Source organism: Lactuca sativa, chromosome 1, assembly GCF_002870075.4.
Source record: "Lactuca sativa cultivar Salinas chromosome 1, Lsat_Salinas_v11, whole genome shotgun sequence".
NCBI classification, from domain to species: Eukaryota; Viridiplantae; Streptophyta; class Magnoliopsida; order Asterales; family Asteraceae; genus Lactuca; species Lactuca sativa.
Genome location: NC_056623.2, coordinates 52458715 through 52530803, shown reverse-complemented (window position 1 = coordinate 52530803; position 72089 = coordinate 52458715). Strand labels below are relative to the sequence as shown.

The 72089-nt window shown below is 34.9% G+C and overlaps 4 protein-coding genes across 4 annotated transcripts in view; 2 read left to right on the top strand and 2 right to left on the bottom strand.

Annotated features, from left to right (window-relative positions):
• The window catches only part of LOC111917418 (probable LRR receptor-like serine/threonine-protein kinase At3g47570), an 8910-nt gene extending 4650 nt beyond the window's left edge, over positions 1-4260 (top strand). Inside the window, exon 3 of the mRNA XM_023913105.3 lies at positions 3968-4260. The gene's annotated coding sequence lies outside the window, so the exon portion shown is untranslated. The remainder of the gene's footprint in view (positions 1-3967) is intronic.
• A 9554-nt stretch (positions 4261-13814) lies between these two features.
• On the bottom strand, positions 13815-16507 carry LOC111917425 (B3 domain-containing protein REM17). The gene is made up of 8 exons (XM_023913110.3): positions 16314-16507; positions 15870-16170; positions 15574-15701; positions 15094-15328; positions 14827-14948; positions 14520-14754; positions 14265-14404; positions 13815-14183 (listed from the first exon to the last, which is right to left on the bottom strand). The coding sequence occupies exons 1-8, from the start codon at positions 16371-16373 to the stop codon at positions 13932-13934; spliced, it is 1473 nt and encodes a 490-aa protein (XP_023768878.1). The 5' UTR covers positions 16374-16507; the 3' UTR covers positions 13815-13931.
• A 37776-nt stretch (positions 16508-54283) lies between these two features.
• On the top strand, positions 54284-56265 carry LOC111917426 (eukaryotic initiation factor 4A-15). Its single transcript, XM_052770367.1, has 5 exons — positions 54284-54461; positions 55261-55330; positions 55428-55534; positions 55632-55725; positions 55925-56265. The coding sequence occupies exons 2-5, from the start codon at positions 55263-55265 to the stop codon at positions 55953-55955; spliced, it is 300 nt and encodes a 99-aa protein (XP_052626327.1). The 5' UTR covers positions 54284-54461; positions 55261-55262; the 3' UTR covers positions 55956-56265.
• A 651-nt stretch (positions 56266-56916) lies between these two features.
• On the bottom strand, positions 56917-60060 carry LOC111917419 (B3 domain-containing protein REM10). The gene is made up of 8 exons (XM_052765664.1): positions 59998-60060; positions 59075-59198; positions 58773-58900; positions 58392-58613; positions 57731-57965; positions 57438-57574; positions 57076-57297; positions 56917-56931 (listed from the first exon to the last, which is right to left on the bottom strand). Exons 1-8 carry the CDS (start codon positions 60058-60060, stop codon positions 56917-56919), a joined length of 1146 nt encoding a protein of 381 aa, XP_052621624.1.
• Positions 60061-72089: the final 12029 nt, after the last annotated feature.

Below are 72089 nucleotides of genomic sequence, written 5' to 3'. Positions count from 1 at the left end.
CATATCCAAGCTTGCACTCCAACTTCTAGCCTTCACGAGAATCTCCTCTTCTTCTTTACTAACACACAAAGGCACTTTTAGCTCCAAAAACACTCAAACAAGCTTAGAACGAAGGTTGGCTCTCTTTTAGGGTTTCACTCTCTCAAATGGTGGCTGAGGATAAGGCCATAGACTCCTTTATATAGGTCTCAAGTCTAAATTAGGGTTTTGAGTCTGGACGTTTCACTCTCTCAAATGGTGGCTGAGGATAAGGCCATAGCCTCCTTTATATAGGGCTCAAGTCTAAATTAGGATTTTGAGTCTGGACCCGCTACGCCCAGCGTACCGGGTGGAGTCCGCGTCCAAAACACGCCCTTGAGTACGCGCAACGTACTCTTTAGTATGCCCAACGTACTCAATTACATTGGTTCACTTATAAGGGCTAAACAAGACAACTTAGAATGAAGGAAGGGTTAAACATATATACCTGAATCTCGGGATGTTACAGTTATTATCTTATCTTGTCAATACTATACTAAATGGTGTTTTTTAAAATTTAACTAACTATTCACCCATGCCAATCAATTTTCACTGATTAATGTAGTTTTATAGGTCTAGTTAGTACAGCCAGCAGCCAAACAAACTCAACAAATGGATGATGGACTTGAGTTAGAAACCAATATAATCATCTTAACTTGCTTAGAACACAAAACCGTATTTGAGAGATGAAAATCGAATTCAACTCCTAAACAAAATGTGAAACATGGATTTGTACACAAAGGGAGGAAGAAAGTATACCTTGAACCACTTAATTACTTCACCACTAGCTCTAATTGAACCAAGAAACTTGAAATCGAAGGGGGTGTTTGGGATTACTTTTTAAGCTCAAAAGTTCTTTTTGTATAAGTTCTTTTGAAGAAGCAAAAGCCAAAAGTTGTTTGTAAAAAGTGTTTCGGTAGTATTTTTTGACTTGTGAGTGTGATTTAGCTTTAAAAGTTCAAAAGTTACAAAAAGTCACACTTTCATAACTTTTGAAAACCCAATATTTTCTTCTTTACAAAAAATTATTTTGAAAAGAACTTTTCCATCTTCCAAACATCTTTTTAACTTTTTAGAAAAGTAAAAAGGCAAAAGTCATTTAAAAAGTATTCTCAAACACCCTCGAAATCCTAAGGTTTTCTTATGATGAAATTGCCATTTTCACAGCTAGGGGTGTTCGTTTGGATGGATCGGTTTAATCCGATCCGATCAAGTGAATCCAAATTAATTTCGGTTTTCAAAACGTAGATCCAAATAGTCCAAACTAAAATCAAATCCGATCCGATCCAAGCAAATTATAATTCGGTTGGATCGGTTTTTTACAATTCGGTTTTCAAAAATCAACACATTTCAACAAATATATAACTTTAGTATTAACTTGCTCTATAATATAAACTAAAATAATATTATTTAATTAGTTGTGAATTAAAACTTATAAATAACTATCAAGAAAAATATATTATAGTGTACTACTTTATAGACAATTTTTTTTATAAGAAGTGCATATTAAAGTATTATAATAGATGAAAATTTTAACATACTAAAAGAATAATTTAGTAAATTTATAAATTATTAAAGATATATATTAGAAAGAACAAAATAATAAATTGGAATTCGGTTTTTTGGACTATTCGGTTTTTATTTTATAAACCAAAATCAATCCGTAATCCAAAATAATAATTCGGTTTTGCTAAAAACCAATCCAAAAATCCGAATATCCGAACCAAATAGTCTGATCCAAATTATCCAATTGGACAATTTGGTTTTATCCAAATAGTGAACAACCCTATTCACAGCCCTATCTCCTTCCAAACTAGAACTTTTTTTTTTCTTTTTGGTATTGTGCTATTAAAGTAGGACTAAATTAACCAAAGTAACATAATTATTAATAGAGTTTATTATTATTATTATTATTATTATTATTATTATTATTTTGCAAATCTACCTTTATTGTTTTTTATAGTATGTGCAAATTCAATAATAAAAATGTCTACTGAATCATAAAAGTCTAAAAAAAAGAGCATGCTGTCACGGACCAAGTTTTTGGAAAATTCCACGATCGACTAAAGAACTCCGACATGATCAAGTATACTCGAGAAGTCTCCGGAGAGATCAAGAATGCTCTATGAGACCCTCTAAGATGCTAGAATATTATAGATGTCCGTAGAACAAAGGAGAACGGTCCGGAATAATCAAGAGGGCACTAGACGAAGCTAGAACGACCCGGAAGACTTTGGAACGATCTAGAACAAACTAGATCATACAAGAGCGATTTGGATAATGTCGGGACGACGTAGAGATTTCTAGAGCATCGTAGACAAGTATATCATATTCTAGAGTCTTGTAAAGGCCATATATATAATAAGAAGAGTCTAGATTAGTCAAGAATAATCGGGACCTAGAAACTTCCATTTGAGGAGGTGTAAGCTACTTATAAATAGGAAGGATGTCTCATTTGTAGGATTCATTGAGAAGTTGCCTTGTGAGTAGTCGATTCTATAATAGAAGCTTCCTTTCTTACATTGTAGCATTCCTTATCGCATCTCTTGCTATCCTAGTCGTTAGTACATCGTAAGGAAGTGTTCCAATCCTGACTTAGCCGAAGAAACACTAAGTGGCGCACGGTGATTGAGTCGTCCCGTGACACGTGGTATCAGACCCAGAGTTCGTACAAGCAAGAGATCGTAGCAATGGAAAGAGGAAGTGATGTAGCTAACATTCCCCCTGTTGTTGAGGAGAACGAAAGGAAGTTCAAGAAGAAGGACCAATCATTAGATACCTTGGTGAACTTAGAGAACAAGCTTACCAAGATTGAGATTAGCGTCGGTGAGATCCTTGAGTGGAAGGATACCGTCGATCAGTCTGTTAACGACATAGGGGACACAAGTGATGGAATGAAGGAATCTATCAGTGTCATGAAAGAAGAAGTCCTTGAATTGATCAACACATTGTGAAACGAATATTGCGAGAAGGTAGTTGCATTAGAATCTGAAGTAAACCTGTATAAAGCAGCGATAGTCAAAGGAGCCGTTGCGAAGACGACACCATACACTTAGGCGCCCAAACCATTGAAGTATGGAGGTAAATGTGACCCCAAAGAACTACGAATTCTTTTGGTCAATGGAATGTTACTTCAATGCTAGCCAAGTGACAGACGACAAGACGAAGGTTGATATGGCTATCCTTTATCTATGCGAAAGCGCAACTCTATGGTGGAGAAGGAAGCATGGAGACATTGAGAAATGATTATACACCATAGACACCTGGGAGGAGTTAAAGAGGCAATTTAAGAGATAATTTTTCCTACATAATGCTGAAGACATAACGATGAAGAAACTTTGTGGGCTAAAAAGCATAGTGGATCCATCCGAGAAGATAAACAGATTGTAATATTGTGTGTATATTGTATTATGCGAATACGATTACAATATATATATATATATATATATATATATATATATATATATATATATATATATATATATATATAGAGAGAGAGAGAGAGAGAGAGAGAGTTAGGTTCAAATGTTTTCAACAAGTATGGTGTGCATGGATGCACCAATCACAATTTAGCAAATTATTAATTAATTTATTTAATCCATGAGGGTAATTATGTAATATTTCATTTTAATTCCTTATTTATTCTGATTCTTATCCCTTTATATTAGGCAATTATTTATGATTGATTTAGTTATCTTTAATTTAATTTTCTCTATATAATCAATTCTAACGTCCGATCCACAAACATAGATCACAATTGTCGATTCCATAACCTGCTGATCAATTTGTGTTACACATTCGATGGATGTTCATACTGGAAATCGGAACCATGTATTGCTACATATTTACCAGCATCTGTCTACGATAATCCTGATATTGTATCAAACGTACCACACACCCTTTTACTGTTTTTACATATACATATGTATTAAATCTATTAATCTTCCAGGAAAACGAAGATCAAAATCCTGGGAAGGATTTGGGTAATGTCAATGATCCCAAGAATCCAGTGAATGAAGTTGTGAAGAAAATAAAAAGATGTAAAACATGCTTTGGAGTTGGTCATGATAGCAGGAATTGTCCTTTTGGATTGAAGAAATCATAGAACTACAAGAACTTCATCAAATTGGTCGTTTTTAGATATTATTTAGTTTGATTTCAATAAAATAAAAGTATGTTTTTGATGAATTATATGGTATTATCAAGTTTCAGTTCAATGTAATAAAGTTGTCGTTTGATGAATTCTATGTGTCTTTCTTTAATTATTATGGTTAAAACTAATAAGATGTTCGTGTTTTCTGCTATATTTATGTTTCATATGATCATACAGTTTATCATGCCAACAGAATACCAGAGCATAACATTACAGTTCTCATTCAAACATTATGTCAAAAAACAATGTTCATTATACTTCATTTTATTTGTTTGATGTTTCATAAAATCAACACACATAATTTTCAAAACTTTAAATTGTAAACATTTTTGTTAGTTATATATATATATATATATATATATATATATATATATATATATATATATATATATATATATATATATATATATTTATTATTCTTACAGAATGATTTTCAATGCGTGCATTGATTCGAGTTAACAAAAATTGATACGTTTTATAAGTCATATTTGCTAGAGTATTCTGATAGAATTATTTCATTCCGATAACATGCAGAGTTTTGGAATCCATATTTATATAACATTCTAATAGAATTATGTCGTCAATAAAATATTTTGCAACTTTTTTTAAAAAAAAAATACATAATAATATTGTTAAGAAGTTAATATAATGTACTGTTGGAATTTTTTATATTTGGAATGTGAATATAGTACCGTATGAATATTTTTTTCCTTTATCATGTTTTAAAAAAAATCAAATCGGAATCATTTATTTTTATCAATGATCCCTAATATCAAGGCTTTTAATTTGCATAGAATCTGTTTTCATCCCTATCTAGTTTGTATGACATTTTTAAATATTTTAATTTTTCAACTTACGAAGCATATACAAACACTCTCAGAATTTCTTAGCAATGGGCGATCAAGAACCAGATGTCAATAATCATATTTATGAGGAACATTATTTGCCTAGTGATGATGACAATGGAATTGAAGATTTCGATTTTTCTGATAATGATACACTATATAATGACGGATTTCAAACAGGAGAAAGCAGTAATCCTAATTTAGGTGAGTTTTTTAATATTTTGTTTAATTTTTCATTCTATTTCAGATTCTATATTGTAACAAACATGTTTAATGTTAAATGTTAATATTTTCATTGATGAACATACATAGGACACAAATAATGATTAAGCAGGACAACCACATGTTACTCATGATTATGTTTCTCCTGGTGGCACCTTATATTGGACTCCAATTGTTTTAGACGACATCAAACCAAAAGTTTCATCAAAATTTAATTCATATGGTGAAGCAAAAACAATGTATAGAAAATATGCATTCGAATCTGGTTTTGATGTCAGGCTTGGAAGAGTCCAAAAAACGAAAAATGGGATTATTACAAATAGACATCTTGTGTGCAATCGGGAAGGTAATATGAATACTAGTAAACTAGATACTCTAGATATTCAACATAAAAAGACTCAAAGAAGGAAAGATTTATTTAGGAGGAATTGTAAAGCGAAAGTTGTTTTAGAAATAATTCTCGGTACTCTTAGATATGCCGTGAGTGATTTTGTAGAGCGACATAATCATGAGTTGTTTAGCAAGGGCAATATGCACTTATCTCGTTCAAAAAGAAAACTTGATTATTCCCAAGAAATTTTCATTCATAATTTGTCAAAACAAAACATTGGTCCTGTAAAAGCACATAGACTGTATAGTGCTCTTCAGGTTGGTCCTTCGGTTCGAGGTGGATTGGTTACTGATTTCAAGAATGCTAGGAGGAATCTTAATTGTTACATAGGTGGGAGGGACGCGAAATTCCTTGTTGACAAGATGAATGACAGGAAGAAAAATGTCACATCATTTACTTTTGAGTATAAAGTGTTGAACAAGAGATTGGATTCTCTATTCTGGGCTGACGAAACAGCAACCCCATCATATCATGCACTGTTTGTTCTGTCATCTCAATCACAGAGTTTTGTAGGACAAGTCGTTTACTATTGGCATCATACACATCTAAAAGATAGTAGCTTAGATGTCCCGAATAACTTGTAATATTCACTTGCAAAATTGATCCAAAACCCATTCTCAAGATTGCTTGTTTCTATTCCAGCGACATTCCCATAACAGCTGTAGTGATGTTATCACATTTCATTCTGGTTGGAAGGTATCTTAAACCAGGTGGGTATTCCTTATTTGTTTTTCTAACATTATCTTCTTGTTCCTCTTTGACAGATTCAGCAATTCCCTTATTTTTTAAATGGTTTACAATTGGAACTCTATCAAATTGCCTCTTCGACCTTTCTCTCTTTCCAAAAGTAGTGCATTTAAAGATTTAGGACTTGTCTTTCGTTCAACTGATTTATCAAGTTTTTTCTTTGACCTTCTTTCTCCGTTCACATGTTCTTCTTCCTGAATTTGTTCTGATACAACATACAATAGATAGTATAATGTTTAGTATTAGATATTTGGTATTAATGTTTTATAATATAAGATATTCCTTATATTATAACAGATTGAAAATTTATTTCTATAACAAAACAATCATACATGCAAAATTCCGATTCAAACAGAATAAAAAATAAATATCACACAAATATATTATAATATAATGAATTCTAACAGAATATAAAAATACACTACAAAAACATCATAAATTTTAGTTTGAAACATAACCCACTCAATATTGAAATACTTATTTTCATACATATTACAGTATTCAACTAAATTATTCTATAAGAATCAAATACTTTTAATTTAGAATTATACCATAATCATATAATCGATATTCACACTCATATGCAACATTACATTCTTTTAGAATATTACACATGTAAGCTATTTCAATATATAAGATTTTGATTGTTTCAGTTTAATTCATTAATCATCTACAAACTTTGATTCAATTACAATTTAACATTTTTATGCTATGCTAATTAACTACTTACACGGATAAATTTTCATTACAGATTTAACTAATAAAACAAGTAGGCTAATTCTACTAGAATCGAATACATTTAATTTAGAATTCTATCAGATTCATACAATCGAATTTCACACTCATATATAATATTACATTCTATTAGAATATGAAACATGTAAACTTATTCCACATACAAGAACTATGATTTTTTCAGTTGAAGTCATTAATCATCTACAAACTGTGATTCCATTAGAATTAAAAATCTGTATAAAATGCTAATTAACTACTTAAATATAGAAATTTAGCTTACAATTTTAACTAGTAAAACAAGTAGACTTATTCTAGCAGAATATCAACCATGTTCAGGTTCATATACACAAAACATTCTATTAGAATATGAAACATGTAAACTTATTCCACATACAAGAACTATAATTTTTTGAGTTTAAATCATTAATCATCTACAAACTGTGATTCCCTTAGAATTTAAAATCTGTATAAACTGCTAATTAAGCCCCCAAATATAGAAATTTAGCTTACAATTTTAACTAGTAAAACAAGTAGACTTATTCTAGCAAAATATCAACCATGTTCAGGTTCATATACACAGAACATTCTATTAGAATATTAAACATGTAAACTTATTCCACATACAAGAACTATGATTTTTTGAGTTTAAGTCATTAATCGTCTACAAATTGTGATTCCATTAGAATTTAAAATCTGTATAAACTCCTAATTAACTACTTAAATATAGAAATTTAGTTTACAATTTTAACTAGTAAAACAAGTAGACTTATTCTAGCAGAATAACAAATACATCAAACATACACAGAACATTCTATTAGAATATGAAACATGTAAACTTATTCCACATACAAGAACTACGATTTTTTCAGTTTAAGTCATTAATCATATACAAAGTGTGATTTCATTAGAATTTAAAACCTATATAAAATGCTAACTAACTACTTAAATAAAGTAATTTAGTTCACAATTTTAACCAGTAAAACAAGTATACTTATTCTAGCAGAATAACAACCATGGTTAGGTTCATATAAACTAACATTCTGGCAGAATAACATACACAATAATTTCATTGTACCATAATATTCAAAATTCAACGCATACTTTACTTACAGTAATGATTCTTAAGAAAATACCAAAAAATGACACATTTTTCTTCTAGACCACAAATCATACATGCATAAATGATTTCAAATACACTTCCTAAACTCTACTACATTTTTCGAACCAAATAAACATTAAATACCACAAAAAATTGTTACCTTCAGGTTCAGCAACGAAATCATCATTGTCATCTTCAAGATTCAACGTCGTTTATACTGTGTTCTTGAACTTTGACTTGAATGAACTGGATCGTGTACTCCTCATTGTTGCAGAATACCGTTAATATAAGCCCCCAAATGTCGATTTCGTCTTCTAGGGTTAAATGTCGATATTTATAAGAAAAACCTTCAAAGGATTTTCCGATTTTGAAGACTGATTACAATAAATCGGAATGTTTTTCAACCTCCTAAGGATCTGGGTTCTTGATTTTGTGAGTATGCGAGATATTTGGGATTATCGGTTGATCACTTCCATAGTTATCCACCGTTTCCTAATTAAATGACGGGGCAAAATACCATTCTACCCTTAATTGATCGGTCAATTGATTAAAGCCCATTTATTTGATTTTTTTCTATTTAATTTAAAAAGAAAATCACTTTCTTAAATTACCACAAATGATTGGCCTACAATCATTTACATAGGCACACAATACTTAACAAAAACAAAATAACCTAACCCTATATATATATATATATATATATATATATATATATATATATATATATAGAGAGAGAGAGAGAGAGTAGATATTTACACTTTTTACCCTTCTACTACTTAGCTATATTACAAACTGTCCAATATTCCCTTGCAAGCTAAGGCTGGGTAACGACCTGCAGCTTGGACCGTAAATCAGCAAATCATTGAGAAGATAAAGGCTTTGTAAAAATGTCTGCAATCTGATCATGAGTGGAAATAAATTGAATAGAGAGTTTCCCTCCAGCAACTTTTTCTCTGACAAAGTAGAAATCAACCTCAACATGTTTTGTACGGGCATGAAAGGCAAGATTAGCTGATAAGTATGTGGCACCCAAGTTGCCACACCATAAAATCGGGACTGATGCCATTGGAACCTTTAGCTCTCTAAGAAGAGCTTCAAGCCACATGATTTCAGCAACAGTGTCAGCTAGAGCTTTGTAATCGGATTCCGTTGATGACCGAGAGACAGTTCGTTGTTTTCAAGCTGACCACGAGATAAGATTCTTTCTAAGATAAATGGCATATCCCTGGTGGATCGACGGTCATCGAGATTACCAGCCCTGTCTGCATCCGAGAAAGCACGCAAAGATGAGGCGTAGGCGTCAGTATAGGCATGAATAATAGACCTCGAGTCTTGTTTGATGAGAAGCCCATAATCAGATGTCCCATGAAGATATCGTAGAATTCTTTTCACAGCGGACCATTGATTTTCAGTCGGTGAATGCATGAACTGGCAAACTTTATTTACAGCATAGGTAATGTCTGGACGTGATAAGGTGACATATTGAAGGACACCAACAACTTGGCGATATTGAACCGGATTGTCAAACAAGGGACTGTCTCCAGGATATAAATTTGCAGTTGTAGTAATCGGAGATGGTACTGGTTTTGCATGTGAGAGATTTGCTCGTTGAAGTAGATCCAGGATATATATTTTTTTGAGATAAAATCACGTCCGAGTTCTTGTGAACTACCTCAATGCCCTAAAAATATGAAAGTGAATCCAAATCTTGAATGGAAAAAATTTGACTCAGATTGTTAATGATCTTATCAATGACAATAGAATTGTTACTTGTAAGAATGATATCATCAACATATACCAGCATATATAAAAGTGTGTCCTTAGAGGAATAAATAAAGAGTGAAGGGTCGGTTTTGGATCCTTGAAACCCAAGGTTATGCAAAGCTTTGGTCAACCGATGAAACCATGCACGGGGTGCCTGCTTTAGCCCATATAAGGATTTGTGAAGTAAACAGAGGTGATCAAGTTTCGTAGAATCAATGAACCCTAGTGGCTGGCGTAAGTACACTGTCTCATTGAGTTCTCCATGCAAGAATGCATTTTGAACATCCAACTGTCTAAGTGTCCATCTTTGTGTAATGGCAAGAGAAAGAACTGTACGAATAGTAGTAGCTTTAACAACGGGGATGAATGTTTCAAAATAGTCAATGCTCTGTTGTTGCTTAAACCCCTTTGCGACAAGTCGTGCTTTGTAACGAGTCACTTTGCTTGCTTGATCTCGTTTAAGTTTGTACACCCATTTACAGTCAACCACATTTGCATTAGGAGTATGTGGAACAAGGTACCATGTGACACTGCGCATTAGGGTTGCGTATTCTTCGGGCATAGCAGCCCGTCATTGAGGGGATTTGTTGGCACTGGCAAAGGTTGTGGGCTCACTATCAGAGGAGTGGGTGTTGGTAGTATATGCGTACGGGTTAAAGGGAACCCGTGGTTTGGGATTCTGACGAAGATTGGGTGGTCGTGCACGGGTTTGGGGTTGATCGGTGTGCACAATAGCAGTCGGCTCGCTAATGGGAGCAGTAGGTTGGTTCAGTGAGGAGGAAGAGGGGCTGGAAAGAAAGTCTTCAGTAGGAGGGTTGTTAGTAGGAGTGGTAGTGGGTATGGTAGAGTAGGGTGATGTAACGGGTGTATCAGATGGAATGGTGGTAGGTATAGTAGTATCAGGTGATGGAACGGGTGTAGGGTAACTAGAGACATACGAATTTGAAGGGGAAGGCGAAGGTGGTATGGGTGAGGTTGGTAAGAAGGGGAAAATGTTGCTCATCAAACCGAACATGACGGGCTATGTAGATGCGATCGATTTGTGGGGTCAAGGCACCTATAACCATGATGAGTAGGACTGTACCCAAGAAAAACACATGAAAGAGACCGAAAATACATTTTGTGTTTATTGTATGGACGAAGGTGAGGATAACACACACAGCCAAAAACACGTAAAAAGGAGAAATCTGGTTTGTGAAAAAAAAAAACGTGCTCAAGAGGAGAAACATTTGACGAAGTACGAGACGACATGCAATTGATTAGATAAACAACCGTGTCATAAGCAAGATGCTAGAAACGAGATGGCACGCCAGATTGAACTAGTAAAGTGAGCCCTGTTTCCACCACATATCTATGGCAGCGTTCCACAAAACCATTTTGCTCACTTATGTGTGGACATGAGCGACGATGAATGATGCCAAGTGGAGAAAAAAAGTTGGAGAGATTTCAGAATTCTCCACCCCAATCTGTTTGCACATATTTGAGTTTGGTGTTAAACTGTCGTTCAACCATAGCAAGAAAGTTCTTAAAAGTGGCATAAACATCAGATTTCTGTTTTAGAGGAAATATCCACATATAACGAGTAAAATGATCAACACACAATAAGAAATAATTGTGTCCATCAGAAGAAGTAACAGGAGCAGCCCCCCAAACGTCACAAAACACCAAATCTAAAATACGAGAGCTCTTAAAGGTAGATAATGACAATGATAGTTTGGATGATTTCCCTGTATGACAAGCATTACAAGGAATATTGGGTCAGATATAATATAGTAGGGTTGTGGCCGTTTTGAGTCTTATGTATAATAGTGCAGGTAAGCATGAAAATATCTTCACAACTATTTTCTTTTTATCTACTTGATAACATATGTAAATTCACAGTGGATAACTTGTGTCTGATCATGATCATAGAGAACACGGAAGACTATTATTATGAATTTGGCATATCCTAGTTTGTATGTAAAGTCCCTTAATTAATTGGAAAATGGAGATGTAGTTATGACATTATTTGGATGGTCATTGTGTTTGTGATACGTTATCATGCTAAACTTTTTTGTTATTGACTTCAAACGTGGTTTTACTAATGAAGGTGAAGAATTGTGATTTTTATCCAATGTTAACTCATGAACCGGATGCTGAGAAGCTGGAACATAGGGACTCCAATGGAAAAATGTATGTATTTCTATTGATTTGCACTCAGGTGAAATAAGAGTTGTGTAAAAAGTTTCAAACACATAAAATGTGTTTATTAATGACTTATAATCAATACCCAATGCCCTTGCCTGATTTTTTTATGATTAAATAGGAAGTTTTCGACCAACAATTTTGTATGCTAGATGGTTTTTTCTACTTTTATAACTTGGTCTAATATATATATTGAACGTTTGATGTTGTAATCAAAATAGTCTAATTTTGAGCCTTTTTCGTTTGATGTAATAAATTATAATTATTCAAAGAGTTGGTTCGGTTATTTTTTTAAAATGAAAATATTGAAATCAACAAAAACTAATACAGAAGGGTAAAATGGTTATTTTTATCATTCACCACAAAAATTCAAACCCTCTTAAAAATTCACTCTTAAAAATTCAGACAACACTTCAGAAATCTTTCCCTCACTCCCAGATTACACCGCAAAAAGAAAAACTCAAGTCATGAAGTTGTTTCCTTCAACCCATAGCGCTCTATGTTGTCTGTTATTTTGACCTGTTTCTCTTGCTTTACGTTCTTTCACATCTAGTAAATTGATCTTCATTTATGTAGTTTTGCCTTTTTAAACCGTTCTTTATGTAGCTTCTTTTAGTTCTTTATGTAGCTTCTTTTAGAGTCGATCATTGTTAATTGTTATCACTTTGATGCCCACCTTTAATTTGGATAGGTATGTCCATATTTAGTCTTTTACTAGTTTAAATTGAATGCTCACCAAGTGATAAAACTCAAATGAAAAGCATTACATCATTGGCTTAAACTATGAATACACATTTGCACCTTGAAAGGTACTATAGATTACAATAGCTTTAGTTCCCGAATGTGTATTGTATTTTGCCTTTTATATGTTAATTCGTCCAATTTACCCAAACATGTATGAAGAAGTGAGTCATGTATTGGACAATTAGTACTCTTGGTTAACCAGGTTGTAAATCATGGTTAATCAGGTTGTATATCTTTTCAACCTTCATTTGTCTATTTTACTAAGTATTTTAGGTCTCTTGACATAGAATCCATATTTGGTTTTTGGCTACATTTTGATATGTGGAATGAAAAAGAAGCTTTAACAAATCCCCTTTGACTGCGTTGTTTGTTTTACTTAGAATAAACAAGGATAATTCATTGTTTAAAGCTCTTGGAATCTTTTATATATGTCCAGTAACGATTTTATGCTTCTCCAGCCTATAATTTCAATCTATGCAGCCCCAAATGACAACAGAAAAGTTCCAGCAAAACTCTATATAAAACCGTTGTCTTTTTCATTCAAACGACAATTTTGCCTTTCCATTCAATCTTATATATGATACCCTTCACATCCCACTCATGGCCTGTATGCTATATGCAATTCTGGTTCCACTCAAGTACTCATCTTTCATTTTCCATTTTTTGTACAAATTATATGCAAGTAGTTATCATTTAATCATTAAACAACCTGAACATCAATAAAATATAAAATCCAAAGTCTAACACACATGCATACACTTTTGTAAAATTGAAGTCTCAAAATTGATGGAAACTTAAAATGAACTCTAAACAGCCATTCAGATACACAATAAGCTTCATCAAGAATAACAAGTGTATTCACATGTTAAGTGTATGTGAACACCCCCCCGATCATTTAATCAATCATTCAGATTGCTGTAGAAAATTCCCCTCTGTATAACCAACAGGAATTTTTGTCCATATATATACACAAATGTTAAATGTCAAATTAAGGAATTTTTGCCCATTGATTGGGGAAGTCTAGTAGCTTCAACAGCTTTTTTCAAAGTAAAAGTTTACAATGGGGTTTTCCCCGTTGTTGACAAGCTCGAATTTGAAACGATCCCCTTTCTTCAGTCCATTTGCAACCCTAAAATCTTTCCAACCTTGTCCTATATAATAGTATCTATTCTTATAATTCTCTAACTCCACAGTCCACGACCTTTCATCTTCCACATTTTTCAGAGTCATCTTTCTGGGATTCATTAATCCATTCGACTTTGCAAACTTGATTGGCAGAAACTACAGTAAACACCATTGTTATTTGTTAGTAGGAAATATTCCCTCTTCTCTCACAAAGATAACTTAATTATTTTCAGTTACCAGAACTGATTTTCTTATGCTGCAGAACTTCACTTCTCCCATGAAGTATGGGTGACCATCTTCTTCACAAAGAATGTAACCTTCCTTCCGTGACAGTTTTTCTTCTTTATGGGATTTAATCTGCTGCTTGCTTTTAAGAACTGAGCATCCGAAATAGAATATAAAAATTAAATCTGTTTTTTCTTGCCTTGGATCATTCAAATTTATTATGAAGTGTATATAAACTAAATCCAAGATTAAAAAAAAAAGGTATACACAGAAAGTTGGCAATGGGAGACTTGTCCTTCTCTTTTTCGAGGAGCTCAAACTTGAATTCATCACCTTCCTTCATTCCATTTGCAACTAGAAAAGATCTGAGACCTCCTCCAAGATAGAAAGATGTTCTATTCATTTTGTTGAGATGAACTTTCCATGATCGACCTTTATCATCTCTAAGAATCATTTCTCCAATTTTTAAACCATTTGGTTTCGAAAAGTCAGCAGGTAGATACTGAAATTAGAAGCACCACAATATGTAAATGATTATATTGAATATGTACAGTTTATAGGCTCTAAAAGTTACCAGAATCCATCTTTTGAGGGTAGTAGGCTTGAGAGTTGAAATGAAGTATGGGTGATTGGTAAAAGTCGAAGAACTAGTTCCCTTCTCTTGAATATCGTTTTCCACCAAATTCTTTCCTGTATCTGAATAAACAAACAAATCGGGTGGATTAACAATTGATGAATCCATCTTGTTGTTCTCATTTAACCCAGAATGGTTGATAACTAACAACTTACATTCATCGAAACCTAAATAGCTATATACGAAAGGGGAGAGAAAGATACATACTATAGCACTTGAAAACAGGCAATTCTCCGTTTTTAATAAGCTCAAACCTACACACGTCTCCGACTTTCAAGTGATTTTTTACAATGAATTCGCGCCAACCAGTTATACAAAGCTCTGTTTTAGTTTTTGTGAGTGTTGCTGGCCATGTCCTTTGTGTATCATCCATTAGATACACTGGTGTGTGTATCCACCGGGTAATCAATCCATTTGATCTTGCAAAATTAATCGGAACATGCTGCAAAAACATGTACAACTATTGTTATTGATACGTTGACTTTGAAGTCAAACCAACCAATCACTAGTTTCAAGTTAAAAATGATTGTTATATTCCGGGTTTAACACAAAAGCTTTTTGATCCAATAATAGTTTTCCATGAAATCCGGTTCAAGTAATCAGAATATTATTATAAGAATGAACAAATCATATCAAATTAAAGTTGAAAAGCAGCTCATTTGATCTAAGATGAAGTTGAGGACTAACCAATCTTGACTTCTTGATAACATAAGGTGTAATTTTGGACTCGAAACAGCCACTGTCATCAACTTGAAATATTTCTTTGTCTTGAGATGCATAATCGTTCCTCTTGCGCTTTTTTAGCTTCTTCCGTCCTTTCAATCAACATTTCAACACAAGACTGAATGTCAAACTCGAAATATATTTCCAAGTTTTATGGACCAAAAAGGCAAAAGCAACCACCAATGAATTAACTGCTATGGAAACGAAATTACGATACTAAATTGTACAAACCATATATGTATACTAGATACTGAGCTTACTATGTATACAGATCGTATCAGATTCTGTAAGAGGTTCTTCGTCCAATTCGTCAAATAGATTTGTGTAATGTTTTTGACATGTAGATTGGTCAAACACCATAAAGTCAAACACCATGTTTCCCTGATGTTTGAACACAATAAAGTCAAACTCTTGCACTCCATTCTCTGTCACAAACTTCCTCCAACCGTCACCAAAAACCCCATCGTCAATGTCTACCGACCATTTGTGACGGCCATGTCTCAGTATCGCTTTCAAGCATCTCTTTCCGTTCAGATTCGTCAAGAAAGCGCTTGGAACCGACTGCAAATGCATATATACAGCATAATGTGATTGTGAGAAGAAGGGATATGTATAAAGAATATAGCGTATGCAAAACTATGAACATTGATGATCTGTAAGTGAAAATTTGTACAAGCATATGTTGCATAATTGGAGACGCTTACAAGATTGAATAAGAAGCCTGCAGGGATGAACTTGAAGAAATGGGTTGGAGGATCTGCCATGGCTGATTTCAAACGCTATAAAATTTAGGTCTTCTTTGAGATGTCTTCTCAACCATCTCAAACGTCACCATCTAGCTAGAGTAAGGACTAACGGATAGGCTCTTAAACTTCCATATCTGATTTCAAAGTAATCGGGTACAGTTCATTAATTGACGGGTAAGGTTATAACAATTTTCACAAAATATGATATTTTGAAAATATTTAACAAAACCAAAAATACCATGCATATTAAGTTTTATCTACTAAAAAAATTGAAATTTCAACTTTAAAGTTAATTACTCTAATCTTATTTTATTTAAAACATAGATTGGTATAAACGTTTTTGTATTTTTATATTCAACATGGTTATATATTTAAACAAAATTAGTTTTGTTTATAATTATATCAATTATATTCTTTATGAATACTTACAAAAATGATCATTAGCTAGGAATAAAGTGATAATCCGATATGTTGCCTCCAAAATTATCAAGTGTCAAATATTTTAAGGATCAAAGTTGTAACTTAGCATTTAATATTTGTTTTTGACAAAATTGCAAAAATGGTCCGTGTGGTTTGTATTTTTTGGCGTTTTAGTCCAAATCTTGATTTTTTTTGAATTGGTAGTCCTTTTGAGCTAGTTTGCTTGCACTTTTGGTCCATGTCCAAACTAAAAAGACTATTATACCCTTAATAAAGTTATTTTTCATTTTTCTTTCACTTTTTAACATTATTATTATTATTAAATATAAAAGTGGGTCTACTTATCCACCCCACTTCTCTCTCTCTCTCTCTCTTATACACACTGAATAAATATAACAACACCATATTCATCTTCATCATATTCTTAACCAGAAATTACAAAAAATTCATCATATTCTTAATTAGAAATTACAAAAATCAAATACGTCATCACCAATTTCATAACCTTGAAAAGTAACACGAAATCCCTAAAATAAAATCAAAACTTACTTTAACGAGATTAAGATTGAAACAATGTGATTAAATATGGATGATGATGATGATGAGGTTGTTACAAATGAAGCATGTCGCCTATGAAAAAAACAGATAAAGTTATTCATGCTTGGATCTGTAAAATGGTTGCAATTCTTGAAGAAATAGATAAAAGATTGAAACCTGGTTATCCATTGAGAGATATCATCTGTAAAATGGTTGTATTGTTGTAATTCTTAGAGATGGGGTGATAATTATCTCCATGATAGTCATAAGTCATGGCCTCGATGGATCCCTTAACTCTGAAGCCGTTGGTTCAACTTCAAACACCCTGTTAATCGAATAGTCGTGTGCTCCAAAATCCAAATCAATATGTCATACCATAAACTGTAACAATTTTCCATCAATAGAATTAAAACTCAAAACGATAACCTATAAGTATCGAATTGACCTGCACAAACCCTAGATGAATATTTAAAATGAAGAATTCTTATAGAGAACAAAGGAGAGAATAGAGCGATGGGATACATGATCGGTTTCAGGATCCAAATGAAGAAGATGCGTTGCTGAAGAGGAGCACTGAGATCGAGTGAAACAAGAAGAAGAAATGGTAGATGGCGTAGATGTACGTGATTTCCTTTTGAACATCATCAAGCTTGGTTTCTTTGAGAGTTTCTATTCAACATCGATTTGGGTTTGGTTAAGAGTGATTCTTGGGTAATATAACAGGTTGGTGGGTTGTTGAAAGGGAAGGAGGTTTTATCTGGGTTAATAAGAGAGAGAGAGAGAGAGAGAGAGGTGGGGTGGATAAGTGGGCCCACTATTATATTTAATAATAATAAAAATAATAATAATAATAAAAAGTGAAGAAAAATGAAAAATAAATTCATTAAGGGTATAATAGTCTTTTTAGTTTGGACAGGGACCAAAACTGCAAGAAAACTAGCTCAAAAGGACCATCAATTCAAAAAAGTCGATATTTAGACTAAAACCCCCAAAAAATGCATACCATAGGGACCATTTTTGCAATTTTGTCTTTGTTTTCAATTACTCTCACAGGTAAAGAGTAAAAAGGATGTTGGCAAAAGAAATGTCAGGCTTGAATGCATCTCTACTTTCGGCTCTTTATTGATGAGTTGGTGAAGTCAAAAAAATTTAGATGAAACCGGGAAAGGCATTTTAATCTTTTCTTAGTATATATATATATATATATATATATATATATATATATAGAGAGAGAGAGAGAGAGAGAGAGAGAGAGAGGAGGTTTGAAATCCGTTAATAACTCATACTTTCCCGATAACCTGAGAACTAAATATGGAGCGTTACATCAAAATTAACTCATTAAATGCATGATCGTCATCTTACCAATTTCATTTAATATTTAATTTTTAATAAAAAAGTTCTAAAAATTAACATAATAAATCAAACGACGGATTTTTTTTTAAATCATTTTTGATTTTTTTAAAAAAACTGGAGATTTTTTAATTTTTTCAGAAAACATTACTTTTTAAAAAAAAATATATTGACAAAAAAATTATAATTTTTTTAATTTTTTTCAAAAAAAAACTGTAATTTTATCAAAACAACTGCATTTTTAAAAAAACAAAATTGTAGGTTTTTCAAAAAAAACTGTAATTTTATCAAAAAACTGTAGTTTTTTTCAAAATAAAAAAAAAACTGTAATCTTTTTTATAAAACTGCATTCTTTTAAAAGCTAAATTTTTAAAAATCAATAAATTTAAAAAAAAACTAGAATATTTAAAAAAAAAAAAAAAACTCTTATTATTTTAACAAAACAAACCAACGTTTTAGGTGCATATATGCATCTTTTTTATACTATAATATTTGTAATTAATCATAACAAAAATCCATTTTTATTTAATAATCTATAAACACAATAGTACAAGTATTTTATTCGATACAAAATAAAATATAAAAAAGCAAAAAATACTACAAAATTTCAAAGCGTTTTCATGTCTTCGTGTCAAGATTTCCATATTTTTTTTAACTTATCAGTTTTCACATTTTCAATATTTTCCACAAATTCTTCCAAATCTACAAGAAAAATAAAAAAATTGATTAATGCAAAAAAACTCACAAAAATGCATGTGTGCATATAGACGCAATTCATATGTGATTCACTTGTTATTTATATTTGAATCACATGTAATTCATATGAGATTTACTTGTAACTTACATGTGATTCATATGTGAATTACATGTGAATCACATGTAATTCATATGTGAATCGCTTGAGATTTACGTGTGAATTATATGTAATTCATATGTGAATCACTTGTGATTTACGTATGAATTACATCTGATTTATATGTAAATTGTATATGAATCACATGTAACTCATATGTGATTTACATGTGAATCACATGTAATTCATATGTGAATCGTTTGTGATTTTCTTGTGAATTACATGTGATTCACTTGTGATTTATACGTGAATCACATGTAATTCATATGTGATTCACGTATGATATGTTGCCAAAATGAAACACATTAAAATAGACTATATGGTTAGAAAAAATACATAATTAAGATGATTTACATGTGATTCACATGTAAATCACAAATGATTCACATGTGTCACAAGTGATTCACATGTAAATCACAAGTTATTCACATGTAAATTACAAGTGATTCATGAAGCTCAATATAGAAGCAATTAAAATAAACTATATGGTTAGAAAAAATAAATAATTAAGATGATTTACATATGATTCACATATAAATCACAAGTGATTCACATGTAAATCACAAGTGATTCATAAAGCTCAATATAGAAGCAATTACCACAATCAAATGTGGTTAATTAGCTAATATATAAAATATAATGCTATTAACAAATGAGCTTCAATTTTTATCATATTCATGTATAAGTTGATCAACATTTTATACGTAATAGTAATATGTAAATGTTGCAGATTTTAGTGTAAAAATCAAATAACACCATCAACATTTTAGTTTAGCATCCTCCTCAACATCAGGGCTTTCTTTCTCGAAAAATGTGGCGCATAGTTTGAAGAGGACTAATGATTTGTTGAATCAAGAAGTTCTTAAATTATGTAGGCATGTAGATTCCCAAAGTTTTTTTAAAATTACAATGTTTTGTTTTTTACTTTTTATAAATCTTGTGAGGTTGATAGCCTCAGACATCAATGAGAAATTCAAGAAGCAAACTTCAAAAATGAAGAAAACAATCCCAGGAAGCAATAGTATTGGCTGCAGAGGAATCTACTAAATGTAATGCTGCTAAAGAGGTGATAAAGTCTCTTACACCACACATATTTTCTTATAGTTAATAATTTGAAAAAAAAAAGATTTTATGATTGAATTTGTTATTATATATTGTAGCTTAAAGATATGGCAAAGAGATTGCCAACTGGATTCTATGACCTTGACAACATTAAGTTGTCAAATTGTTTGAATAAAAAATAAGTAAAAGAAAAAAAATAGCTTTCGAGGTTTAGCCTTCCTTCATAACATGTGGATCTTGTTTATTGAAGCCAATAGTTGTAGCTGGTAATCCATTGGTAACCAAATTAACCCAAAGTAGTTGCACCTGGAACAAGTGATGATGCTTCATGTGGTAAAGATTTAAGAAAATGCAAGGACTAGGGATGGGCAATAATGTAATTTTATATGATTGGAAGATGTTTATAGGGACAAGAGTATCAGGTATCCCAAGTAGAACTGGAAAAAAGATACAAACTACTTCTCCAATGTTTGAAGGAATCCTATATCTAATGAAATGTTTTGTGTTATTGGCGGCCATGTGACGGTAGTTGGTGGTGGTGGAGGGATTGGGAGTTGATTTTTGGGTTTTGGTTTTCTTGTTTTTTTCTTTACCTTGTTGGTGTTGTCTGCTAGCTCTTTGACTAGGTTTCCACCACCAATTGCATATCCAGTCAATAGAGAAAAGAAATTTATTATTGATTAGCCCAAAGTATTGATCTTCACAACTAAGAGTATTCATAATACTAGGTATAAAATCAAATTGAAATATGTGACTATCCAAAATATCCTGAATAAATCAATCACCAACATCTATTCATAAAAAAATGATAACGTGCAGACCATCCATTCGTTAAAAAATTGATAATTTCTTATACAAACATCTGCAATAAAAGTTTATGATTAGCATATAACAGTCAAAATCCTTTTTCAATATTTATACAACTTTATTTTATGTTTGTCAAAATATGAAGCCCTCACTCAACATTAAATTCATCAAATAATTATATACTAAAGCAAATTCTAAACATAAAAACACAATGAATGAAATACGCCATCAATCGTGCTTTTGGTCGACCTCACATTTTCTAATGATGATAAGATAAATCAAAGCAAAAAAATTAAAAAAAAATCAGAAAACTTATAGGTTATAGTTAAGCAACAATTTGGCAAGACTCAGCTCATAGGATTGAAATTGGATATGTAAATTGATCAAGCCGATTGAAAATACTAACGTGTATATGATGATTATATGAAGTCTATAAATATAGGAAGGTGTTGCGGTGTTCATTGGTTTGAAAAACAGAAGAATTGAAATAACGATTGCCATAAACATCAACGATTTCAAAATCGCTTCATGAAACACGATTGACATTGTTGATCGATCTCGATGAATCGATGATCATGAATCCAGCGATTTAGGGCTTCAAATATCGCAAACGAAGGTGAACACGAACATTGTCGATCTATAGGTTCATAAATTCTTTACCGATGATCTGGATATGAAAGTTGTTGATTGGTAGCCAACGTTCATTGTCGACGGACTTAGAGGTGGGCCGATTAAGGGAGGACAGAGACGAGGGGAAGAGATACGGTGGAGATGTGTGTGTGTGTGTGAGAGAGAGAGAGAGAGAGAGAGAGAGAGATCTGATAAGGAAAAGTGATCAAGACACGTTTATGTATGATTCAATTTCTATAACCCTAAAATGCCCTTAATTTCATTTAATTTCAATGCCCTTGTCCCTTTATTTTTTTTTCACTTATTTACAAAAATGCCACAATACATCTTGACCATCCATTTTTTTGATCCAACGCTCCACTTTTAGTTCTCGGGTTCTCGAAAAAGTATGAGTTTTCAAATGATCATTTCTCTCTCTCTCTCTCTCTCTCTCTCTCTCTCTCTATATATATATATATATATATATATATATATATATATATATATATATATATATATATATATATATATATATATATATGTGTGTGTGTGTGTGTGTGTGTGTATGTGTGTGTATGTGTGTTTCGCGAGTGATAATAGACATATCATAAAATTACACCATTTTCTAGCTTTTTATATTTCCTCTTAATTCAAACTCTGTAACACTGTAAAATTATAGTTGATTGTTTATCGGTTTCTTCCATCCGTAGTTTTTCTCGAGTTGGGTTTTCCACGTAAAACCTTGTATCCTTTTTATTTACCGTTTTCATTCGTATTTTATTAGTGGTTGATTACACTTGATATTTTAATTCTATTCCGCATCGAACTAATATTATTCTAAATAATTCGGATTCTTGGGGAATGTTTTCACCAGATGTCAGGGATGGTTTTCCAAACCATTTTGGGACTTATTCTATATCTCAATAAAAATATTGTTTCTGATAGATACATTCGGGGACACATATTTTGGATCCCTAATTTTGGATTTCAGATTTCAGACCAAAGTAAAACTACTTTGAAATTTAGAGAACAATTCAAAATTCTTAAATTTCAAGAAATTTGTTTGAAATCTAACACAAAGTTAAAAGAACCTGTGAAACCTTGTTTTGAACTCAATGGAAAGTTAATGTATATTAATCTTGAACGGTGAACGATATCATGTGGTGCTAGAGAAAATTTTCAAGATTAATAACTTTTTTTATCACAATAATTTGAAAATACTTGATTGTATTAAATTTTCAATTTTAATTACTACGACTCAACTTTTTAAATGATTCTTATCAATTATGTAACACATTAATATATAAACGCAATTATTATTTATTACTTAAATAATATATTTATTTGGTTAAGTAAAACATTGTGTTGTTTGTGTGTTTGATAACATCCTAATAACTATAAACATGATTTAATTGATTTTTTAAATCATTTAAATTCGAAAAAAAATAATGCAATGATTTATTTATTTTAAACAACATATATACGGTTGTTAGCATTTTACTATACAATTGAAGTCTATACGCTAAACGGCCACACCCCTACTATATTATATCTTACCCAATATATTCAACGAATCTGTTTTCATGATTCAAAGAATGCAAAGCTCATATGGTATAAGATTAAGACAATGGCTACTTTATGTAGGTTGTTGATATCATGATTCAAAAAATGCAAATCTTGTTCTCAATGATTCTTCTGTTCTACACTATTTTTCTTGTAGATTAGAAAAGAGAGAAAGGGGATGGTGACAGAGAGAAAAAACAATGGTTGTTGATTCTTCCTTCCTGATTAGGTAGGTTTTTCGATTAAGGCTGATCGTGGTTTGTGGTTATTTTCAGTGAAACAAGTGAACATTGAATGGAGGAGTGGGTTGGGTGAAGTGAGACGTGCTGGTGGTAATGCATTCTCCGGTAAGGGGTGGCGGCGATGCTCAATGGTTGTTGATTCTTCCTTCCTGATTTGCAGGTAGGTTTTCCGATTAAGGTTGATCGTCGTTTATGGTTATTTTCAGTGAAACAAGTGAACCTTGAATGGAAGAGTGGGTTGGGTGAAGTGAGACGTTTGAAATACAAAAGTTTCTATTGGTGAGAATTCCATAACCACGAATTTGGGAGTTGGAGTTGTTGACATATGTCACGTAACCAGCGTTTGGAGAAAGTTTTAGATCTCGCAGAATGTCTTTCTGCCCCGTCATGTGCATGGAGCAAGCACTATCAATATACCATATTGTTTCTTGTTATGAAGCACAAAGTGCCTGCAAAATCAATGAGTAATGGAGTTTTTAGGCTCCGAATTAGATTTCGGGACGTAGACATGGACTTTGGACTTTGATTGTGACTTAGGAACAACCTTGTGTTTCTGGGTGGTATTTTTTGAATTCTTTGCAAACATACAGAAGGCTAATGTCTTTTCATCTATCCAGTAGTCATAGTCAATGACTTGGGGTATCCTAACCGTCTTCTTCAGACCTTTGACTTCCGAAGGGTTGGAAACAATTGTATCCTTCGGATGTGTTGTTTCATCAACAACAGATTTAACTTTCCACACAAGATTTTTCTTTGAAGATTTTGAAAATTTTGTTTTCTTTGCATTTGTGGGTTTGTTTGATGATGCATTGGTTTTTTAAAGATTGGGTTTAAAAATTGTGCCATCAGATTTAGCGATAAAAACAGATGAAACGGTCCGAAGAGAAGTGTTTTGGACGGTCATAGCGTTTACACGAGAGTTAGGCTGAGTAGAACTGACTACGTTCTTGGGTTCTACATGACTGAGAGATTGAGAAGGTCTTTTTAGGATCTTAATGGGAGCGAAGGAGTTTTGACTATGGGTTGATGCATGAGAGTTTCGGGTTACACTTGGTTTGGAGTTTTCAATGAACCTAGAATTTTGTCTAGTCTTAACTTCCTTCTTATGTGCATGTCTAGCTTCTACTTTGGGATCTATGATATCCTTCGTATTCAACATTGGTTTTCTTTTAGGACGAGGATATTGAAGTTTGTCCAATATAGGGATGACTAAAATCCGAAGAAATGGGAAGCAATTTCGTTTTTGAGAATACTAATGAGTCAGATTCACAAGAATCAGAGGAGACACAACTTGATTTTTCAACTTTATCATCTAAGGATGCCCATACAAATTTAGAGGTGTCAGTTTCAGTTATCACCAGAATGATTTCTTCAACCACACAATTGTTCATATGATTATTCCTAAGGACATAATCTATGCAATTTGAAAGACTGTGATGAAATTCCGTGGTCCGATTCAGGTCCAAGTTTATCAGAGGCGGAAGTAGCGTGGAATCAGGACACTTGACAACAATTGGTTTGAACTCAGGAATTAGGGACTCAAAATGGTCTGCAGTCTCAGGAAGTGGTGACAAGGGAGAAACATGAGTGTCCGAATGTTTGATGTTCGGAACCTCTCACATGAATGTCAAGTTTTGCAATTCCTTCAAGGGACTAGCAATTGGTTTTGGAAACTCGCTTCCGAGACCAAGTGCTTTAGACCATGGATGACGAAAATTATGAGTCATCTGAATGTCCGCTTCAAGCATGTCTATAGAATTATGAAACGTATCTATCTTAGCATTAAGACGTTTGTTATCAGAAATCAAAATATTTCGTTCATAATAGGTGATTTCACATTTGTCTTTTAAAATGATACATTCATCGTTTGACATTACAAGTTCACGCTCTAAAGACTCGATTTTCAATTTTTTATCGTCGAAACGTAACTTAAGACGATTTAATTCACACTCCTTCTTCTAACTCGCGTCTATGGCTGATTCATAGGCTTTATAGATGGTGCTCATGTCTGTTTGAATCTGGGTTAGATAAGGTTCACAGAGAGACAAATCAAAATTATTATCAGAGATCATGGATTTTACCTGCTGAACAATGCTTCGACCAGGTGGATCATTGGTGGCCATGTAGCAATAGTAAGGTTTAGCAACATCATCTTCATCTTCTGACCCAGAAGACCAATAACCTTCATCACATTCAACCGTTTGTCTTGCCATTGGACACATATTCCTTCCAGTGACCATGTTGTCATCATCCCCGGATGACCAATATCCTTAAACATCTCTCGAGACTGTTGTCACAAAGGCTTTTTCGCTTTCAGCCATCTTTGAGATTTTCGGACGTAGTAGGCTGAATCCTTGACTTTTGGTTTTTGCGGAACATCAGCCAAACAATCTTTAGCAAAATGGTTTGCGTGTCCACACTTATGACACATAATTTTTGGTTTGTCCGATTTGGAACTTTGAAAAGGTTTTGGAGTAGAGTTTGGCTTAAAAAGGTTTGGTTTGTATGCTAGAGGATTTTTGAAGATGGTTTAGGTTCCGGAGCTGAGTATGGTTGAGGATTGTTGTGGTGAGGAGCATGAAATCGGTTTTGATATGGTTTGTAAGAGCGATTGAGAGGATGTTTGTATTTCGTTGAGAGTAAAGAAAACTCCTGTTGGAAACGGAGTTTAGAGTCCATAGCTTCTGAATCATCAACAGGATAAATTTGTGTGGGTAAGATGGGTGCACATGATTGAAATGATGGAACAATGGTTTAAAAGGATCTGAAGTAGACAAGTACAAAATGGTTGGTTCGAAAGAGCTAACAAGGGCAAGAGGACCTCCGGAGAGTTCCCTTATGGTTTGAGCAACATTAGATTTGTGTCCTTGAAGCTCATAAAAAAGTTGATAGAGTTTCAACTTTTTCAAGGAACCATTGCTTTGGATACAAGATTTTACATTTCCCCATCCTCTGCCGAGACTATTTATGAATTTAAGATTGTACTCCAAAAGAGTTCGGACAATCCCATGAGCAGTCATGTTGTTGATCACGATTCGATAATGATTGGAGGCTGAGGCCACTGATTCACCAGGAGTGGTATGGAAGATATCGAATTCGTTGACAACTGAGGTGAGACGCTTGTCTTTCATATTTTCCAAACCTTCAATCAGGTCTTAAAGAATGTCCCAAATTTCTTTGGCTGATTTACACAGTTTGATGTGCTCAAAGAGTGAGGGAGGAACACCAAACACCATTTCTGAGAAAGCAACTTGGTCAGCATGCAGCTTCTCAATATCATCTGTAGTTAGAGGAGCTAGACGAGTTTCATATTGACCCATAAGCTAACAAACAACATCTCTCACAACTATTCTCACAGGAACATGAGGACCTTCTTTGATGGATCTCCAGATTTCTTCACCTTTATCTTTGGCTAGTAAAAATCTTTTCATTCTAACTTTCCAGTGATCATATTCTTCCACAACTAGTAATGGGCACGTGTAGGGCCACCCACACTATTTGCGATTTGCATTGAAATCATTTGCTGAGGATTAAAAGCAGCCATTGAAGTTAAGATATCTTCAAGCTAAAGTGGTATGTAGAAGAACTTTTATCCTTATCACAGAAATGGTTGAAATACCAAGGTAATCTCAAACCAACTATAATCTGATCTTATGGATTCAAAGGACAACCACTCAAGCTCTGATACCAATTAAGAGAACAAAATAGATCTAATGCGCAGGGACAAGGTTTGAAAACTCAAGCCTTGAGTGAATGTTCAAGATCAATGTCTGCTTACTAATAAATGTTCAAGTCAAGGCTGGAAAGACCAGTCAAGTCTTAGATAATATATTCAACAAATGATCAAGTCATAAATGAAGTGTGAGAATAAATGATCAAGGTAAAGCTAATAAATGAAGAACAAGAAGAATGTTTGAAAGAAGTCTTGAATAACAGAGTAAATGTCAAAAGTTAAGTAAAAGATTTGTATTTGACTTTGCATTGAAAGCTCCTATAAATAGAGAGAAGGTTACAGTGAATTAATTACAAAGCTTACAAAGGACCGGACAATAGAGATGTTTCTGACATTCTTATTGTCTAATATAACAAAAGACTAAGTCCTATGAAATGTTACATCAATACAAAGACAAACTTAATAAATGCACAAAGACAAAATATTGTGACTCCGGATCAGCATTCATTCCTGACATGAGAGTCATTACGGAATGCCTTCAGCTTTGCATCTTCTTCTCTACTGGTCCAGACAGATTCCAGACTGTTCTTCACCATTGACTCCGGACCATACATTTCGGAACACTAGGATTTCGGACTTCAGACTTAGGATTCTAGAGGTACATTTTCAGGTTCCAACAATAATACGCAATTTATATTTTAAAACACAACATTTCTTTTGTTATAGGATGATAGGTTCCACGAACGAAGTCCCCGAGACACAAATGAGTCCAAAAGAGTGTTAGAAGCAAGTTAGGAGGCTGAAATGGTGTTCACGGCCCTAAGGAGTGATCACGACCCAAGAACACATGAGTGTTAACAACCCATGTTGAAGGGTTCACGACCCTACGAGTGGTTCACGGCACAAGAACATGAAGCACACTTGAAGATATTGGTGTTTAGCAAGTGTTTGAAGGTCCTTTGTTGTATTCCAAGAAGATACAAAAGAAAAGAGGTGTTTAAGGGAAGAAAAATGGCTTCTTGAATATGATACTTAAGAGAGAATGAGATGAGATCACGGCCAGAAGTTGAATAATGAAAGAAATATATATATATATATATATATATATATATATATATATATATATATATATATATATATATATATATATATATATATATATATATATATAGGGTCTAGTTCACGGTCCGAGGTTCACGGTCCGAAGTTCACGGCTCAAATGTTCACGGCTTGGAGTTCACGACTCGGTGTTCACGGCTCGGAGTTCACGGCTCGGTGTTCACAGCTCATGGCTGCGAGGGTTTTGTGGTCTATGCGAGGGTTCTCGATACCTAAGGCTTTTCTCTCGAAACTAAAACACACTTAGTTACAAGGCTTCAATACTTATAATCCAATAATCCATCTATTTTAAGATAATGGAAGGAATAAGTTTGACCAAAGTTGACTTTTATAATAATAAAATTTTCGGGTTGTGACAGGTTGACGGGTCGAAAAACTCAACCCAAATTCATTTATTTTGTATCATGTCGCGGGTCGTGTTGAGAATTATCAGGCTTAATTACATTAGCTTTAGTTCCAGAATATCTGTTGTATTTTGCTTTTTATATATTAATTCATACCAATTTACCCAAACATGTATGAAGAAGTGGGTCATGTATTAGACAATTAGTACTCCTGGTTAATTAGGTTTTATATCTTTTTGGGTTTCACCCTTCATTTATTTAACGATTTTACTAAATATTTTAGATTGTTATTAATTTATATAAAACCATTATGTTTTGCCTTCAAACAACAATTTTGCCTTTCCCTTCGATCTATGACATACAGATACATCAATTATGTTAGACAGTTTGTATGTCATGCCTTTACGTTATATATATATATATATATATATATATATATATATATATATATATATATATATATATATATATATATATATATATATATATATATATATATATATATATATATATATATATATATATATATATATATATATATATATATATATATATATATATATATATATATATTCTAGATTGACTGATATTCAATTTAAATCACAAATTTAGTGTCACCCTTCATTTATTTAACGATTTTACTAAATATTTTAGATTATCATTAATTTATATAAAACCATTATGTTTTGCCTTCAAACAACAATTTTGCTTTTCCCTTCCATCTATGACATACAATTACAACATCACTTATGTTAGACAGTTTGTATTATATATATATATATATATATATATATATATATATATATATATATATATATATATATATATATATATATATATATAGAGAGAGAGAGAGAGAGAGAGAGAGAGAGAGAGTGAGAGAGAGAACTAGGTTCAAGTATTCTAATTAATTATTATGCGGATATCGTATGCTACGAGAATTACTAAGAGAATAAGTTGTTTAGCAATGCGAATACGTTTAACCTTACAAAATATCGTCAGTTTCATGCATTATCGCTAATTATTATTTATTTTTGTTCTAGCACATTGTTTTTCACTCATTTTCATTCTGACAGAATACAACCCAATAAACATTCTGACAGAAATGAGAATAATAATAATAATAATAATAATAATAATAATAATAATAATAATTGTATAATAACCTTATAGACGATTTAATTAGTGAGAAAATGTGTTAATGACAATAGTTATGTAAGATTGAACGTATTTGCATTGTTAAACAACTTATTGTTTTAGTAATTTTCATAGCATATGATATCCGCACAATAATTTGTTAAAATTGAATAGCCTCTCTCTCTCTCTCTCTCTCTCTCTCTCTTTATATATATATATATATATATATATATATATATATATATATATATATTGGAAACGGCAAATAATTTATTAAAGAAAGGAACCCTCACCTAGCAAGGAGCTAGAAGAGGGACCAAAGTAAAAACGTACAAGTAAATGCAGAATTACAAGTCATAAAATGGAGACATCCCCCATTCCTCCCAACTACACATACCCTTATTACTTCTATGTTTTACCCAAAAGAAGGTTATAGCCTTAATGCATTCCAAACCGTTTTGGACAGAAATACTCTCGCATTGGAATAGCCTTTTGTTCCTGAATCACCATAAGTTCCAAATCATGCCATAGCAAATTGCTACAAACCATTTCCGTTTCCTCTTATTCCTCCCCCAATTGCTTGCAAAGTCTATCAAGTCACAGATTGTTTGTATGGACTCATGCTCTCCTGCAATTCCACACCATCTCCAAATGCAGCCCCTAATAGTGTTCGCAAACGGACAATTAATCAGCACATGATTCGCGCATTCAGAGTTTCCAATACAAGAATTGCATATTGACGAGTTGACCAAAATACCCCTTCGTTCCAAAGCAGTAGCAGTTGGTATTCGTTGTTGTACAACCCTCCAAACTAGACATAGCACCTTAATGGGGACAATTTTACTCCAAATAATCTTCGGGGCCACTGGGTTGTTGGTTTTTAGCTTATCAACAAGCTGTCGAATGATAGCCACAGAGAACTTGCCATCTGTTGAAAGTTTACATCTCCATTGATCCAATCTCGGGTTTAATTGAACATTAGAAACTTCATTACCTAGACCGTGAACTTCAGAATCAAGTCCTCGAGCAGAAGGCCTAGATTTCCACTTCCAGTTTTGATTCCGATCGCCAATCATGTCCGCAACAGTGCACCTTTTCTTTGATTCCAATTCAAATAAGTTAGGATATCTTGTTTTTAGGTTGCTAGAACCAATCCAATGGTCATACCAAAACAGGGTATTATTCCCTGACATGATTTTAATGTTGAACAAATCATGTATTCTAATCCCAAGCCCACACAAGAATTTTCTACTGCTGGCGATATTATTCCAAACTCCAACATATCTTCGTGCGGATAAATAATCAATCGGTTTATTCACTAAGTTGTGAATGCGGGTAATTACTCTTGCCTACAGAGATTTAGATTCATTGTTCAGCCTCCACCACCATTTTACAAGCAGACCAATATTTAAGGCTTGAATGGATCCCACTCCAAGTCCCCCTGCTTCTTTGGCTGCAAGGACTTTGTCCCAGGAAACCCAATGAATTTTCTTTTTATCTTCACCACCTCCCCACAGGAAGGAACGTCTTATCTTTTCCAGTTCTTCTATTACACCTACAGGAGCACGAAATAAGGACAAGAAGTAGGCAGGCAGATTACCTAGAACCGATTTGATTAGTGTGAGCCTTCCTCCAAACGATAGTGATTTAGCCTTCCACAATGAAAGCTTAGACTGAAATTTCTTGATTATGGGCTTCCAGTGTTTTTTTAAATTCATATTGGCACCAACCGGCACGCCAAGGTAGTCAAATGGTAGATCACCTGATACACACCCAAGAAGATTGGCCCAATTCGATGTTTCAGCTGAATCCACTCCAATTCCAAGGACTTTTGATTTATGAAAGTTGACTTTGAGCCCCGAAGATATGTGAAAACATCTAAGAATGCGTGTCAGGTTCTTTAGGTTTGCTCTTGACCACTCCCCAATAAACAGGGCGTCATCCGCGTAGAAGAGGTGAGACAGGATTGGACCGTTACCCGGAATTTGAACACCTTTGAATATTCCTTTATCGCACGCCGTCCTAATGGCCACACTCAAACCTTCCAAAGCAATGATGAACAAGTACGGTGAAAGTGGATCTCCTTGACGAACTCCCTTAGACATAGGGAATTCTTTTGTTGGCGATCCATTTATGATTACCGACGCCCAAGACGAGTTCAGGCAACCACGAATCCACGACCTCCATTTATTTCCAAAATCCATTTGCTCCATAGTTGAGTCAAGGTATTTCCAATTCACCGAGTCGAATGCTTTATCGAAGTCTACTTTGAAAAGGAGAATCTTTTTATGTGCTCTCTTTGCCCATGAACACACCTCATTAACCATAAGAGGTCCCTCTAATAATGCATCAGCATTCGACATAAGCCGATTGCATATCTCCGATCAGGTTACCAATAACCGACTTCAACCTATTGGAAAGTAGTTTGCTTATTATTTTGCTTAAGCAACTGATCAGACTTATGGGGCGGTAATCATTTAGGCAGAGGGGGTCCTTGATCTTAGGGGCTAGGGTGATGAATGAGGAATTACATCCCCGGGCAAATGAGCCAGATTCCTCGAAGTGTGTTACAAACTTCATTACGTCTTCTTTAATCGTGCCCCAGAATTTTTTCATGAATTTGAATGTAAAGCCGTCCGGTCCTGGGGCCTTTTCACAACCACAGTCCCATACCGCAGCCTTGACTTCTTCAGGGGAAAAAGGGGACTCAATTCTAATTGCATCCATCATAGAAATTGATTTAAAATTTGGGTTGCTAAACTTGGGCCGAACCGGATAAGCATCCGTGAATTTATCGTGGAAGAACCTATATGCTTCCTCCTTTATTTCATTGACCCCCATCGTCCACCTCCCATTGATCATAAGACCATGTAGAAGATTCCTTCGATTTTTGCTATTGATATACCCATGGAAGAACTTACTGTTCTCATCTCCATCAATAGTCCATTTCATACGCGCTTTCTGTTTGAGATCGAGAGCTTGCAGGCGTTCCCACTCCATTATCTTTTTTATCGCGTCGGCTCGAATTCTCTGTTCATTTGAGGATAGGGATCTAGATTCTGCAGCCTTTTCTATTTCTTTGACCACATCCTTAGTGACATTAACTTCCTGACTCTCTATTTGATCACCCTCATTCCTCCATTTCTTGATTTTATCTTTTAAGAATCTAAATTTGGCGGCTAGGTATGCGTCAGGCGTCCCAAACCCTTTAAAACAATACCATGCATCACTCACCAATTGATCAAAACCTTCTTTATATAGCCAAGAATTAAAGAGCTTGAAAGGAATAGGCCCAAAGTCAACTTCGCTAGACAAGAGGGTAATAGGACTATGATCAGATAGCTCTCAAGGATGAGCTGTTACGTGGCTAAGAGGGAACATTTGCAGATAATTCGGGCACGTTAAGAATCTGTCCAATTTGCTCAGTTTGGCATCAACCCTACTCATATATGTGAATCTTTCACCTCCCATGTTGTAATCTTTTAAGTTGGCATCCTGGATAAATCTGTTGAAATTAGAAGTACTATATGGGCAAAATTGGGAATTACGTCTTTCACTCTGATTCCTTACTACGTTAAAATCTCCAAACACCACCCACATTCCAGGTTTTTGATTTATTATGTTAAGCAGTTCAATCCATACCTTCTTTTTATCCGAGATTGATTGAGGACCATATATGTTCACAATGTTCAGAATAACATTCTCAGGAGAGCCTGTATATTTCCCAGATACAACCAAGTAGTGGCGATTCTTGATAACATCAGTCCTTTGGAACACAGAAATATCCCAAATCGAGATAATCCCACCAGATCGTCCACTGGCATCAACACTTTCATAGTCAAATTCATTCGAATCCCAACATCCATTAACATCAATCCTTGATGAAGTCGATATCTGCGTCTCCTGTAGCCCAATGAAATTCGCCTTGTGTTGCTTTTTCAGCCTTCTTACCCAACCAGTTTTTACCCCTTCACCCACTCCTCTTACGTTCAACGATAGGAAATTCATTGTTGAATTGTATAATCTCCAATACCTCCTACTGCTTCATTTAAGATGGGGTTGTCGACCCCCATCTGGAAGCCTATTTCAGCCCCAATCGCCACCGTTTGAATAATCTCGTTGGTTAAAGTCTCACCAGACACCTCAGATGAGCCTGATAACAATGGTTCTTTGTTGAGATCCAACTGTACATCCCCATTAGGAGACTTAGGGTGTTGTGAATTTTGTGTCGGACAATTGACTCTCGAAGATGCATCGCCATTTATGGGGGATCGACTACCTCGCCTTCTTTTTCTCCTTTTACTCTTAGGCTCACTGCAACAGTGCTTAGAATAGGACGACAAATTAGAATTAGAATTAGAAGTCTTAGAATTATTTGGGGCTGGTGAAGAACTCCTTATAGGGCTAGAATTGTCCATGAGCCCAATATCTTTTGGGTCAGAGTCCAAACCCACATCACCCGGGTCCGAACTTATCCTGCCGGCTTCAAACACAGAGGTTTGTATATCTTTCAACACATGGGGCATCCCAACCGACTCATTTAAACACCCCACGTTGACTTCTTCCTGGGGGATTACATCATTAAGCTCAACCGTTGCGTCATTTGGGTTCTCAACATACGCCGGAGGATTACCAAACTCAGCATGTCTGTTTGTCTTCTTCATCCAAGTTTCAGGTTCATCTTCGCACCGGAATTCCCCTTCCTCTAGATCATTATCTTCCTCCAGGATCCATGTTTCAGAGACCCCATCGTCTTCGTTATCGTTATCGCAGCCTTCAGATTCTGACCCATCTTCCATTTTCTCGAATTGGCAAGACTTGAACGGAGACCAGTCCTCAGTATTCTCAACGACCCCAACACCATACACCGTACCGTCGACATTGATTCTAACCACTTCATTTATCCAATTCTTCGATGATGTGATAACACCCACCTTTCCCATGGATAGGTCTTTTCTGTCATACAGGCTTTCGAATGGAATAATAACCTTCCCAAATTTGCTTGCAATCTTGGAAAAATTGTCAATGTCCCAATATCTAAGAAGAACTCCTGTTATCTTTAGCCATGCTAGTCTTTCGTATTGCACATCAGTGTTCATGTCCATAGTCAACCACTTAAACCATTCGTGCCATCTTGATCCGTCTTCTAAGAATTCGCTAGCTTCTTTAGATGAACCAAATTTAATACCTAGCTTGAGACCTCCAAGATACTTTGTATTTTCATACGTGAATGCATGTTCAGGTAAGTTGGCAATGTGATCAAGGCTTAAAGCTTCTCCGATCAGTAGGGTCTTCTTGGTCCATTCACTCATGGCAGTTTTGGCATTAAGAACTATAGGAGGGGAATTACCTTTATGAGCTACGTTTACTCATGCAGCTACTTGCGCAAAGGTTCTAGAATCCCTGCTTCTGAAATTAAACTTAGGGGCAGCATCCAAAACATTAGGTTTTCTGTTGGATATCTGCATACGATTGGATCTCTCTTTCTGATATTTGGCGAGGTTGGCGAGTAGGGTTACTCCACGGAATCTGACTCCATTCATTTTCAATTCCATCCCATGTGTGTCGATCACGCCAGCATATCTGATAAAAGCGAAGTTTTGCTTACGTCGCTTCTTCTTCCCACCGATATAGATATCAGATATTTGCCCCAATCTATCAAAGACTTCGTGTAGATCCTTTTTGCAGGTCCCATCAGGGAATCTCGCGACATAGAACGTAGTAGTATCATTCCTCTGCCTTTGATTTTCTTGCCTGCGAAATTTCGACCACCCATCTCCAGTTGTTTCTACGAACCGTCTACCACCCATGATTTACTTTATGCGTGTCTACTTTTTATTGGCTTAGAGTAGCTTCTTGATAAGTATCTCAAGAAAAAAGTCTGCTTCATGATTCATCCTACTTAGGTTCTCACCCATTTCCATATTTCAATAATCGAAATCAACAACCTATTTCATTGTTTCCTATATATATATATATATATATATATATATATATATATATATATATATATATATATATATATATATATATATATATATATATATATATATATATATATATATATATATAGGGTTAGGTTATTTTGTTTATTACATTTATTGTGTACTAGAATGCACCAATAGGAATTTAGTAAATTAAATAATTATTTAATTAAATAAAGATAGATATTAAATGATTTCCATAATTATATGTATATTAAATGATATCCATAATTATAATTCTCTTTTTATGGAAACTAATTAAATCTGTTATTAATGTCAACAATAACATTCTTCCAGAATGAATTCGCATTTATGTTTTTATATATGAGTTCGTATTTTGTTTAAGGACTCACTCATTTAATATACAATAAATTTGCATGGAATATGAAAAATGAGAGTGTATTCTGTTAGAATACACTCTCATTATGCTAAAATACATTTTCATTCTTTTAGATATGAATTAATTCTAAAAGAATATTATTGTTGACATTAATAACAAATTTAATTGGTTTCCATAAAAATGAGTTATAAGTATGGATAACATTTAATATACATATAATTAATACTAAAATTCTATTGGTGCATTGTAGCACACAATAGATGTGAGAAACATTTAAACTTTTATATATATATATATATATATATATATATATATATATATATATATATATATATATATATATATATATATATATAGTCCAAATTGACTAGAATTATATAAAATACCAATTTTGACTTCTTGGTGAACAGTACTTTCATATTATTGATTGGTTCATTTTTTTTTTGGGTTTTATATTTACTTTTTATACTGTGTTGTTTGTCAATTTAATTATTGGTTTTATTTTAATTTAATTTTTTACTTTATCCTTTGAAAAACGGTGTCCACGTGTTTTGATATGTAACAGCGAGGTGTTATATATATGACTTCGCCGTCACTTTAACGAATAAGAATAGAATTAGTGTGCGTACCACCAAGTGCGGATCTTTATTAGGGCTGGGGCTGTAGCCCTCATAATTTTTTTTTATCACAGTTAGTCCTTATACTTTAATTTTATACATGTGACCCTATTTTGGTGTGAACAGTACGTCGATTTTTATACATATTATATTAGGGATGAAAGTGGGTCCAAACCCGGACCCAATGGACCCGGACCCGGAAAACCCGGAACCGATTAACGGGATTTTATAGAACCGGAAACCGGACCGGTATATAGGAACCGGTTCCGGTTCGGTTTCGGGTATGGTTCCGGGTAAAGTGGGTCTAGAACCGGAAAACCCGGAAACATCAAAGTGGGTAGGTTGGAACCGGATAAAGTGGGTTTAGACCCGAAAAACCCGAAAAAACCGGAATTTTTTGGTAATTACTTACAACTTAGTGGGTTGAACTTTGAAAATTTTCATATTGATATCCCCACTTTGGGGGACTGTAACTTATTGAATACGAAACCACAATTAACAAAATTAGAGTCTAAAATCATGTACAAACTCTAAAATACACTCTGGAAAAACCCGCATGTCAATCCGAATTTAAACGAATGAGATATACTTATGTTAATATTTTCACATAATACAAAGTACAAAAACAAATAGCTGAAAAGTTGAAAATTTTCAGTTTTGATATCCCGACTTCGGAGGACTGTAAATCATTGAATGTTAAACCAAAAATGACAAAATTATAGTCTAAACTCATGTTCAAACTGTAAACTAGAAGTTGAAAAAAACCACATGTCAATTCAACTTCAAACGAATTAGATATGCATGCTTTAAAACTTTCACCGAATACAAAAAAAACTAAAAAACTAAAAACTTTCAGCTTTGGTATCTCAGCTTTTGAGGACTGTAAGTCAATGAATATAAAAATAAAAATGAAAAATTTATAGTCTAGAATCATGTACAAACTCTAAACTACATGTTGGAAAAAACCGTATGTTAATTGGAGTTGAAACGAATAAGATATGCATCTTGTAAACGTTTCATAAAAAGTGGTTCCGGCCCTAAAAGTGGTTCCGGTTCCAAAAACCGGTTCCGGATTTTAGACCCGGTTTACCCGGACCCAATGGACCCAAACCCGGATTACCCGGAACCCGGATAAAGCCAATTTTTAAACCCGGAACCGGACCCGGTTCTATATATTCCGGTTCTAACGGGTCCGGTTCCGGTTCGGTTCCGGTTCCGGTCCGGTTTTCCGGTTCTAAATCTCATCCCTACTCCCTGTCCCCCTTTGACAGGGCATCATAGAGGCCACTAACATAATCCGAACGAAGATTTGCATGATGTTTGGTTATATAATCTAATCGTCATTCATCTATACACATATATGCATCAACCAAATACTGTTGGAACAGGCGAGTAGCATTTATAATGGGAGACCAGATGTGTTGTCGATGATGGATGTAGTACGCGTAATACATATTGACAGTGAGGCTTTTGGCAGTGACTCCCCTCTGATTACCCATCTTCAAACGGGGCGACCAACCTTCCTTGCCATATGAAAACAAAAGTGGATATTGTAAAGGCATGTACGTCGGATGCAGTTTAGTAATACGTTGAGGCCGACCCGAATGTGAAAAGATAACAATATTGTATGTGGTACTGGTAGTGTCATCACCGCTTACTATACAACCCAACGATCCAGGGGAGGGCAATTCATATCTACGGTCAACCACGTTGTTAAACAGCCGAACCCTATAAAATTGTAGATTATTTTCCTCAGCCATAACTTTTGCAGTTTTAAAGGTTTTCACGTACTCGTTGTTAGCCCCTAAAAAGGTAACCAGAAACTGCACAATATTATGATCTAAATTAGTCTTTCTTGGACCACCAAAATCCCTGAATCTATTCTGAACCTCATTTTTTGTGTCAAAAAGATACAAATGAAGAAATCTAGGACCCTTCGTAGGATCTGGAGACAACGATCCTATTGTAACGTTTGTATTTCTGGGCTTGCCATTTTTAGCAATGTAATAGTCTAGGTTAACCTTTGTAACCCAATTTTGAAATAATAAAAACGTATGATTTGAGTATTATGTGTTTCGTGCTTAATTGCTTAATTATGTGATGTGATTAATTAAGAATAAAATGAGCGTCAAAATTTAAGTGTAAAATAAACATAATATCTTTGGATAATGTTGTAGTAGTTAAAATAAGGTTTCCGAATATATATAGAGCACCCAAATCTGACTTCATATGAGGAAGTTATGATTTTCTGAAGTTTCGACTTGGCAATATGCAGCCCGAATACTCGATTTGAGATCGAGCGGTTTTTAGCCGAAACAATCTAAACGAGAATCAAAGATCTCGTTCTTCGTAGCGAAACGATGAAAAGTTAGGCGAGAACGGACGTCGGACGAAGAAGTTATGAATTTATAACTAAGTTTTCCTGTCCCGGCCTACTAAAAATAAATAATAAAAAATATAAATTCAAAATTAGCCGACGGAGTCTAAACGAAAGTTGTAGAGCATAGTCTCACCTACGCGTGGATATAGAGAACTTCGAAAACGGAGTTTGTATGAAGAAGATATGAATTTTCAAAGTTTATTAAATATTTAATATTTAAACTAAAATCTAAATCTTGGTATTATCCGAAGAGGAGTCACCGGACTCATCCGAAGTACGCCCAGCGTACTGCTGTATGCCTAGCGTACAGCGAAGCGTGACGTCCCTCGCACTCGAGTTCTTCGGATACGTAAGCAATGACGAATTCGGACGCGTACGCCCGTGTACGCCTGTACGTCCAGCGTACTGCGAGGCTCCGGCCTCCTATAAATAGGATGCGAGGCTGCCGAGTTCTTTTGCTCTTTTTCTCTTCTCTCTCTCCCGTTTTGCATCGTTTAGCATGCCATTTATACCCCGAAGCCCTAGTAATATTCCCGAGCCCCGAAGCAAGATCCAAAGCCCCGAGAATCCCGAGAAGTGCGATTCCCGAGCCGAAGCTCTGCTCGCGAGAAGCCCGATTTTTGTGAAGATCTTCCAGATCTACGGAGAAATACTACTTCTGCAAGCCGTAGTGCTTCCCGATCATCTTCTGATCAAGTGAGTGTGTAGTCATTTTCTTCTAACGCATAATTATGAAGTATTTTATACGAAATACGTGTTACGTGTATACTTTGTTGATTATATGTGTGAATCTATATTCACTTTCTTCTATCTCATAGATCTGGTTTATTTTCTATGAAATATGTGTTATGTGGGTGTGCCTCATCTGTTATGTGGAATATGTATTGAATAAACATGTTATACAGGTTTTAAACTATGTATAAAAATATATATTTTGATATACTAATATGTTGGGTAGAACATGGGTCGATAGTTGGTGTGTGATAAACAGATGAGAGGTCTCGTTGTTGTTGTTGTTGATCTAGTTATTCAGCAGAGTAAGGATAACGACCACGGACTCTTTCTAGACAGTCCTGTGGAACGCTAGCAGGCTCATAACCTGTAGGTGTTGTGAACGATGTGTTCACCAGTGTACTCTATCCCCCTCATGGTTGCCTTTAGGACCTTTATTGCTAAGGAAGCCCCTTTGCGGTAATGTCCGTCCCGATGAAAATTCTAGATTAGGTCCCTTATAATAGATGTTGTTTTAGGGATGTAAAGTGAGGATAACGGGAATGGGTAATCGGGTTATTGTTGGTTGGTGAATTAAATATAATTATTTATTGTGGGTTGAAAACCCTATATGCTCACCAGGCTCCCAAGCCTGACCCACTCAGTTTTATTTGTATTACAAGAAGTGGCGCAAGGGCATAAGATGGATGAATCATCATGTTGTTTTGTTTACAAGTCTGTATATGTATATATTTGTTGAATGACTTGTAATGTTATCATTTCTGCTTTTGGTTTGTTTATCGGAACATGACATCCTGAATATTGTTATATAATGAAAATCGCATCTCTCGATGAAATGCTTTGATAAACTTTATTTTATCATATTTTGTTTTGGGAACAAATTCCGCAACTCTTTTAAATCAAAAGGATTTACTCTGAAATTATTTTAAAAAGCATAAATAAAAACGGTCTTTTCTGGTTGAGATTTTGGGGATGTCACAGTTGGTATCAGAGCATTAGTTTAAGCGAACTAGGAATTTGTAGGATTTCTAGACTTGAACTTAAAATGCTAAGTTTAGATTTTGAGGTGTGTCTGTAGTGTTTTAGACACAAGCACTAGTTTATTTTAGGAAGGTTGCCTAAAATGCTTTTATGTGCTAAATGTTATATGTTGCCATACATGATATTATTTGTTCGGATCTATGGCCTGTTGCCGACCGGATCGGGAAACCTTATGTGTGTAGGATTCTAAGCGTATGACGACGATATTATAACTAACATGTAAACGTTTCAGAGTGGTATGGAAGACCGTAATATCTCTCGTGGATGAGGATCTAATTTCACCTTATTCGGTGTATAGATCAAGAATGGCAAGAACAAGAGGCGGTGCTGGAAACGCAAATGAAAACAGGAACCAACCACCTGTGATTGAACCAGTTGCTGTTGAAGCTGCTGCACCAGAACAGATTACCATGGCTGGAGTGCAAGCCATGATTCGGGCTATGTTAGCCAAAAAAGGGAAGAAATGCGACGGATGTTGCATGAGAATAGGGATGAACCAATCATACCTATGTGTGGAACCCAAATTGATTCCCGAACAATCAGAGGAAGGGAACAATAGTCGTATTGTGAGTCATGTTGGGACTCAAGAAGAACGAAGGAACGATCCGGAAAGGAGAAACAACAATGATGGGCTAATGTAGAAGAATTTCTTGGGCGCAAAACCGCCAAGTCTTTCTGGGAGCCCAAAACCCGTTGAAATTATGGATTGGATCTCCGAAATGGAGATGGTGTTTGAAAGTTGCGACTGTAGCAACAAACAGAAGACTGTCTTTGTACTTAGACAACTGAAGACTGGAGTCTTGAGCTGGTGGAAGTTGTTGGCAAATACTATGCCACGAGGAGAAGCCCTGAAAATGTCATGGGAGGAGTTCTTGGAACAGTTAAAGGTGCAGTATTGTTCAGAGATAGATCTGATTGATCTGAACAATGAGTTCCAAAACTTGAAGAAGGGGAAGATGAGTGTAGATGGCTATGCTACTGCATTCACTGAGAAAATGAAGTTATTTCCGTACCTAGTGCCAACAGAACTCTCCAAGATCGAGAGGTTCGCCAATGGACTGCCTGCCAACTTTGGTCCGACAGTCAAGATGGCAACTACTCTTAAAATAGTTGTTCGAGCAGCTAAGAATGTCGAAGCCCAGCAGAAGGAAAAGGGTCTGGAAAGGGTAGAGGTTGGTGAAAAGAGGAAATTTGACGGACCTTTAGGGTCCAGCAAGAAAAGCAAGTTCTTGAAAGCTGTTTCGAGAGGAAGTGGAGGAGGTGAAGCGAAATGGTGCGAAAAATGTAAGAAGAAGCATCATGGGAAGTGTGAAGTGGTGGCCACATGCTACAAGTATGGAAATCCAGGGCACTATGCCAATGAATGCACACTTACCAAAAAAGTTTGGTATAGTTGTGGTGAGGAGGGTCACATGTCGAGGGACTGCCCTAAGAAGAAGGAAGCAGCAAGACCCAACATCCCGCCAAAGCCAAAAGCGAGAGCATTCCAGATGACACTGGAAGCTGCCAAAGATAAAGCTGATGTCGCATCAGGTACCTTTCTCGTTAACAAATTGTCTGCCCAAATTTTATTTGATTCTGGAGTCAACTACTCCTTTATATCGCATGAATTTGGTAGAAAACTAGCGTTGCCTGTTGTTAGACTAGATGATGCTTTATTAGTCGAAGTTGCTAGTGGCAAGTTTGTACCTGTTAGCCATCGTATGAAAAATATATTAATTGATCTGAATGGGAATAAGTTCCACGAGGAATTATTGCCTATAGAACTTAACGGTTTCAACATCATTTTGGGAATGGATTGGCTTAGCGCCAATGATGCCGAAATTTTATGCAAGAAGAAAATAGTGAAAGTGAACCTTCCTGGGAAGGAATCGTTTATGGTGTACGGAGATAAACGTAGAGTAAATTCTGGAATCATTTCCCTAATGAAAGCCAAAAAATGTTTGACCAAGGGGTGTACATCATACTTAGCGTTCGTGATCAATGCTAAGAAGGAAAATAAGGTGATGCAGAATATTCCAGTTGTGTGTGATTATCCGGAAGTATTTCCCGAAGATCTTCCTGGATTACCGCCTGATCGATAAGTGGATGATGCAACTTCAGGAGTTATTGGACAAAGGTTTCATTAGACCTAGTTCATCACCCTGGGGAGCTCCGGTGTTATTCGTGAAGAAGAAAGATGGAAGTATGAGAATGGGCATCGATTATAGAGAGTTGAATAAGGCAACAATAAAGAATAGATATCCATTGCCGAGGATTGATGACCTGTTCGATCAACTACAAGGTTCAAGTTATTTTTCAAAGATCGACCTAAGGTCAGGATATCATCAGCTGAAAGTAAGAGAGCAGGATATAGAGAAGACTGCATTCAGAACACGATAAGGGCACTACGAGTTTTTGGTTATGTCGTTTGGACTAACCAATGCTCCAGCAGCATTCATGGATTTAATGAACAGGGTTTGTAATCTGCTCCTAGATAAATCTGTGATAGTGTTCATAGATGACATTCTGATTTATTCAAAGAGCCAAGAAGAGCATGGTAGACACTTGCGAGAAGTGTTGGAAGTCTTGAAGAAGGAGAAGTTGTATGCAAAGTTCTCCAAATGTGATTTTTGGATTCGAGAAGTCCAATTCTTGGGTCACGTGGTCAACCAAGAAGGGATAATGGTTGATCCAGCAAAGATTGAAGCTGTAACAAAGTAGGAGAAACCGAAGAGTCCCACGAAGATCCGAAGCTTTTTGGGATTAGCTGGATATTACCAAAGGTTTATCCAAGGCTTTTCTTCGATCGCTAGTCCATTAACAGCTTTGACCCACAAAGGAGTTGTTTATGCTTAGAATGATAAGCACAGAGAAGCTTTCGAGTTGCTAAAGAAGAGGCTATGTGAGGCACCGATTCTATCTCTACCCGATGGAGTTGAAGACTTCATTGTTTATAGCGATGCATCTGGGGTTGGATTGGGTTGTGTTTTAACCCAAAGAGATAAGGTGATCGCATATGCATCTCGACAGTTGAAAGAGAATGAAAAGAACTACCCGACTCATGATTTGGAGTTGGCAGCGGTAGTTTTCGCTCTGAAGATATGGAGGCATTACCTCTATGGCACGAAGTGAAAACTTTTCACTGATCATAAGAGTCTCCAATATCTCTTTAGTCAGAAAGAATTGAATATGAGACAACGACGCTGGCTAGAATTACTTAAGGACTACGACTGTGAGATACTTTACCACCCCGGTAAAGCTAATGTTGTTGCTGATGCTCTCAATCGGAAAGTCAATCTTGAAAGGAAAAGGCCAAGAGCATTGAGAATTGAAGTTGTCTCGACAATTGTGGAAAGTATAAAGAAAGCTCAAGAGGAGGCTTCTAAGAAGAATGACCGAAAGGAGGAACGTTTGGGTAAAACGTTCGTGTTCGGTATAAACAGTCATGGACTGAAGGTGTTCCAAGATCGGATTTGGATACCTAAGACAGGAGGAGTTAGAGATCTTCTGATGGAAGAAGCTCACAAGACCATGTACTCGATTCATCCTGGTAGCACTAAAATGTATAGGGACCTGAAACCCTACTACTGGTGGCCGACGATGAAGCTCGATGTTGCAAAGTATGTGGCCGAGTGTATGACTTGTGCTAGAGTCAAGACACAACATCAGAAACCATACGGGAGTTTAGAACCTTTGTCTGTACCTATGGGTAAATGGGAAGACATTGCTATGGATTTTGTCACTAAACTGCTCAGAACGAAAAATGGTCACGACATGATTTGGGTGGTCGTTGATCAATTCAATAAGAGTGCGCATTTCATAGCAGCCAAGGAGAAATGGTCTATGGAAAAGCTTGCGAATTCTTACGTGAAGGAAATTATGAGGCTTCACGGTGTTCCGCTGACGATTGTGTCAGATCGTGATAGCCGTTTCACCTCGTGGTTTTGGAAAAGTCTATAAGAGGAAATGGGTACCAATTTGTGTTTAAGTACAGCTTACCATCCGCAGACTGATGGTCAAAGCGAAAGAACGATACAAACACTTGAAGATATGCTGAGAGCATGCACCCTGGAATTCTTAGGTAATTGGGATGAACATTTACCTTTGGTTGAATTTTCCTATAATAATAGTTTCCACTCGAGCATAAAGATGACACCTTATCAAGCTTTGTATGGACAGAAGTGTCGTACGCCGTCTTGTTGGCTTGAGGCTGGGGAAAAGCAGTTTATGGGACCCGAGATGGTTCATCAAACTACTGATAAGTTGAAAATAATTAGGGAGAGAATGTTAGCCGCTCAGGATCGTCAAAAGAGCTACGCTGACAAAAGGCGAAGACCGATGACTTTTGAAGTTGGAGATTCGGTTTTGCTTAAAGTCTCGCCGTGGAAGGGACTAATAAGATTTGGAAAAAGGGGAAAATTAAGTCCAAGGTTTATTGGACCGTTTAAAGTTCTTCAGAGAATTGGGAACCAAGCTTACAAGCTCAAACTACCAGAAGAACTGAATGGAATTCATAACACTTTTCATGTGTGTTATTTGAGGAAGTTCACGGGAGAAGTTCCCGACATGATTCCACTTTCGGAGTTGAGAATCGATGAGAACAAAAGGTTGATTGAAGAACCAAAGGCAATCGTTGACCGAAAGACTAAGAAGTTACGACGCAAGTTGGTCGAGTTAGTGCTTGTCCGATGGAAACACTCGAATGGGCCGAATCTCACCTGGGAAACGGAGAGTGACATGATGAGTCGCTACCCGCAGTTGTTTGTTGATGTGTGATTCCGGGGACGGAATCCTTCTAAGGTGGAGAGAATTGTAACGTCTGTGTTTTTGGGCTTGTCATTTATAACAATGTAATAGTCTAGGTTAACCTTTGTAACCCAATTTTGAAATAATAAAAAACGTATTATTTGAGTATTATGTGTTTCATGCTTAATTGCTTAATTATGTGATATGATTAATTAAGAATAAAATGAGCGTCAAAATTTAAGTGTAAAATAAACATAATATCTTTGGATAATGATGTAGTAATTAAAATGAGGTTTCCGAATATATATAGAGCGTCGAATATATATAGAGCGCCCAAATCTGACTTCGTATGAGGAAGTTATGATTTTCTGAAGTTTCGACTTGGCAATATGCAGCCCGAATACTCGATTTGAGATCGAGCGGTTTTTAGCCGAAACAATCTAAACGAGAATCGAAGATCTCGTTGTTAGTAGCGAAACGATGAAAAGCTAGGCGAGAACGGACGTCGGACGAAGAAGTTATGAATTTATAACGAAGTTTTCCTGTCCCGGCCTACTAAAAATAAATAATAAAAAAATAAATTCAAAATTAGCCGACGGAGTCTAAACGAAAGTTGTAGAGCGTAGTCTCACCTACGCGTGGATATAGAGAACTTCGAAAACGGAGTTTGTATGAAGAAGATATGAATTTTCAAAGTTTATTAAATATTTAATATTTAAATTAAAATCTAAATCTTGGTATTATCCGAAGAGGAGTCACCGGACTCATCCGAAGTACGCCCAGCGTACTGCTGTACCCCCAGCGTACAGCGAAGCGTGACGTCCCTCGCATTCAAGTTCTTCGGATACATAAGTAATGACGAATTCGGACGCGTACGCCCCGCATACGCCTATACGCCCAGGGTACTACGAGGCTCCAGCCTCCTATAAATAGGATGCGAGGCTGCCGAGTTCTTTTGCTCTTTTTCTCTTCTCTCTCTCCCGTTTTGCATCGTTTAGCGTGCCATTTATACCCCGAAGCCCCGGTAATATTCCCGAGCCCCGAAGAAAGATCCGAAGCCCCGAGAATCCCGAGAAGTGCGATTCTCGAGCCGAAGCTCTGCCCGCGAGAAGCCCGGTTTTTGTAAAGATCTTCTAGATCTGCGGAGAAATACTACTTCTGCAAGCCGTAGTGCTGCCCGATCATCTTCTGATCAAGTGAGTGTGTAGTCATTTTCTTCTAACGCATATTTATGAAGTATTTTATACGAAATACGTTTTACGTGTATACTTTGTTGATTATATGTGTGAATCTATATTCACTTTCTTCTATCTCATAGATCTGGTTTATTTTCTATGAAATATGTGTTATGTGGGTGTGCCTCATCTGTTATGTGGAATATGTATTGAATGAACATGCTATATAGCTTTTAAACTATGTATAAAAATATATATTTTGATCTACTAATATGTTGGGTAGAACATGAGTAGATAGTTGGTGTGTGATAAACAGATGAGAGGCCTCGTTGTTGTTTTTGTGGATCTAGTTATTCAGCAGAGTATGGATAAGGACCACAGACTCTTTCTAGATAGTCTTGTGGAACGCTAGCAGGCTCATAACCTGTAGGTGTTGTGAACGATGTGTTCACCGGTGTACTCTATCCCCCTCATGGTTGCCTTTAGGACCTTTATTGCTAAGGAAGCCCCTTTGTGGTAATGTCCGTCCCGATGAAAATCCTAGATTAGGTCCCTTATAATAGATGTTGTTTTAGGGATGTAAAGTGAGGATAACGGGAATGAGTAATCGGGTTATTGTTGGTTGGTGAATTAAATATAATTATTTATTGTGGGTTGAAAACCCTATATGCTCACCAGGCTCCCAAGCCTGACCCACTCAGTTTTATTTGTATTACAGGAAGTGGCGCAAGGGCATAAGATGGATGAATCATCGAGTTGTTTTGTTTACAAGTCTGTATATGTACATATTTGTTGAATGACTTGTAATGTTATCATTTATGCTTTTGGTTTGTTTATCGGAACATGACATCCCGAATATTGTTATATAATGAAAATCGCATCTCTCGATGAAATGCTTTGATAAACTTTATTTTATTATATTTTGTTTTGGGAACAAATTCCGCAACTCTTTTAAATCAAAAGGATTTACTCTGAAATTATTTTAAAAAGCATAAACAAAAACAGTCTTTTCTGGACGAGATTTTGGGGATGTCACACCTATCCTATGGAAAATCTGACCAGATATCTTGAAAACATAAGGGCCCAGGTTGTCATTGACAGACTCATCCACATTCGCCCCAAAAGAAGTCATAGAAAACATGCTGTTATATGCCCTAATGTCCTTCAAAAATCGTGGATTTTGATATAGGTCAACGAATTCAGGATGAAACCTAGAAGGGTACGGAAGAACTACACCACCATCCCGACAACAATGATAATACTTCAGATGGCCAGACGTAGAAAGCCTAAGCACCCTTTCAACATACGAGAAATTTGTGCCACAAAATTCACAAACACAGGTACAATCACCGGAATCGACGTATTGAGGAAGACCGGTAAAGAAGACAACATGTCGCGACCTACAAGACCGAGGGACAGAGGACAAAGCAGCAGTTAAACATCTCCGTTTGGCCGGAAGGGCCATCAGAATACAAACGAACAAAACAGGCACAACAATGCTTCAAGAAGAACACAAAAACAGAAACGTGAAATAGAAAAAGAAGAGAGAGAAGTTACCTATCGAAAGAAAGAACGAAGAACAGAAAGAAACAACGGTGAAAGAAACAGCGGTGAACGTCGAACCCAAAAGAAAGAGAGAAGAAGAACATGTGGACAACAAACGACAGGAAAGAAGACACGTAGCAAATTTAAACGCAAGTCAGCATTCTACGTTGACAAAACGCTTAACAGATAAATTACCGGAACGACAAATAAACAGAAGTACAGGGGGGATAAACAACAATTTAGAAGGAACGAATGAAATAGAGAACATAAAAAATAGAAGGGCCATATATGCCAAAAGAGGAGGTAGAACACTGTAGCTGAGATGCAGGAAATTTAATATATATATATATATATATATATATATATATATATATATATATATATATATATATATATATATATATATATATATATATAGGGTACATTAATTGAAGGGAGCCCAAAATCTTGCGAATTACCTCGTTTTGATGTATATATATATATAGGGTTAGGTTCATGTGAGACGACCTAATTTTGTTAGACCGTGAGACGTATTTTTTTTTATTTTTTTTATTATTATTTTTAATTAATTCAAGTTCCGAAAATAATATTTAAAAAAAATTGGATTTTTCCATTTATTTTGCATTTTAAAATTATTTTTTAGAATATGTACAGTGTAATATTCTATTACAATTTTTCACGTATTTTTCAAAAAAAACTGGATTTTTTTTTTTTTTTTAGTTAATTCAAGTTCCGAAAATAATATTTAAAAAAAAGAATTTTTAGATTTTTTCCATTTATTTTGCATTTTAAAATTATTTTTTAGAATATGTACAGTGTAATATTCTATTACAAATTTTCACGTATTTTTCAAAAAAAACTGGATTTTTATTTTTATTTTTTTAGTTAATTCAAGTTCCGAAAATAATATTTAAAAAAAAGAATTTTTAGATTTTTTCCATTTATTTTGCATTTTAAAATTATTTTTTAGAATATGTACAGTTTAATATTCTATTAGAATATTTCACGTATTTTTCAAAAAAAAAAAACAGGATTTTTTTTATTTTTTTTTTAGTTAATTCAAGTTCTGAAAATAATATTTAAAAAAAGAATTTTTGGATTTTTCCATTTATTTTGTATTTTAAAATTATTTTTAGATTTGGTCTCACGGTCTCACAAAATTAGAATGGTCTCAAATGAACCTAAATCTATATATATATATATATATATATATATATATATATATATATATATATATATATATATATATATATATATATATATATATATATATATATATCATGGTTGCAGAAATTGAAATTAATCGGCGATTAGCAGTGAAAGATGACCATTTTCTGGTTTTGATGGGGGAAAAAATTGAGAGTAAAGCTAAGGCGATAATCAAAAAGTGAAAGATTCTTCCGTTCCGCATCGTAGGGTCTTCAGGGAGAAAGAAAATAAAATGAGGGGGCGATGATGTGAGAGGTTACTCCTTGGCCTAAAGATAGGAAAATATTGATATTATTTGAATGGATGATAATGTTTAAGGCTTTCCTTCCAACTTCAGTGGACCCGCCTATTACTACCTTCCTTGTGACTTCAGTTGACTCAATTAAAAGCTCTACGTACACCAGGGCATACTCATTCCCTTATATAAACTCTTTGTGAGCGTACACATTTCCTTATGTGAGCTCCTTAAAATATACTACATAGCAAGATTTTTCATCATACAACCAACCATGATCAGAAGTCATTCTGACACAAGAGAAGAAAACCCCCCGGCCAGTAGATATGAAAGCTTTTCTTTAGATCAAAAGAATACCCTTCTCGTGATAGTTATACTTATCGCGACTGCATCCTATCAGACCGCACTTACTCCTCCTGGAGGTGTTTGGCAAGACAATTATCATCCTTCGGCAAATCCACCAGCAAGTTCTGTAGATGATAGTGTTGCTCTTAGACACCACACCTCCGGAACTGCTATTATGTCTACTAATAAATACCAAGGAGCATACATAGTATACGTTATTAGCAACTCCTTGGGGTTCTACGTGTCAGTTTTCATGATTTTCCGCCTCACCTATGATTTCCCCTTGCTGTTGGAGTTGCACCTTTTATTGCTCTTATTTAGTATAAACTATACTACTTGCATGATTTCGATTCTCCCATCTACTTACACGGTCGTTTTTTATATTTCCATAGGAATAGCTGTGATATATTCTATAATTACATTATTCATGCTTCTTAAACAGCGGAAAAGCTTGAAATATACATTTCCGGCTGCACTGCATTAGTTCATGTGGTGATAATGGAATGAAATGCTAGTTGACGCAACTCACAAGTTATTAGCATGTTTGAGGGTCTATTATATATCGTCTCTTATGTTTTCTATTATGTATGAAGACAATTACAATAAATGAAATGTTCTCTACTATGTATGAAGATATGTATGAAGACAATTACAATTAATGGAATGTTCTGTATTATGTATGAACACAACTCTCTCTCTCTCTCTCTCTCTCTCTCTCTCTATATATATATATATATATATATATATATATATATATATATATATTAATGAAATGTTCTCTAGTTGGCAAGCCACGCGATGCAGCGGTGGCGACTGTTTTACTTCAGCAAATGTTTTGGGCGACGATTCGTTTCCATTCCTCGAGTACCGTTATACAATCTATTTAATGGGTCGAAATTCCGTAACAATATTATCACACATCCAACTTTCAGTTGTGTGTACGAAGGGATAAACCACTAACACTGAACGTGTTCAACAATTCTATAAGATAAAAAGTTATTTATATCGTGTCCGGCTTCATCAAAACTATACTGATTATCAATTGGAAAATGGGACAATATTTTGAAAATATGACATTTTATAACAAAACAAATTTTGAAATTACCATTTGTTGCTTTCAAAGCATGTTGTTTTATAGTCTATATATTAAAATGTATCATTTTTTTCATGAAATTTAAAACCAAATAATTATTATTTTAGTTTACCTTTAATTGTTTTTAACTTTTAATAAATTATTTATTTAATAAAAAGTTTTATATAAGTTATAAACAAAAAGAACATGGACATAGGGATGAAACTCACAAAGATTACGATATATATTCTCTAAATCCTGTTTATACTAAAAAAAAACTAAATAATTAAGGGTATTTTGTAAAATATATATATATATATATATATATATATATATATATATATATATATATATATATATATATATATATATATAAAAGATATAAAAAAAATCATTTACAAATTTGATGATTGTATAAAGTAAGACTTTAAAAAACAGAAGGGTTATTTAAAGACATTTATGCAAATAGAAGGGTTGTAAAATAAGTTTCTAAAACTCTTAATTTGATTACGATGAGCTAGCTGTATACCTCTAGGAAGACTCTAGGAAGACTTTTGCCCTGAACACACCAAAGTCCTATATCACCTTTTTTGAATTTTAAAATGGCTTTTTATTTAAACCCCATCCTATTACATCATAATTTTTTAAATTTTCGATATTTTTTAAATTTATGCTTTTCTCTCACCTCTATAATTTTAGAGATTATTTTGTCTCTCTTATTGTCTCTCAATGAATATTTTTACCATAATATTCGATCAATTATTATTTAGGCTTTGTTAGATACACCTCTTACCGTCCACTAAGAGACCACATCTAACCTAGTCCAACTAAGGGTGTTTGTTAAATCAATTTATGTCTCTTATTCGGTCTAAGAGGATCTTATCGAGTCAACAAAAAGTACGATAGCCGAGTTGTTTTTATTCTACTACCATTTTTAACCCTACAGAAGTCTCGTTATTTATCTATTCCATTGAAAGAAAAGAACAACCCTAATCGGTTCATATTTTATAAACCAAAACCAATCCAAAATCATATTAATGTTTTTTATTAGATGAAACTTTAAGAACTTATTTGAAAAAATAAATTATAAAATTAATAAATAGTTATAGTTATATTATAAATAAATAAATAATAAATTGTTATTCTATGTTTTTGGACTATTCGGTTCATATTTTATAAACCAAAACCAATCCAAAATCCAAAATAGTAATTCGCTTTTGTTGAAAACCAATCCAAAAATCTGAATATCCAAACCAAATAGTCCAATCCAAATTGTCCAACTAGACACTTCGGTTTTATCCAAATAGTGAACAACCCTAATCAACACTGCATAATCGTCTCACCCTCAGGCAATCAACCACCACTCCACCATTGCCAATCAGCCTCCTCCTTCTGCAATAGAAGACGACAACAGAATACGACAAGTATGTTAATTTCTGCATTTTTTTGTTTATTTTTTTCTAATGTTGGTTGCTTACAGAAATCAGTTGTAATGTGTTCATTAAATAAGCACAAAAGAAAAACTGTAATCTAATGCAGCATTATAATGTCATCTGGTTATGGTCTGTTCAAACTGAGAATTAATTAGACCTCATATATTGACCTGGGTGCATGCATGGGATTTTTGTGTTTTTGCAAGTTAGATTAGTGAACATGAAACTTGGAATATTCGACACAATAGTACACTCTTGACTAGGGATGAAAGTGGGTCCAAACCCGGACCCAATGGACCCGGACCCGGAAAACCCGGAACCGATTAACGGGATTTTATAGAACCGGAAACCGGATCGGTATATAGGAACCGGTTCCGGTTCGGTTTCGGGTATGGTTCCGGGTAAAGTGGGTTTAGAACCGGAAAACCCGGAAACATCAAAGTGGGTAGGTTGGAACCGGATAAAGTGGGTTTAGACCCGAAAAACCCGAAAAAACCGGAATTTTTTGGTAATTACTTACAACTTAGTGGGTTGAACTTTGAAAATTTTCATATTGATATCCCCACTTTGGGGGACTGTAACTTATTGAATACGAAACCACAATTAACAAAATTAGAGTCTAAAATCATGTACAAACTCTAAAATACACTCTGGAAAAACCCGCATGTCAATCCGAATTTAAACGAATGAGATATACTTATGTTAATATTTTCACATAATACAAAGTACAAAAACAAATAGCTGAAAAGTTGAAAATTTTCAGTTTTGATATCCCGACTTCGGAGGACTGTAAATCATTGAATGTTAAACCAAAAATGACAAAACTATAGTCTAAACTCATGTACAAACTGTAAACTAGAAGTTGAAAAAAACCACATGTCAATTCAACTTCAAACGAATTAGATATGCATGCTTTAAAACTTTCACCGAATACAAAAAAAACTAAAAAACTAAAAACTTTCAGCTTTGGTATCTCAACTTTTGAGGACTGTAAGTCAATGAATATAAAAATAAAAATGAAAAATTTATAGTCTAGAATCATGTACAAACTCTAACCTACATGTTGGAAAAAACCGTATGTTAATTGGAGTTGAAACGAATAAGATATGCATCTTGTAAACGTTTCATAAAAAGTGGTTCCGGCCCTAAAAGTGGTTCCGGTTCCAAAAACCGGTTCCGGATTTTAGACCCGGTTTACCCGGACCCAATGGACCCAAACCCGGATTACCCGAAACCCGGATAAAGCCAATTTTTAAACCCGAAACCGGACCCGGTTCTATATATTCCGGTTCTAACGGGTCCGGTTCCGGTCCGGTTTTCCGGTTCTAAATCTCATCCCTATATTATATTATATTTCCGGACGTGCCTTCATAGTTAAAAGCTTTTCACTTCCCGATCCTTCCACCACTCAGTCACTCCATCTTCCTTCGCCGTTCGACAACATCCTCTTCAAAGATAGAAATCTGCTTTCGATTCAAGATGTATTTGGTGGAAAAGAAATATGCCATATCAGGTGTACCCCAAGGTCCATAAACAGTGAAAGATCGCAAACCGGTAATTGACAGATCATAGATATGATTGTAAGCATGAGCGATTTCCTCACAGGCTTTCTTTGTGGTGGCGTAAAGGCTCGCCGGTTGATTGGTTCGATCGGAGAGAGAGAGAGAGAGAGACGACGACGAAGGGGGTGAGGTCGATTTATTCGACCAATACCCATTGCGCTTTAGACGATCGGTTTTTCTTCAATTTTACCTTTGTTTTACTATACGTTTCCGATTGAGGGCTGTTTTGATTCCCGCTGTTTATTTTTCAGATTTTGTGATTGATTTGTTTGTCTCTGGTGAGCCGGATCTTCGACCGCCTCTCCATAGCCTTTGGCGCTCACCATCGGCACCATCATCCATCTGTAACCCCTAAAAACCATGTTTCTTAAATCGTTTATATTTAATCAATTTCTCGCCTGGCAGCGTCGAAGTACCAAGGTTCCACTAGACCACAAGTACATCGGTTTACAAGGGTATCTGTACAGTGACTATGCTCTGTACAACACCATTTTCGTTTTTCTCATAAAAAACCATTGAGTAATTTTAAGTAACATTGACCATTATATACATACACATTCACACTCACAACCTACATTCATGTGACTAGACAACGAACACCCAATTCAGATAGAAAATAGAAATCTAGGCAAGACAGATATTTTCAGAAGTCATGTTCCCTTTTTTAGGCTATTGGTAACTTTTCAAGCCATGTTAGTGCTTTTTTTATGCCTATGACTATAAGGACACATGCTCATATCTTCGAGTTACAAATTGTTTACTGCTTTAACAATCATGGTTAATCTTTGCAGGCATGGCAGGCATAGCACCAGAAGGATCCCAATCCGATGCACGCCAATTTGACTCCAAGATGAGCGAGTTGTAAGACTCATTCAGATTTTAGCAGCTACTTACTATTCAACTGATTCAATTTAAAGTTAAAACTTTCCAATGTAACACTTTTTAATCATTATTTTAGGCTTTCAACTGATGGACAAGACTTCTTTACATTATATCATGAAGTCTATGACAGTTTTGATGCCATGGGTCTCCAAGAAAATCTCCTGAGAGGCATATACGCATATGGTACTACATCATCTAATTGCACAACCACATATTGTTATTGTTAAATCACCAAATTCACCGTTGTGTAAATTACCAATTTGCCCTTTGAAATTTTTAGGTTTTGAAAAAGCATCGACCATCCAACAAAGGGGAATCGTCCCCATCACCAAGGGCTTGGATGTAATTCAACAAGCCCAAATTTGGAATAAAAGGTAAGAAATTTATGAATGTAAAGTTACATATTTGTTGCTTTAATCAACTAAATAATAGTTCTCCTCATGTATTATGTGCAAATATATCAGCATGGTTGGATCATAGACATTAAAGCCATTAAAAATGAAGTCACTTTTAAATTTTGAGATTCAAACAAATCTAACTCATCTTTATGTTTTATTTTGCATAATTTTGCAGGTTAAGAACATGGTACACAAGAGAGAAGTAGTGATTGTAGGTGGTTCAGATTTATTACATTTCCAAAAGAAATTAGCAATTGCTATTTCGATAGCTATGTGTGGTCATTTCCAACAAGAAACAGAAAAAGATGGGCATTTTCATGTCCGTTCAAAGATGTATATTGATAGTGCCATTCTTAAAGAGGTCCCAAATCTTAGATTGCATTGAACTTTTTGATGCACTTTTTCTCTAAGAAGTTAGTACTAGTACTGTAAATTTAGTTAAATGACGCTTATACCCTTTTGTATAATTAACTTGCTTAAATTTTTTTACATCAATGCCAATGGATGGATGATGCATATGGGCCCAGTGATTCATATTTGAAGTACAGATTTTTTTACTTTTCTAACCCAAACACTTGTGGACAAAAAACTAAAAAAGAAACAAGGGGGCATATATCGTCGATTTATGGAAAGAACTGCTCATTCCATTTATACGGTTATAGTCTCAATTTCTGGAGTTTGAGAAAAAACATGTACTTAGAGTCTTGATAGACTTGAGTGCTTTCTACAATCAACACCATTTCCTTAACAATAACATTAAAAAAAAAAGGATAAAATAAATAGAACATGTTTTAAAACTGGACAGTTTCTAACCCCCGCAAAGCGGGGGATCCTTCCCTTCTTCAATTTAAATCACAAATTTATTGTCACCCTTTATTTATTTAACGATTTTACTAAATATTTTAGATTGTCGCTAATTTATATAAAACCATTATGTTTTGCCTTCAAACAACAATTTTGCTTTTCCCTTCCATCTATGACATACAATTACAACATCAATTATGTTAGACAGTTCGTATGTCCTGACTTTTATATATATATATATATATATATATATATATATATATATATATATATATATATATATATATATATATATATATATATATAGAGAGAGAGAGAGAGAGAGAGAGAGAGAGAGAGAGAGAGAGAGATATTCAAATTAAATCACAAATTTAGTGTCTAATAATATAAAATAAAATATCATACACAAAAAAGAAATTGCTGATTTTTGATATTGAAATATTAGTTTGGATTAATTATGTTGGTAAGAAAACAGTAAAAATATTAGTAGCTTGTAGGGATTTTTTGAAAGTAAAAGTTTACAATGGGGTTTTCCCCCTTGTTGACAAGCTCGAATTTGAAACGATCTCCTTCCTTCAGTCCATTTGCAACCCTAAAATCTTTCCAACCTCGCCCTATATAATAGTATGTATTCTTATGGTTCTTAAACTCCACAGTCCACGACCTTTCATCTTCAACATTTCTGAGAGTCATCTTATTGTGATTCATTAATCCATTCGACTTTGCAAACTTCTTTGGCAGATACTACATTAACCACCATTGTTAGTAAGAAATTTCCCGAATTACCAAATGCAATAAAAGCTTTTGTAACTATGGCAACTCAAAATTGTATGAGTGTTCATTTCATCTTTTCTTATAAGGATAACTCAACTATATTCAATTACCAGAATCGATTGTTTTATGCTGCCGGGCTTCAATTCACCGACAAAGTATGGGCGACCATCTTCTTCACACATACTGGAACCTTCCTTTTGAGTAAATTTTGCTTGTTTGTGGGATTTAATCGGGTTGCTTTTTAGAACTGAGCATCCAAAATCGAAGATAGCAAAATAAATCTGTTAATTCTTGCCTTGGATCATTCAAATGCAATATAAAGTTAAAACATATTTTTTTTAATTAAATCAATATGAAGAATAGAAAAACCTAATACCAAAATATAAAGAAAATAATAACATACACATAAAGCTGACGATGGGAGGCTTGTCCTCCTTTTTCTCGAGGAGCTCAAACTTGAATGCATCACCTTCCTTCATTCCATTGGAAACTAGAAAATCTTTAAGTCCATATCCAAGATATAAACGTTTCTCATTAGCTTTGTTCATGTGAACTTTCCATGATCGACCTTTATTGTCTCTAAGAATCATTTCTCCCGCTTTTAAACCATTTGATATCGAAAAGTCAACAGGAAGATACTGAAATTATTAACACCGGAAAATTTAAATTGCATGTTAAAGTAAATATGTACAATTATCATAAGTATTACGGGTTCTAATAGTTACCAGAACCGATTTTTTGAAGCAAGTAGGCGTTAGATTTGAAATGAAGTATGGGTGACTGTTAAGACTCGAACTAGTCTTCTTTACTTGAATGTTATTCTTCACGAAATTGTTTCCTACATCTTAAGAAACAGGTAAATCGTGTGACACTTCAAATGGAGGGTTACTGCATGTTGGTAATTTAATCAAAAATGGTTGATAAATGACACGTACGTTACATTAATCAGAATCTAACAAGCTCAAATCTACATTTAAGTATGAGAGAGAGAGAGAGAGAGAGAGAGAGAGAGAGAGAGAGAGAGAGAGAGAGAGAGAGATACTACAACACTTGAAAACAAGCACTTCTCCGTGTTTAACAAGCTCAAATCTACACACGTCTCCGACTTTCAAGTGATTTTTTGCTATGAATTCGCGCCAACCAGTTAAGTAGATTTGCTTTTTCGTTTTCGTGAGTGTTGCTGGCCATGTCATTCGTGTATGATCCATTAGATAAACTTGTGTACATGTGCGTATCGGCCCCTGGGTAGTCAGTCCATTTGATCTTGCAAATTTTATTGGAACACACTGCAAAAATGTGTATACTTTACTCATTTGTTATAGAAATATTGACTTTGTAATCAAACCAACCAATACATAAGTTCAAATCAGAAGTGTATACTAATTAATGACATAAATTAAAGTAAGAAAAGCAGCTCATTTGAGCGTATGATGAAGTCGACTTACCAATCTTGAGTTACTGAAAACATAAGGAGTCATTTTGAACATGAAACAACCATTGTCACCAACTTCAAAGTTATTTTCATCTTCAGATGCATAATCGTTCCTCTTGCGCTTTTTAAGCTTCTTCGGTCCTTTCAATTAGCATTTCATACACATGATGAATATCAAACTCCAAATATTCCCAGTTTTATGGACCAAAACGCAAAGTAACAACACATTAATTATATAACTGCTATAAAAAAATCATAATAAAATGTACAAGCCCTGTATGAAGCAGAGAGTATGATACTAGATATTGAGCTTACTATGTGTATTGATCGTATCAGATTCTGTCAGAGGTTCATCTCCTTCTATTTCGTCAAATAGATTTGGGTAATGTTTTTGACAAGTAGACTGGTCAAACACCATAAAGTCAAACACCATGTTTCCCTGATGTTTAAACACAATAAAGTCAAACTCTTGGACTCCATTCTCTCTCACAAACCTCCTCCAACCGTCACCAAAAACCCCGTCGTCAATGTCTACTGACCATTCGTGACGCCCACGTCTCAGTATCGCTTTTGAGCATCTCTTTCCGTTCAGATTTGTCAAGAAAGAGCTTGGAATCGACTGCAAATATATATATATATATATATATATATATATATATATATATATATATATATATATATATATATATATATATATATATATATGGGAAAAGTGAATATACCCTTAAGGGTATATAAGCTTAGGTACCCGAACTCACTATACTACATCATTTTGTATTATATATTTAAATTGTAATTGTCTAACTGTTCTTATAATTCAACTTATAACTTGATTACTTCTAAGATTTTTATAAATTTCACATTTATCTTCCTCTTACATACTTTTCATTTTCAACCATAATATATATAGCCTAGTTGGTGTTCGGCAAAAAGATATGATATAAGAGGAAGATAATATTGAAATTTCGAAAATCTTCAAAGTAAATCAAGTTAGGGGTCGAAGTTTAAGAACATTATAATGAATATATCTAACAAAACTACTAATTATGGTGGGTTTGTGTACCTAAGCTTATATACTCTTAAGGGTATATTCACTATATATATATAGACACACACACACACAACATAATGTACGTGTGAAACTGGATATGTATAAAGAGTATGGGATAAGCAAAACTATGAACATTGATGATTTGCAAGTGAAAATGTACGAGTATATGATCCATAGAAATGCTTACAAGATTGAATAAGAAGCCTGGAGGGACAAACTTGAAGAAATTTTGAGGTTGAGGGTCTGCCATGGCTGCTTTGCAATTTGTTATAATCTCGAATGCTATATTTTGTATTACTTTGAGATGTCTTCTTCTTAATTAACCATCTCAAACGTCGCCACACTACTATATATCGATAAGAGACTACAAACATCAAGGAATTTAAGGGATAAATAAACTCTTAAACTTCCATATGCATCGCCATCGGCACTATTTTCAAGTAATTGAGTAGCTATTAATCAGGCTATATATGTTGGGCGGGATTTAAATATCTAATGTCATTAAAATTTTCACAAATGATAATTTAAAAAATGGCAAACCGTAAAAATCACTATATTATTAAAAAATTTCAATTTTGACATGGAATTATCGAATTTTTTTTCTTCGGATTATGTCATTATATTTATAATTTTGTTGTAATATCATTCAAATGAATGGTTCTCTAGGTTATTACTTTTCACGAATTGCAATAAAGTCACTAAGGTGCCGTTTGTTTTTTTCTAAAAACCACTTCTGACCATTTATTGTTGCGCCGCACAACACACATGCAATACTTGGTCCTTCGCGATTTCTTTGTTTTTTATAAGACTTCTGACTTAAAAACCATTGTGCGTGTGTTGCGTGGCGCAACACTAGACCTTCTGCTTCAAACTTCTTCACACTTTACTTTAACTTATTGTAGCAGTTTGTAAAGGTTAAAAAACAAACAAACTTTTTACTACATGCTACCTCATCTATATAAAGGCCTCCCTGGCCTCATATTTCGTTCATGCCTTCCCTTTAAGAGCCTTGGATGAAATCTTGACTCCCTCCCCCTCTTTCTATAGTTTTCCTCTTGCTAGCTTGAGTATGAACCATTAGAAGCACGACACTTGTGGTGCTTGCTTCCAAAAGTTTTTTAAGAAGGTTTTAATTAGTTATTTACTACAATAACTAAAAGGCATGTTTACTAACCCTAGATGTAAATTTCAACTATAACATAGTGTTTCTAGGGAATCTCTTTTGATGTTCAATTAGAGAAAACATATATCAAAATTATTTAGGGTTGTATGCACACATACGATTGTTTGTTATGCTCAAAACACATCACTAGTATTAGAGTCTTGACTTGTTTTTTGTTGAATATGATTGCAAATTGTTTGAATTTGATCAATTAGGGTTTGTGGCAATTAAACCCTTTTTGGGACTTAGGATTTTCGATTCTAGGGTTCTTGAACCCTAGATTTCGAAATTTTTGGAAAGGATTTTAACATTTTCCCTTGTCCCTCAAATTTCGAATTTAGGGTTCCTTAACCCTCACAGATTTTGAAATATGGCAAGGATTTGAAATCCTTGCCTTCCTCTCCAAGATATGTTAGTTTTGAAAATTGTTAGATATGATAAGGATTCTCTTATTTTTGGTAATTATCTCCTTATTTGATTGACTAGATAATTATAAGGTTTTATTTATCCCTCCCATGATTTCGAATTTTAGTGGGGAGAGGATTAGGTTAAATTATCTTAATTAATTTAATTGGATAATCCTCGATTGGTTTAATAAATTAATTGAAGTTTTAATTAATAATTAATTATTAAATCATTTGTTTTTCATATTAAATTTAAAGTAAATTGTTTAATTTCAAAATTTAAGAATTAAAAACCCAAGTATTTTGAAAAGTTTATAATACATCCTTATGGGTTTTATTATTAATTTAATTAGTGATTAATTAAAAGATAATTAATAAATCCATAAATTGGTTTAAATTTAAGTAAATTAAAAGTTTAATTTATTAAAGGATTAACCCCTTGCTATTTTAAAATGTTTTAAAATACACTTTATACTGTATGTATAATTAAAAGTTTAATATATACTATATAAGACTAAGTCAGTCAAACAGCTAGTATGTCTCATTTACGAAGCCGATCCATAAGGGGAGTAGAAGGAAACTGCCAATAAAATGGAAGTTGAATGAGTGTTCACTCTCACCCATCGTTTCCTTGGTTGGTGGAAGGTTGTTAGCCGAACAAGTTTGATAGGACATAACCTCATTAAAAGTATAATGATGAAAACTAAATAAATAATTTTCTAAAATCCCACTCTTAGGCTGTGTTTGGCGCGCCACAGCTAGCTGATAAGCTAGCTTATTTTTCGAGTTTTTTTATGTTGTCGTGTTTGGTAAGCCAAAATGTAGCTGATAAGCTAGCTTTTTGAAAAGCTACTTAGACTAGCTTTTTAGGAGCTTTTTAAAAATTTTCCAAATACACCCCTTAATTAATTATAAAAACACATATTCTTACATGTCCTTTTATGTAATTTTATATATTTCAGCTAGCTTTTCAGCTAATTTTAACAAACGTTATTTTTTTATCAGCTAGCTTTTCAACTATCAGCTAACTTTTTATTTAACAGCTAGCTTTTCAGCCATCAGCTAGCTTTTCAGCTAACAGCTAGCTTTTCAGCTAGTCCGCCAAACATAGCCTTAGTTACTTTAGGAAAAATGTGAATTTGATGCTAATCCATGAAATTGCACATTGCACCTTATTGGTCGTTAGTGGAGTGTGTGTGGTTAACCGGCACACTAATATGGACTAATAAGGAGTAGAAATGGGTGTCTCGTAAATTATCATTGATTAATGGAGCGTGTGTGATTAACCGGCACATTAAAATCAGATGATACATGACATCGAGAGTGTCAAACAAATTTGCATAGTTATTCACATCTCGTTTGTGATCATCGGCGTCCTAGTCACAAAGTGAGAGCATAATCGAGATTAAATATGTCATCGAATAGTTCAATAAATCTCAAAGATCTAGGAGTTTCATGAGATTGAAATTGGTAAATGCTTTACCTACCTAAAATAGATTCGAATTTGATTACGGCATCCCTCTTCAAAGTTCGAATCGAAAATATGGATCCTAGCCTTAATTTAAATTTATGGGTTGATAATTAAGGATTAAAATCAACTAATTCTCTATTCTCTAATCATAGATGTCAAGTTCAGACAACAATGGTCTTCCTCGTACTTCTAGAAATGTTTTTCCGCTATCTGAAGATGATCTTCCACATGTTAATCAAGGTGAAAGAATGTTCTCTTCTTCAAACAATGGTGGAACTCGAAATCATGCTTCTCCAACTTTTCCTTTTCCTCCTCCAGCAACTCTCCCCAAGTTATGTTTCCTTCAAGCTGAAAAATACGAAGTTACTCAAGCCCTGTTGGCATGTAAACATCAAGATGGAAAGTCTGTGTGCCCATGTTCTGAAAATGAAATTGTATAGAGAGATTGAGGATGTTGGGTGTCATTTTCTCAAGGGAGTTGGCCATTTACTTTTCTACTTTCGCTTCCTGAGTCATCTAGTCAGTTCATTAAAGACTACTCTGAGAGGGACCACGACGTGACCTTGATTGATCTAACATATATGTTGATTGCTACTAAAGCAGAGATGCTTAAGAGCACAAGTCAAGCAAATATGTTTGAAGGATCTGTCTCCCTAATTTCCATGAACATTGATAATGGCAACAATGGTAGTCCATAAAAGGCTTCTCTTCCCAATGGAAAGGGATCAGCCAATGTCAAACCATTTAACCACATGGTAAAGAGAAATGCTAACTCTGAGATAGTCTCATGTGTTATTCTTGAAAGATCCATATGTTTTTGTTGCCAATTGAAGGGGAATTGGATGCGAAACTGCCCAAACTACCTGAAAGATCTTAAAGATAGTAAAGTCAAGTTGTATGACTCTACTTTAGGTACTTCCACTATCTAACTCCATTATTTTTATTAAGTTCCTATTAATAGATTCTTAATACATGATGTGATAGTCACATTTTGATGTTTTTGCATGATCTAAGAGAAAGAAAGAAACTTAAGAAGAGTAAGTTGAATATGATCATGAGAAATGGATTTCGGCCACATTGTTCGATGGTCAAATTTTGGAAGCTACTGCTTAGGAGTTATGATAGATCAATAGATTGCGTAGGAAATGTCTAGATACATAGTTTTCACTTTATGCATTGTAAGGACAAGTTCCAAATCTTTCTGCTTATTATCAATAAAAGTGAATTTTTGATTTATCTAATTCACTCAATATATGTTTCCTTACAATTACATTTATTAAAGTTGGTGGTTACATTTCTAGGAATGTTAAATATGGATTTGATTCTTAGTTATGTCATTTTTGGTAATGTCATGATTAACCAAGTGAAAAGGAATTCTCATGACCCAAGTTTCAATTGGATAGAAACTTGGGGTCACAATTCGAATTATATGATGTATGAGAATTTTGATCGTTGGAAGATTATGAGTAATTCATTAATCACATGATTATGTGAGTCAAGTGAAGGACTAAAGGATCTGGTACACATTGATGTGGACTATTTAGATCCGCCACAAAGGATGATAACTTTATTCGTCATGATTTACTGATGCTTTCAGTAAATATGGTTGTGTTTATAAGATCAAACATAATTCTGATACTTTGAAAAGTTTCAAAGAGTGGCAGAACTAATAAGAAAAATATATTAGGCAGAAAGATAAAGGTTTCTCCAATCTAAAAGGAAATGAGAGTACTTTAGTATCATGTTTTATGATCATCTTAAAGATTATGTAACAATGTAACAATTGATCCTCAAAGAACATCTTCAATTGTTTAACAAAGAAGGGGAATCGGGTATTGTTGAAATAGTTCAATCATGAGATGAGTGATACTTCATATCCAATTAGAATTTTAGTAATAACTACAAATCGTATCTTAAAGCTTGTTTCAAACTAATTAGGTTTATAACACCTCATGAAATGTGGAGTAATAATGTTTTTTTTACTCTAGCACATTAGAATTGGAAGTTGTGATGTTTTGGTTAAAACAAAGGATAAGCTAAGACCAATTATGTGAAATGTTTTTTTTGTTGACAATCCACACTAACTTTTAAATATTTGTTTTTGCTTGTCAAGGAATGCTCCTTGAGAGAAAAACCTATACGTCAAGAACTTAGTGGGAGTCTTATTGATCTTGAAGATTTTCAGGAGTCAATCAAGAACAAACCTTTTAGTTATCACTAGCACACGACCTGAGGTTGATAACCTTTTTTGTTAAGTTGACACATTTTTGTTTCTGCGCACCTTCCAATTGAGTTGTCAATACTTATGAGTTTTATGGTTCTCGTTTGACTGCAAAAGGTAGAGCACGTTGGTCAATGATAGTACATTGATCAATATGGGTGAGCTTCTTAACATGGAATCATTGGTAGGCCCTTGTGTTACCAGATGACAAGAAATTATGAATAAGCTAAGTTCAGTCCATTAAAGCTAAACTTAAATTTGGTTTAGTTCTAAACCTTGTCTTATGATTGTAGGTTGGAAATGATAAGATTCACATGGATGGGAACACATACACCATAAAATCTAGGTAGCAAAAGGTTTCTCTCTAATTCATGAAAATGTTTATGAGGTAATTCTTTAGCTAGTAGATTTTAAAGATTTGATAAATATCATTTTGGTTAGTGGTTGGGTTAATTGCTTTCTCAAATTCGCAATATGATTACGACATCCCTTTTCATAGTTCGAAATGGCAAGATATGTTTTGACCATTCAAGACTTATAGTATAAGTTCTGAAGGGGTTTAAACACACACACACACATATGCTATCTAATGAAGGTGTACAAGCTTGAGAAGACACCATCCTGATCCACGAAGAATTATGGCATCTTCCCCAAGGCCCTCCGACCGACACTCATTCCGACCGCCACTAAGATTCTATCATCCAAGTCTTCTCCGATCATGCATATCTTATTCAGTGACTGTGCCACGGTCAGGATGGCACCCCACAATTGCGATGCCCGATCAGAAAAAGTAGTCCTATAAGGGTAACAAAAACCAACCAAGTTGCAATTCAATCACAACCAGTTGTCCTGCTAGTTCTTCTTGGGTGCTTTTTGGTTGACGATAAACTCATAGATGTCGCGTCTCTAAGAGAAGGTATGAACCCCAAACTATGTAGATAAGTTGAAGTAGACTTTAAACGCATAGAATTAGGGAATCACACCAATAGCTCGACAAGCCAGTTCAAACCCCACAATCTTATTCATAGCATTGGGGGTTAGGTTGTCCATAGAAATAGCATACTCTTGCATGATCTGATCGAAGAAGTCAGAGGTTGGCAAGCACAATCCTGATTCAAAGATCAGAATCGAGACCCTAACTTTTCCCGGCAATGGCTGGAAGATCACTGCACCCTTCCTCGGAAACTGCACCCCATGCTCCGGTATAAATCCGAAACAGGACTACAAAGACTTGAATTCCTATGGCGTTGGCTCAATTCCGTTCTGTGGTGCCGCCATTACTTTTTAGTGTAAAGACAAGAAAGAAGAAAGAATATGCAAAGAGAAATCGGAGGCAGTTAAAAACAAAAGAGTAAAAAGGAAAATTGTTCCTGATAAGGGAGTTTTTAACGAAGAACGGGAACATCAAACCGTCACATGATGAAACCGCCTGTGCTGATGGCTCCATCACATTAGTGGACACCCATTCTCTCTTCACCGAACACGTGTCCAGATCAAGGCTAGAACAACTCGGTTACGATATGCTAACGCTGACGACTACTAGCCTAAGGGACTTGTTAATATATCCCTCTAAGAATATCTTGAAGATAGCATAACGGTTATCTTTAAGACGACCTAGTTAACGGTCGCAACTCGACCTAGTGCTAGACCCAGTTCCTCGCCCTCTAAGTCTCGCACTAGGACCTTGATAAATGGCACTCTCGCGCCTGGGTCCAATCCATGATGACAATATCTGGTCTATAGTCAACCAAAACACGGTTCTCACTTCCCATAGCGACAAGTGTAGCGCTCAGGGTGTCGTCCTTTGTTTCTTCTACACAAAGAGCAGACAACCACTAGTGGTGCACAATCTATCATTGGGACTCCCCCACATCCTATCGACCCAGACGGAAAAAAGGATACTGTTGGGATCATGTGCAAATATCAACAGGTATAAAAAAAAAATCCTTTCTTCTCTATAAGTAGGGATCACCTCTCTATTCTCAAAACTCTAATCTTTCTATCCTTATACACATACTAACTAGACTGTCAGAGCTTCGTCTCGCGAGCACCTCGTGGACGATGGTTGACGTTCTTTCTTCGTTGATGTGGTTACAAGGTTCAAACAAGCCGGTACAATCTAGTCATGACGTTTAAACCCGAGCAGATATCACAACACAAAGTATTACTAATTATATAATTACATGTATTTAGATAATATGCATTTAATTCACATATAGAATATACTATCAGTATAGAATACCAATAACAAGCTTTCAACATATATTTAATCTTTTACGTATTTGATACTTATATTAAATTGTGTTCATGAAAGTAACTATACTCTCACTTAATTGAGGTAGAAGATCCACGCTTATGTTAGCTTCTCGCAAAACATGACTTTGGCTTTTTCTCTTTAAAACAACCTATATACAAATATTACTATGTTCGGTATTCGTTCGTATTTATAAGGTTGTATTCATCATTTATGGATTCTTCAATAATCCTAATGAATACCAAATTTTATCGAATAAGGAAGGATCAGGTAAGATCAGATCAGAGGTATGATCCATTTGGTATACAGAGTATATGATATTTGCATATTTAGTTCATATTAAGTATACATTTTTATTCATTTATTAGATAAATTATTGCATATTATGGACAAAAGGTACTTAAAAGTGTTAAATTATGTTTTTCAGTCCAAAGATGAAGCTCGGAAGCGAAAGGAAGCAGGAGAAACAGTTAGAAGATCGAGAATGGAATAAAGAAGAAAAACATTAAAAATGGCACCTACTCGACGAGTCAGATCGACTACTCGGCGAGTCCAATCGAAGAATCGAGAAGATAATGACTCGGGATCCCAGAGAGTTATCACAATACGGGGAATGTGAGAGGGACTCGACGAGTCACCACTTGACTCGACGAGTCGATTCGTATATTTAAAGATAATTCCACAAATCGATAGAGGAGAGTTCTGGGACGATTCAGAAGTACTTAGCTACGATTGAGAAGCCAGAGAAACCCTAGAAGACGACGAAGGAAGCTAGAATTCAATCCCGGAGAGTAATTGAGGCAAAATTTCATCATTCCACTTATTCTTTTGTTTTATCATTATGATTAAGCAACTTGACTTTGTTTGTTTGCTGTTATTGACTTCAATTATGAGCTAAAACCTTTAGACTTCTGTTTGGGGATACAAAGTTGACAATATGGTTTGATTGATTGGTAGGATTAATTCCAAGTTGGTGAATTTTTGTTATTTTAGCTTGCTAAAGAACCTTGTGTGTGAATAATAATTAATTTTCTGTTAATAGGAAGATAATTGATTAGCATGAACATCTATTGATTATTAACCTCATATGCTATGTGATTACTATGCTATATGTCTAGGATTAATGAATATGAAACTAGAATTAATAAGAAAATTGAGTAAATTCATGTGCAAGCTTGTAAGATGACCATCAAACAAGGAGTTAATTAAAAGAATAAATTAGTTAACTATTGCAAGTCTAACTTAACCCGAATAACTAATCTAGTGAATATAATTAAATTAGACAATTGGCCACTGTTTAAGTTAGTTTATTTGCTAAGGATTAGGGTAGTGAATACGAATCTAATCACTTGAATCGGTAACCAACGAAATAATTAATCCATTGCACCATTACCTTGAAATCAACCATAGAGTTAACCAAGTTGAACTAAACAGAAGTTCCTTTCCAATTATTGAATCTAGTTAAGTCGTTATTTTCTAGTCTTAAATTAGTAATAGTTAGTAAGTTTCTAGTCTTGTAAAACTAGAGAAAACCCCTACTTCTTAATTAACTTAGATAAAATTAGTTTTTAATTTAATTTGCCGTTCCCTGTGATCGATACCCTACTTATTTAGCTATACCACAATTGATAGGTTCACTGCCTTTTGTGTGTTATTTAATAATTAAAAGTAGGTTTAAAACTAAGTGAGTTTGCACACATCAAGTTTTTGGCGCCGTTGCCGGGGAACGGTTTTAAAATTAATATTAAATTCTAGTTTAATCAATCCTTTGTGTGGGATTTATCTTACACAAAGTTATTTACAAAGTAATTCAGTAAGTAGAATTAGTTTATAAAAAATTCGTTTTTAGAATAACTAGAAATTTTCTTTTCTGTTTTTGCCTTGAACTCGCCGAGTGCACTCGTGCCGACTCGGCGAGTACATCGCTGTTTCAGTCTTTATTTTTTATTTCGTTTTTGTTCTTTTTACGCGTTCTGTTTCTTTTGTTTTGTTTGTTTACAGTTGTTTCATGATCCGAGGATCTGATACACCTCTGGTCCCTCCTTTGGAAGAACCGGAATCCGCACTAAGAAGAAGCAAAGGAAAAGCCGTTGGAGAAACCACATCTTCAAAGAACTCACCACTCAAAAACTTGAAATCCGTTTTTAGCAAGAAGAAGAGCAGCAAATCAGGAGCATCCAGTGCCTCGTTGACAGTTGAAGAACCAATTCAAGAAGCTATCGAGTACGAGACCGAGTAAGAAGAAGAGCATACTTACGAGCACGAAACCGATTCCGAAGAAGAGTTAGCTATCACAATGGCTAACATTGATGAAGTCCCCATGGGGGAATGGAAGAAAAGGATGCGTGATGACACCGGGCCGAGGCTTGTGCAACCCGCAATTCCCGCGACCGCTACTTTCGAACTAAAAGGCCATATTCTCGCCCAACTCAAGGAGATTCCTTTTTACGGGAAGGATCACGAAGACGCTTACAAGCACTTGGACGAAGTGAATGATGTGGCCGATTACTTCAACGTCCCGAATGTTCCATGTGAGACCCAGCTTCTTCGCATGCTTCCTGTCACATTTAAAGGGGCTGCAAAAGATTGGTTAAAGTCACTTCCTCCCGGATCGGTCACCACATGGGCCAAGATGAAAGAAGAGTTCATAGACCATTTCTGCCCGCCCTCCAAGATAGCCAAGCTAAAGAAAGCCATTGCCAACTTCGAGCAACAACCCGGAGAATCTCTTTATGAAGCTTGGGAAAGATACAACAGCCTACTTAGAAATTGCCCACACCATGACCTTAATAGCCAACAAGAGGTCTCCATCTTCTATGATGGAGTCAATGTCACCACAAGGCAATTGCTTGATTCTCAAGGCCCGCTCACAAAGAAGGCGCCCCCGTTAATTAAAGAATTAATTGAAGAATTCTCTAAGCACTCTAGAGAATACCATAATCCGAGAAACGAAGTAAGTCGTGGGGTAGTGAACGCGGAAAATGATAGCATGGCGGCGGTGATAGCTAAGCTTGATAGTCTAGATCGAAGAATGACAAAAATGGATCAAGCAATCCATGCTATTAGGGTAGGATGCGAAAATTGTAGAGGGCCCCATCTCACAAAGGATTGTGATTTGGATGAGAATGGAAATAAGAAAGCTCAAGTCTTTTATTCAAGTGGTGATCGATATGATGAAAATTGGCGGAAACCTAAGAAGGATTGGCTACCATACGAGGAGTATAAGAAGGCAAAGGAGGAGAAATATAAGCAGAAGGAGAGGGGACTATACCAAAAGGAAGAACCGGTAGAAAAGAAAGCCGATTTAGAAGAGTTATTCACTAGATTCATAGCCGCATCCGAAAAAAGACACAGTGATCACGATGCTGCCATACACGAGACCAGAAACATGCTAAGGAATCAGCAAGCATCAATTCTCAACATTGAGAAACAACTGGGGCAGCTGGCGCATCAAGTGAATGATAGAAGACCGGGTCAACTTCCGAGTAACACTGAACCCAATCCAAGAATGGAGAATGTAAGTGTAATAACCTCCATCAGTGAAGAAACATTCACAGCAGCACTGAGAATCTCCAAGAAGAAGGCAGAAAAGGTAGAAGAATCGGATCCAGCAAAACCCGATCCGACTCGCCGAGTCACTCCAATGGACTCGACGAGTCCATACGTAAATAATAAAACTGCCAGTTCTTTGAAGCCTTATAATCCTCCTCTGCCATACCCAATCAAAGACATGCATGCAAAAAAAGTAGAAGCATACAGAACCTTCATGACGCATGTTAAAGCTTTACAAGTTAATGTGCCATTTGTGGAAACAATGCTCCAAACACCCAAGTACTTCAACTTGCTTAAGGGCCTTTTTGCTGCTAGGAAAGATTTGGCTGAAGTCGCGGAAATATTGATTAGTGAGCTACCTGAAAAGAAGGGTGATCCGGGAAATATTGTGATCCCGTGCCAATTTGGTAATGAAGTTGCCACCCGAGCATTAGCTGATTCGGGGGCAAGCATCAATATGATGTCTTTGTCATACTTTAAGAAGTTGAATTTACCAGAACCAAGGCCGGTGAATATGAAGATCCATTTGGCGGACAAGACGATAATGCATCCACAAGGCGTTTGTGAGGATCTCCTAATAAAAGTTGACAAGTTTATTTTCCCAGTAGACTTCGTGGTAGTTGATATGAAAGAAGACCCCGAAATTCCAATTATTTTGGGGAGATCATTCTTGAACACCGCGTGTGCTTTAATTGATATATGTGAATCTACATTGACATTAAGGGTGGGTGATGAATCTATAATGTTTAAAGCTATTCCAGAAGCCAAGCAAGAAGAAGAAAAGAATGAAGAAATCTCAATTATCCAATTGGATGATGAGATATTACAAGAAGAGCTTGCACGTTTGCTAAAAGAAGATCCAAGCAAATTTTTGATACACTCTGAAGAAGATGTAGATGTTAAAAAGGACTTGGAAGAGTTAGAAAAGCTACTGGAAGGAGCCAACTAAGAAAATATCCAAGAATTGATGGAACCCGATCAGACTCGCCGAGTCACCTTAATGGACTCGACGAGTCCAGTCGAATTTGACAAAGACTTGGCCGACTTAGATCTGTTTGTTACTAGTTCTTCACATACCTTGAATTTAGATATTATTCATGATTCTTTAGAAGAACAAACAGCAGAAGGAGGAAAGGGAAGGAAAGTTCAATACGTCGATGTAACATGTCTTGATACGATTCCTTTTGAAGATGGGTTGAGCACAGGAAAGGATGA

Excerpts from the sequence above, each read along its gene's own strand:
- LOC111917425 (XM_023913110.3), bottom strand. The coding sequence starts at position 16,373 with ATGGCAGATCCTCCAACCCATTTCTTCAAGTTCATCCCTGCAGGCTTC. Across the intron at positions 15,702-15,869 it reads TGATACGATCTGTATACATA|GACGGAAGAAGCTAAAAAAG; the intron begins GTAAGCTCAGTA and ends GTTGATTGAAAG. Across the intron at positions 14,949-15,093 it reads GCCTGTTTTCAAGTGCTATA|ATACAGGAAAGAATTTGGTG; the intron begins GTATGTATCTTT and ends TTGTTTATTCAG.
- LOC111917426 (XM_052770367.1), top strand. The coding sequence starts at position 55,263 with ATGGCAGGCATAGCACCAGAAGGATCCCAATCCGATGCACGCCAATTT. Across the intron at positions 55,331-55,427 it reads GACTCCAAGATGAGCGAGTT|GCTTTCAACTGATGGACAAG; the intron begins GTAAGACTCATT and ends TCATTATTTTAG. Across the intron at positions 55,535-55,631 it reads GAGAGGCATATACGCATATG|GTTTTGAAAAAGCATCGACC; the intron begins GTACTACATCAT and ends TGAAATTTTTAG.
- LOC111917419 (XM_052765664.1), bottom strand. The coding sequence starts at position 60,060 with ATGGCAGACCCTCAACCTCAAAATTTCTTCAAGTTTGTCCCTCCAGGC. Across the intron at positions 58,614-58,772 it reads TTTTCAGTAACTCAAGATTG|TGTGTTCCAATAAAATTTGC; the intron begins GTAAGTCGACTT and ends ACATTTTTGCAG. Across the intron at positions 57,298-57,437 it reads GCATAAAACAATCGATTCTG|TATCTGCCAAAGAAGTTTGC; the intron begins GTAATTGAATAT and ends TGGTTAATGTAG.